General features: G+C 37.5%; 2 protein-coding genes across 2 annotated transcripts; both read right to left on the reverse strand.

Annotated features, from left to right (window-relative positions):
• Positions 1-20345: 20345 nt before the first annotated feature.
• Positions 20346-22037, reverse strand: LOC115987311 (organic cation/carnitine transporter 3-like). Its single transcript, XM_031110831.1, has one exon. The coding sequence runs from the start codon at positions 22006-22008 to the stop codon at positions 20434-20436; it is 1575 nt and encodes a 524-aa protein (XP_030966691.1). The 5' UTR covers positions 22009-22037; the 3' UTR covers positions 20346-20433.
• Positions 22038-41068: 19031 nt separating this feature from the next.
• Positions 41069-47290, reverse strand: LOC115984271 (organic cation/carnitine transporter 3-like). Its single transcript, XM_031107234.1, has 2 exons — positions 46315-47290; positions 41069-41718 (listed from the first exon to the last, which is right to left on the reverse strand). The coding sequence occupies exons 1-2, from the start codon at positions 47272-47274 to the stop codon at positions 41104-41106; spliced, it is 1575 nt and encodes a 524-aa protein (XP_030963094.1). The 5' UTR covers positions 47275-47290; the 3' UTR covers positions 41069-41103.
• Positions 47291-69129: the final 21839 nt, after the last annotated feature.

Genomic DNA, 69129 nt, shown 5'->3' on the forward strand with positions numbered 1-69129 from the left:
GCGGAACCAGCGAAACCCGCTTGGCCAGAAAACATCCAAACATGAGGGGATGGAGGAGCCTCACCATGAGATATATGAGGGAAAAATAAACTGAGAGAATACCAAGGATCCCGTAAAGGGAAGGCCGGACGTTCAGTAACCTCGTGAGAATCACTCGGAGCAGAACCAGAAGAACCTTCACCCTCAGAAGGACTGGGAGTACGCTCTCTCCTCTTTCGAGAAGAAGAAGAAGCCATCGGAACAACACGTACTATGAGAAGAAAAGAGATTGAAAGTGCGAAAGGGAGGAAGACCAGAATAACAGAGAAGAAGAGAAAAAGAAAGAGAAACACGAAGAGTGAAAGACTCAGAGAAGCAAAATGATAAGATGAAACGACTACAATAAAGGCGCAAATAGCAGTTGGGGAAAACAGTTTATGGAAAGACGCGCCAGTTGCCAAAAAATTTAATTTGAAGAAGGGATTAATCAGCAGTTATTAATGAGAAGTAACGGGAAACGAGAAAAGTGGGTAGAAGAGTTTTACCTCAAATACTCAACTGCCACATCCCGTGTAAAGAGGAAGCTGCAAAAAGTAAAAATTATAAGGGAATGCAACACACAAAAAGGAGGTGACTAAAAGCAACAGAAAAGGGCCGGGATCCCAAGTAAAAATGAAGGGAACCCAGTAGAAGTTGAGAAAAAGGGGATACCACGAAAATCTTAGGAAACCTAAATCACTCACGCGTGGGCTTCAGGCAACCCACGAGCTCGGGGGGCTAAATGTTGAGGTCTAAAAAGGGTCATAGTGAAATAAGCCCAAAAAAGAAGAACAAGTCAAGCCCAAAAGGAAAAAATTCAGGCTAAACCCAAAGTAATAGATACGGGAGACCCATAAGGGAATAAAAGAAAGGCCCAGAGGATCCTGAAGCCCAGAAAAAAAGAAGCATCCGAAAAAAAAGAAGACCACGGCAAAGTATAAAGAAGCAAGGATCCTCAGGAACCATCAATAAGCACGGATCCCTTCAGGCACAAAGAAAAAGGAAGACTGTGACAGATCGATAGAAAGAAGACAGAAGAAGAAAACAAGAAATAAAAGCAAAACGCGAGCGACCTCTCATGGCACAGACAGAAAAGGCCTCGGGGAACCAGGACAGGGAAAAAGAATGATAACAAATGACTTTCAAAATGTCAGAATAGGATTCCGCCCAAATAGGAAAGAAAAGGGAAAAGTGGAAGACGCCAGAAATGGGGATGCCGAGAAGGGCATACCTCAGCACGTCCCGAAGAAGATGGCCAACCAGAAGCTTTCAAAAGAATCAGAACTGAGAGAAGGAAAGAATGAGAAAAAACGGAAAAAGGGACTTACTGAGACGATGGGGACAGAACATGCTCTGTTTGCAAAAGAGCAAAACAGGGGAACCAACGGTTCCCCGGGAAGCCCAGAAAACTCCATTATAAAAGGAGGGGATGGGTTGTGAAGAAGGCAGCGAGAAAAAAAGAAAGAAACACAAGAAAGAAGAAATTCTCTAGGAAAAAACTATCAGAAAATCTGTGTAAGAAAGAAAAATACTAAGGTAAAAACAAAGATTGCTTCCTGGTATCCTGTAAAAGCCGCTATTGCACCTACTCGGATTCAACGAGAATCAAACTTTGCAAGTTTTGAAGGCTGAAATAGCCATTCAAGACTGCAATTTTTGAGCTTGACTGAACCTTGTATCACGTCCTAGTGAGCTTTCTGTAATCAAAACAGATAACTTATTAATGAAACATTGCTTCATATTTCCCAGGATCCCTACAGCACTATTTTTATCGCTTTGCTAATCTTGTTTCTTTCCTTCTGAATTTACCTTGTTAATTTTTGGCACTCTTCGATATCCTTGTTTGTCATTTTCTTTATATTGTCAGGAGTATTCTCTGCATCCTACTTCATTCTTAAACAGCTCGTTAGCTGCGGTGAGTCAAGGTTCGGTCCACCAAATCCTCCTTTTCATTTAGGTCCGGGATCCTTGGGCTTGAGTGTCACGAAAAAGGCACTCTCACAATGTTAATATAAGAAAGGAGGGGGTTGTCTACTAACAACGCCTGGCTGAATGTTTGCCAGGTAGAATATACCGGGTTAACGTCGAGTATCAAATGGGACACTCGGAGTTGTCCATCCGTGTGCACGAAAATTTCTAACCTAAGTACGAAATTAAGATCTCTCACGTGTACAACTCGGAGATCTGGTTGAAACCTTTTTCCTTCTGCAACAAATCAACAAAAAGGCTGGTTAGTTTATATGTAAGCAACTAAGTAAAAGATTTAAACTTAAAGCAAATAAAGGTTCTCGGTACTAACCAACATCACGTGGCAAAAACGGGCAAGGGAGCTCATTGGCAAGCCAATTGTCGCTCACCCGGAAAAATTCCCCCGTTGAATTTCTATTAGAATCGGGGAGGCATGATATCAGCCGTACCTCCATATCCCTAGTTTTTAAATAGTAATTGGACCTAATGCTTTTGCATAGATTGTACATAAAGTTAATATCATGGTGGTTTAACTATAGACCAAATATTGGGTTTAACCTACTTACACAACTCACCACTCGATAAAAAGTGGGGGGAGTTGGTTGGGGCACAAGCCGTAAAATCTAAGAGTGCCTATAATGAGAGGGTCCACGGGGAACCTAGCCCCACCCTCGAGAATAGCTATAAGAGGGAAAAAGACAGTATTTAAGCCAGAACGCTTATGGATGTTGATATCGCCCTCGTGACAATAGGCGATATCAACATTTCTAGGGACATTGTAAGTTGCCCTAAAGCTAGCCAAGGACGCTTCTAAAGACAGAAGGTAAGAGTAGCCCATTCCTAAACTAAGATTAAAGGGAAAATGAAAGAAGAATAGAGAATGAAAGGAAGGAAAAAGAGAACTTACTGTGGGCTCTAGGAAGAAATGGTATTTAGGGTTGGAGGATGAGCGCACGAAAGAAGTATGCTCGGCAGAGAAGGAATTTGAGGAATGGAGAATGTAAAAAGTGAAGAAGAGATTTATGAGGAACTATTTATAGGAGCCAATGGAGGAATAAATGACATTTAATAAGTGAGGGGCGGGAAACTTTACAAATCCCCATTGTAATTGCCACGCACGTCGCCTCTGTTCACTAATTGTCAGACAATGATGACGGCTGAACCAAATAGTCATTTACAGCGCACCTTTTAAGGGCAATTTAATGAGCCTTTAACCGTCCAGAATCTACCCATTGAACTTCTCAAATAGTTTCTGTCTCTTAGCATCCTTGATTTGTTCCCGTGGGCTGGGCACAAATCAAGGGGGGCTAATGTACGGCATAAGGGTCCTCAGGCCCACTTGGGCCACAAACTTTAATCCTACAGTGAGGCCCATGGTTCCAACCCCTTTGTCCGAAGCCGGGCCTTAAGTCTGCTGAGGCCATGGGCTTGGGATCCATGCCACTATGCTCGACCCAAGGCCCGTTGGGCATGCAATCTTGAACTGAACACTTCACGGTTCACAGTCAAAGACTTGCCCTGCCAGCACATCCTAGCCGGGAATGTGATTGCTCGGGGATGCTATGTCTTAGCTGCCCGGTATTGCCCTGGGAAATATCGCTGTCGAATGTCCCTCTTAAGGTGGGAACCAGTTCCAAAGCCACTACTGCCACTCCCAACTAAACACCCACTTAAAGGTAATGGAATTGGACCTCCATGCCCACTAATAACCAAAAATAATCATAACCCCTCCACTAATCTTGAGTTATAAATAAGAGATGAGAATGAGGAAGGGGGAGGTTGGCAATTCTGGAGAGAACATTAGGAGAAAAGAGCAGTTACTCTGAGAGAGAAAGTGACTCTGTGAGGTAGAGAGAAGGGTTCGAGTAACAGGGGTGTACTCAGGCTGTTGAGTATAGAATCACCCACAGTAGGAAACCCAATAGCCCATAAAACAAATAGGTTGTGAGCCCAAGTAGAGGTTAGGCCCAATAACCATATGCTGGGTGCCCACAGTACCCAAAAGAGAATAATAATGACCACTATATAGTCCTCACTCCTCACAATAATTTGAGAGGATAGGCAACAAAATTTTTTCCAAACGGGACCAAAGCTAGATTTTTAAGTCTGTGTTTTAACATTAGTAGCTTATCTTGACAAATATTATAACTTGATGGGAATTTTAAATAATGACTAAGCCCCTCCATTTCTAATTTCATGTTATTTAAAAATTTTAGATGATACCCCTAAAAAAAAATTTTAAATAATATGATATTTTGTGTACTATTGAATCTAAGAAATAAAATCTTGAACATAAAATGAAGAACATCCTATGTTGTAACTTGTAAGAGTCATCACCGACTCTATCAATTGATTGATGCTTTATTCTTGAAGTAATTTGCAAATGTGCAATTTTGTGTGTTTGCATATATTCACAATGAGTACAAAATAAGACAATGACAATATCTCACTTTAGTAATGTGCTTTAATTCTCATATATCCACTATTTTATATTTCTTTTTTCACATCTATTTTTATGTAAAATCAAGATGTGAACTAGTGTGATTGGTTTGGCTCCAGACATGTTTGGAGCATTGGGCTCCAAACATTAATAGAAAGAAAATATGTGCTGTGTTATGTGCAACACATAAGTTGATTAATTAGGTCAAATTACATACAAATCATGGAGACACAAACAAATTACAAAATAAACTAGAGTGCAACGAAAATTAAATTAATACAAAGATTTGTTGACTAATGAGGAAAACCTCCAACAAATCAAAAACCACACCGGTTGATTTTTCAGGTCACCACTTTCAAGAATCAAGCAGTTATAGATACAAAGAATCTTACCACTAACCTAGACTATCCCAAAATACCAACCTACAGTTGAACTTTCACTCCAATTCCCAATTGGACTTAATCTTGTGGAGACTTCTTCCCTTTTCCATGGATCCTAGTACATGACTAACTTCCCAGCAACTTATGTTTGTTGTTGGATGCAAAGTTCTTCACTTCAATACACGTTGAAGATTTGAAAGAATTTGGTTACAAAATCCTAATTAAGGCGCATAAGAACACGGTAACTTCTCCAAAAGTATAGTAGTTTTCTAATTCAGTCTTTGATGACTTTAAAATAAAGCTTTTATACCCTCTAGGAGTTTAGTAAATGAAACACTAGTAATCCTAGTTATCACGGGCCAAAATTCTTATCTGAATATTTTGGATCTGCGTAGCTTGATAGATCGAGCGGTGTTGAGCTAGTGTTGAGGTCCTTCTTTTAATCTCGATAGATGCTAGTGTCGAGCTTGTGTCGAGACTAGTGTCGAAGTTCACTATTTCAGATTTTCTTAACTTGTTTCTTAGTTCAATCTTTATGTATTCAATGATATCACTTATTTTGATTACTCAATATACTTCATGATATTCTAAGCACATCTTTAGATCTACCCAATTACAAAAAAAGTGCATTTTGTCAAAGCATATGTCAACACATGAAAAATATGACCCTAACCAAAAAAATTGCTTTAAGTAAAAGAAATAGCTTATTCTACTTAATCTTACAGAAAATAGATAATCCTTTCATAGGATCAGGTTAAATAGCTGGTCCTCCGTATCAATGAATAAGTATATTTTCATTAAAAAAAAAAAAGAATAAGTATAATGTAATCAACAAAGACATAAACTTTTGCAGCACTATATCTATATGTTGTACATTCGCACATTCACATTTTTAAAGCCTTTTGACATGTTGGAAAATAAAATAAAATTCTTCACATTCATATTAAACAGTTTTTTTCCCTAGGCATGAATCACACCAGTTTTTTTTTGATAATGAATCACACCAGTTGACAGCAAATGATTCGTGACAAAGGTGGCATGGTCTTAAGGGAAGTCCAAATTTGATCTGCCTCTGTAAAACCGTACTTAGGAATATTTGCCTGCCTATTTCCAAATTCATATATGTATTGAATGTCAGTTTAGAAACAGTTTATTTAGTTTTTTGTTGAATTTTTTTTTTTCAAAGTATTGTAAATAAAAATTAAAAACTAAATAAAATAAACTGATATACATATTTCTGAAAGTATTATGGTAAGATAAAAGTAAAGTAAAATCCATAATAGACAAAAAGCACCTTTGTAAAAAAATCATAAGGTAGGATTCCCAAACAGTTTTTTTTACCTAATATTTTGATAAAAAGTTATTCCGACATTAAAGTAATTAATTAGTGTGTAACACTACGCATATGCACAGATACATTTAAAAACAATCACAACTACATATATATAATTTAGAATCTAATTACATCTAGACTCTTCTGTTTTTGCATTCAATAATTTACTTGCCATAAAAATTAAAGAATTAGATGGAACACATGTGCAAAATTGAACTCCGATTAAAATTCAATTTAGAATCTAATTGAATTTAGACTCTTTAATTTTTGCACTTAATAATTCACTTGAAACACAAATTTAAAAATTAGATGAGACACGTGCCGCAAAATTAGACTCCAGTTTAGAATTTAATTGGATTTTCTCTTAGTTTTGACTATTAATATATATATATATATATATATATATATATAAATGACTTATAAACTTAAATTGTTTTTAGTTATAAAAAAAAAAGGCTCATAAATATAAAATCAGTCAAAAATTATATTTTTTTTATGGTTTACTTATATTGGGCTTCTCGTTTTTTTATACTAAATTAATTCATTTGACACAAAAATTTAAAAACTTAGATTAGATAGAACACATGGCACAAAATTAAACTCTAATTGAAATCTAATTTTTATATTGAATAAACTCACTTGGCACAAAAATTTAAAAACTTAGATTAGCTGGGATAAATGGCATAAAATTATACTACAATTTAATTCTAATTTGAAATCTAATTAGATTTTTGCTCAACTTTACCTATTATTATGTATATATAGATATATAAATAAGTTAAGTTTGAACGAGATCTGTGTAAGATTCACAAAAATACATAATTTAAGCAATAAGCCAGCTGATAACTACTAGCTCCTAAGAGCATTCCCATCAAAGGTTCTAAAAAATTTAGCATTTACCATCTCAAAAACCAAGTTTATAACATATAACACATCACTTTACAATATCCCTTACATAAAAAATTCTACTTTTTTAACACTTCATTTAAATATTCTTTCTTTATTATTTTTTATTCATTTTTTATTCTTTCCTCTGTCTCTCTCTTTCTCAACCCATCGCCACCACTAGCAAACCCACCAAGCAAAAACATACACACACACACACACACAGAGAGCAAACCCACCAAGCAAAAAACACACACACAGCAAACCAACATCCCAATCCACCATTGCCAATCAAACCACCAAGCAAAACACACACACACACACACACACACACACACACAGAAACACACACAAAAGAAACCCACAAAACTCCACAACCACCATGAACTTGACCCACAATGAAAATCCACGGCAAAAACACACACCCACAAAAACACACACATAGAGCAACCCTCCACCGCCACCATGAACCTGATCCACAACGAAAATCCATGGCAACAATAGCAAAGCCACCACAGTAACCCTTCGTCGCCGATCTATTGCTCAACCCACCACGACAACCCTTCAACCTAGATTCAATCCACAACATCAAACCCACCACGGCAAACCTCCATAAAAGCAACCCATCATGCCAATCTACTGCACCACGACCTACCACGCCCCAGACCCACTACGACCTAGATCGGTGAAGACCTAGACCGAAACCTACAGTTCCATTAAAAACACCGCACCGTGACCCATGACCCATGCCCATTGGACCACAATCGCTAACCACTAGACCATCGCCGCCACCACCCACGACCATCAGACCATGACCTATGACCATCGGACCAGGACCCATAACCCAAAATCAAAACCATAGTCATTGGACCCACGATCCATGACCATCGGACCACAACCCACGACGGCCCACAATCGTTGAACCACAACCATCGACGGCCCACAATCGTTGGACCACAATCGCCGAACCACGGAGAGAGAAGACAGAAGAGAGAAGTGAGAGAAGAAAGAGAAAGACAAATGAGAAAGAGTTGTTGGGGTGAATAAAATACAATTTTTGTTTTTGTTTTTTGTTATAACAATCCAGCTACAGTGAGCTGTTATTGATAAAAGCTTACTGTAACTCAATGCTAAAAATTTTAAGATATAGCATATTTGATGTAAGTGTGTTTTTATCATTTGAGGTGCTAAAAATACTAAAAAATAACATTTAACATTTTTAGCACATTTGATAAGAATGGTCTAGACTGACATTAATGATTTATGCAAGGGATAGAGACAAATTGCTTTCTTGCATAAATTCAATATTCAATTAATCTAGCCCCTAGGATTTCTTTGGCACACATGCTACTCGTACGAACATCGAAAACAAAGTCAGGAGTCACAGTTATACAAAAATAATCATTAATTAAGAACGAAATTACCTTGTACGAATCCTTCTTCCCCCACTATCTAACTATAAAACAAATATTAAAATAGAATAAAGTGGAGTAGGTAACAGCAAATAAATTAAATTGTTTTTTTCGAATCCTTCGTCGCCCACATTCATTCGGCGAAGCGGACAAAAACAGCCAAACGCTGGTTTTGTTCAGAAATTTATTTGTTTATTTATTAAAAATTTAAATAATAAAATTATTTTTTTTATAGAAATAATTATAACATACTGCTAACCCCGTAGTTTAAATCATTTTCCTCCTTAAGCCCCCAAGTATTTTGTACATGGGGAGGTATCAATTCAGTTACAAGGCATTTGACAAATAATATAATTGTTAGTTAAGAAAATTGAAACCTTAAAAAATTGTATATGAAGAAATTGAGGATTTACGCAAAATATATATTAATTTCCTTAGTGGCTAAACATCAATGATTACTGATTAGCATACTACTGCATATTTGGCAATAGATCTTTGAATTCTGTAAGTTTCCATAAGATTTGGTTCTTCCTACTAATTTATTTGGAAAAATGAATAAGAATATTTACTTACCTATAAGTTACATATTTTATGTGTTTTTCTTCCGTTAAAAAAAAAAATTCATGGATCCTACAATGGTAATATAATTGAACAACATCAAATCTGATACGGGAGGCGGAAGCGTGAAGAAGTAGAATACATCTACTTTTTAGAAGACAAGAAACAAATATTTTGCTTTTGAAAAAAACCTTGAATGCTCAATATCGTTCATCACACTCCCCAACAACTTGAGGAAGTGCTCCTTTGTAGATTAGCCAAGAAGGAACACTTGCATAAAGTCTTCGCAACTATTATAGACTACCTCTAAGTGGGAAATACACTCCCTAAGAACCCAAAAGCTATGAAAATCAACATAAGGAGACCCGGCACCCCAAAAATCCACAAGGTCAAGATCGTTGACCTTGGGTTGGTCAAACCAAGTGAAGAAAGTAGTAGCCTCACTTGCTGGATCGGGAATAGTGGTAGAGCTGCTGCCAATCTTGAACCAGGAGGATGGAGCCACCTCAATGGGAGTCGGACTTGGAGAGAAACAAGAAATATGGCATGAGGGGTGGACAAAACGAATGAATAAACTCATAATGAAGATTAAAGAAAATATAGGAGAAAGAAAAAGTACCAAGACCTGTAGGATTGGGGGCTGCAGGTATGGCAGAAGTGGGGGCTACAGGTATGGCAGGAATAGTGGCTCAAGGCACCGCAGTGCCCGCTGTAGTCTTGGGCTCCTCAAGAATATCTATAGCTAAAGAAATGAACATATAGAAGAAGTTATAAAAAAATGATGAGAGAGAAGAGAGAAGGTCCAACAAAAGGCGAGAGGAATATACCCATGGCCTTAGTCTCATGATTGCTATCATCACCCTCATCAAAATCAGAAACTCTCTTCTTCGTAATAGGCTCATCCTCAGAATCCTCAAGAATCTCCTCGAATTCCTCATCAGAAGACAAATCCGCATCAGGCCCATGAGTGGCAGAATTAGGAGTAGATAAAGGCATGACCACTGGGGAGGAGCCATTCTTCATGGCCTAAAAGAGAGCAGCAAAGGGATCACTAGAAGAGATGACAAAAGGAGTAGTAAGAGAAACACTCTCTGTTTGAGATGCACTCACTAGAGTAGCTCTTTTCTGAGGAGTAGGAATCTCGGCAGGAATAGGTATGGACTCACCAACTCTCTTGGTTTAGGCGCTCTCCTCAACAGGACTAGGCTCTTGTGAAGGAATTGGAGTCTCGGTAGAAACTCCTTGTGTAGTAATAGAAGCAGAGGCCATGGCTTGAGCCACTATGTCCACCTCATCAAAGAAGCCCTCCATGGGTGTGTGCATAGTGGTAGAAATCTCATCGGTCGTAGGATGATATACAGAAAGGGGCTTGGGATCAGCTTGAAAGCAAGAGAAAAAGGAGAAAGGAGTGCAGGATAAGTGGTGATATATATATATATATATATATATATTAAAAAAATAAAAATAAAAGAAGAAACAAGGGACATGATGACACATGGCAATGGGAATGCATGCAAAAGGAAAGGATATACCTCCAACTTGGGCTCTTCAAGCAAGATGGGGTGGGTGGCAGAAGTGTCCTCCTTATACTTAGACTATTAAGAAGCAACACAAAAGAAAAGGGGGAGACGAGTGAGCATGCATGTGCAATTATACTGCAAGAATAATCCCATAAGTAAGAAAAAATGAAGAAGATGCATGGTTAGAGATAACATACTCTCCACTCTGTGGTGGAAGACAAAGGTGGTGGAGATGTCTTCCTCTTGCTGTCTTGGGTTCTGCTAGAAGGGTGAGTATTTGTGGATGGTTGTGGAGCAGCAAGCTTAGGCTTACCTATAGTAGGGTGCCTACTAGAATGAGCATGAGCATAAGGGGGAGGAGAACCCTCAAGGAGTATCTTACGTATGGGAGGAAGGTTGCCCTCATAGGCAACAATGTCAGAACAAGTCTTAGAAGAATCATCACCTTTCTTGGCAAACTTACGCTTGGCAGAGTGAGACATTGAACCCTTCTTCGCAGGCAAGGGAAGGTTTACAACCTTCACCTTCTTTTCCCAACCTGTGGGGTACTTACTAGCATACAAGTACCATCAATTTTCCTTTACCTGCCACTCAAATATAGCAAACCGACTTTGCTTCCTAGCATTCGCCACCACGGATTTGGTGGGAAGAAGTAATCGAGGGTTGGCAGAGATGAGAGCATGGAGACCATTAGGAGGAATGAGAGAAAACTCACGACTGCCCAATAATTTCTACCCAAATGAAGTCATCACAGCCTACCAATACCCATACATCGCGACTGTGCAAATATCCTCCTTCTATGAACTTGGAATGGTGACTACTGTAAAACATTTGCTCCAAAACTCAAAAGCACTATGTCGCAGGAATGGTTGGACATAAGTAGTAGACTCTAGGATGGCAGAGAAATCATTGGAAATGTCTTGATCTGGCCTAAACTGCCTCCTTAATCTGTTGGTAGAATAGTGCACAAACTGAATCCCCTCATCAGCGAGGTAAGGCAGCCATCCAGCATTAGTGGCTGCCAAGTATGTAATCCCCCTTTCATCAAAAGCAATCAATGAGGTGGTGGTCCTAGCCGTGTCAACAAAGGGACCCATAACTGAATTGACACATTTATAATTAGTGCCCAGATTCCTATATGCTCTCTAACAAAAACCAACTCCTTTATCAAAGAATTCCATGACAAGATGCCCAAACAGCATCAACCCAACCCAGCGGTAAGTCGACAGAAACTCAAACATAGAACAATCACAAAAATTAATAATAACTTTCGGACATGAACAATACTTCTCTTTGGCAAAACGGACAGACTTGCATATAGCCAAGTGCCTAGCACAACGTTCCCATAGCAGATGTTGCAAGATAGTACTATAGGCAAAAGTAGTAACTATATGACAAGAACCTACCTAATTCTCATCACTCTGCAAAATATCTAACTGCACATACAGATGACTCAGAAACATAGGGGCTAGTGGTAGACTCACCCTGGCAGAAATCTTTACAGTTAACTGGAAATAGAGAGGTTTTATAGCCTAATGAGGGTGAGAACCAAAGACAAACTTACAAAGTTAGAATGAACAAAGGCTGCACGGCAGACTACATCGAAAGTCTTAGAGAAAGCCCCAACCCAATACGACAACTCCGCATTGCCACCCATCCCTTTCCTCAACTCGGCCACCACGGCCTCCTCCTCGGGAGAAAGTTCCATGTCGCTTGGGTCCACATCACCGAGAATGGGCAACAACAGTTGGTTTGCCACATTCTCCAAAGTCATGGTGATCTCGTTGCAGGAAAGGAAGAAAGTATGGGTAGCAGTGCACCATCGACGAACCAAATGGCGGAGATTGAACAAGTCCCTGTAGTTGGACAAGCAACGCAATGAAACAATGGCCTTCAACTCGCCTGCCATGAAACCCATATTAGACAACTCCTCGTCTACTCACTCCTTCTGACCCAAATTCAAAGAGAATAGGCATAGGGAGTAAAGTACCTTGGCGTATATTGAGATTAGGGATCGAAGAAGCCAAAAGGGCCTAAGATACCTCCATGTTGCGACAGCAAATAGAGAGCCACACGTAACTCGGTGGTACAGGCAAATAGTCACCGAGTACCTTCAAAAAATACGCCTGGGTGTCCTACCATGGACCGATGAGAAAAGTGCACTCGCTGTTTGGGTTACGACCTCTTTCTTCCTCCTCGGAGCGCTTCGATTTGGAGAGAGGAGCATCTTTGCCTACGACTTAGGTGGTAGGATCATCGGAGGCGATTTCCTACCCCTTACGATGGGAAGAACCCTTGCATTTTGTCGGTGTCATGTTTAGTTGAATTAGGTGGGTAAAGGCGTTTGAGGAAGAAGACATGGTGAAGAAGAAGAGAAATGCAAAAGAGTTTTGTGTAAGTGATGCGAATGGAATAAATTTAAGTATTGATGACATTAATGATGACGTGAAAGGATTCAATGGGTCAGCCATAAAAAAAGGCATCGTATTAATGAAGCGAAATATGTGTTTCAGAATAACTGCTAAACTAGGAAATTCGAAGAGACAACACTATTCACAGTAAGAAATAAAATGAAGTAGGGCCCACTGTTCGAAAAACCCAAGAAAAAAAAAGAGAAAACAAGAAGGAGAAAAGACTTTTTTATTTTTTATTTTTTTTATTCGCATATAAACCACAGGAGCACTTCATATGCTCAAGGGGCTGAATGTTGATGCCCACTTTGGTAAGAAGGCCAAATAACAAGGAGAAGCCCATTAAGCCCGAATGGTAGGAATAATGGTCCACGAGCCTATAAAATAGTAAAAAGGCTCCAAAGAAAGTAAATGGACCCAAGGGGGCCTAGAGAAGGAAGTAGTAAGCCCATGAGAATTATAAGACATGGAAGGCAAGCAAAAATCGGCCAGAAGAGCCTAAAGGTAGGAATTAGTAAATAGGGTTGGCACAAAGACCAATAAACCCCGAAAGAAAAGGATACGGTAATTGGGCCGAGAAGTCCAAAAGATGTAGCAAAAGCCCATGGGAACATAAGAATGGAACAGGCAAAGGATACCTAAAGGAATAAAGTGGCTCGAGGATGCCCAAATGAATGAAATAGGCCAAGGAAGCCCGAGATAGTATAAGAATTAACCCAGGAGAAATGTTGGGCAACGTGAATTGAATAAGAGAAAAGTGCACAGCAGGCCCAAAAGAGGCCAAGCAAGTACAAATCAAGTGGTGACATTGCAGAAGCAAAGAAATGGCGTGGCAGGAACACCAGTCGACCCACAAATCAGAAGTAAAGAGAGATAGGGGCCAAACTGAAGGAAGAAGGGCCCATACCCAAGCAAGACCTAGCCCAAAGAAGAAATGAGGTGCAAAGGATGAAGGCCCAGTAATTCATCCACACCATAAGAGGTTAAGAATGAGCAGCGAAACGTGCAGCAAATACCAGACAAACCCCAAGCAATGGCAAACACATTAGCAGCAGATAGGCCATGGACTCACATGAAAGTGGAGCACGCACAAGGCTTAGGCATCACCCACTTGTACCTAGCCAATATAGGGACGGTGGGCCATGGGTCAAAGGTAAGAAAGGGTGAGGTCTGGTAGTGGGAAGAAGGGGGAAGTCTACTCTGAGATTCTCGCTCAAGCTCTTTTGGGGAAAATGTCCTGCTGGGATGACATACCACCCAAAAGAGGGAAAGATGAGCTGGAATCACTAGGTGCATGCCATAGGAGTTAGTAAGAGAGAATACTCAACCCTTATCCAAATAGGAATGCCACGGAAAGCAAGAAAACAAAACAAAACTCTTTTGTCTGGGAATGGAATTTGGCACGGCCAACATAGGGTAATGGTGGTGGCTGGGCAGCCGACAAACTAATAGGCGGTCTGGGAAGGACACCTATACCAAGCCAAAAGTAGTTAAGGAGTAAAACAGTAAAATCATCACGACAGACAGTAAAAAAAAGCCTTAGCCATGCACAGTGAAGGGTGGGGGGCCAAGAAGGCAGAGAGGGAGAAAGAAAGTGTAAGTGAGAGAGCAAGCAACAAGAAGAGAGAAAGCAATGAAAAACAAGGAAGAAAAGAGGGAACATAGGAATAAGAAAGAAAATGGAGAGCATAGAAAATAGAAAGGATAAAAAGTGGAGTGAGGAAGCAAGAGTGTAACAGGGGCATGCACCAATAGGCTATTCTCTTCTCTCCCTCCCAATAGCCCATTCTCTAGCAATTTCCATGGCAGGATTCACCTATGAAGTTGCCCATATTGGAGAGTGGCTCCCTTCCTGGACTTAAATCTCCTAAGGAATCAAGCACGACAGACTAACTGCTCTTTTTTCATGATCAAGCATTTAACATTACTCATTTTTCTTTTATTATTGTCACTAACTTATTTTTGCCGTACTCATATCGTTGTGTTTTTTTCCTTACTGAGAAGGTGGATTAATCATTGTTTTTGTTAGCAGCAAATATATTCTTCTTATTGTATTATATTATACCGTCTTGCAAGTGACAGCATCTTCTACCGTGGGCACGTGATCATGATCATAGAAATAGGGGCTCTAGCTTGCGCAGAAGCTGGCTTGAAGTGAGCTTCAGTCAAGTCAGTCTTGACTCTCCTACCCCAGAACTATTGGGCCATAACGCGGCAGGAAGTAGTCCAGTCTGAAAGCACAGAAAGGCCCACCGCAACATATATCTTTATTTTTTATAATGAAAAGCACGTGTCTTACATACAATGATACATATGAAACCCAACCTAGTTGTTTCAAAAAAAAAAAAAAAAAAATGCAGATAGTCTCAACTCTCAGGCCATTGTTCTATTGCTTGACTTTAATGGTTGGACTAGTAAGTTTCCTGACAAATCAGTTTCAGTTCCATGTTTAAAATGAAATCCACCAAGCCGATGTCTTCACTTATTTTGACAATGATCCGGTGGCCTATTTTTTAGGCCGTCGGTTTTCAAATGTGTAAACCAAAGTATGATTTGTTTAAATGCCAAAGCCCATGTCTTCATTAGAAAGTTGACTCATCTTTTCTCACTTTCTTTTTATTTATTTATTTGTAAAATATGATCCCAACACTTCTCTTGAAATAAATTCGGAAAGATTAATTTTACATTTGTTATCCAATATTAACTTAAATGGGTCACTTTTAGCATGCTACACATAACAAAATTGATCTTATTAATCACTTAATACACTTCTTGTTAATTTCGTTATCATTACTAGCGATGGAAGCAGCTTGAAAATGAAAAATTATCTTGTCTAGAAAGGGCTTCTAGCGAGATCGCTAAGATGTTAAAAATAATTTAGAAGAAATTATCATTTTGGTCTTAACATCTACCATATGTGTCAAATTAGTCCCTTGTATTTTGAAATGTATCAGTTTAATCTCTCACCTTTTGTGTCAAAATTGTCTGTCCTTTAGTAGTGGATGGAAAATGTTGACCTAGTTAATCATGATACTCTATTAAATAATGCTAGAGGTATTTCATATTTTACTACAAGTCATATCCTTTACAAAACTGAGATGACATGTTACCACATCAACTATTAACCACTAAATTACCAATTTATATGTTCATAATAAAAATAAAAATAAAAATAAAAATAAAAATAAAAATTCTTAACCAGCGAAATCACCCTAATCTCACTTGTCATATCCGTCCAAAATTTCCTTCTCACTGTCAGCATCATTCTCAATTTGCTCACTAGCAATCAAATTTTGACAATTCATATCCTCCTGAGTCCTCACATATAATCACTGCATCATTGAGTAATCTCCATCTCACCTAGCGCCACCAATTGTTTTTTCCACTTGGATTACTATCTTTCAATGGAACATTAAAAAGGAAAATATTCTGATGTATTATCAGACTCTAGAACTCTACTTTTTTTTTTTTTTTTTTTTTTTTTTTTTTTTTTTTTGCTAAAGAAAAATATGATAAACATTCAAAACGCAAACAAATAGAAAGAAACAAAGATTATAGATTATACGGGGATTGAATGAGAAATCTTATATGTAACTGTACTGTAAGTATTGCTTTTCATAACAATATCAAATAGATCCATTTGAATTATTTCAACGTGTAAAATTTTTTAACATCAAATAAAGGACTCTATTCAAATCTCACCAATATATAATTATACATAATTATATTTAAAAAAAATTATTGATGTATCTAATAATAAAAAACAATTACAATGTCATAAATTTCAAATATTATCTCACATATATATATATATATATATATATAAACAAAACAACAAGGAATAAAAAAATCAATCAAACAAACAAACAAACAAAAGTACCTACGTAATCGATTTCTGCGGGTCAATTTAGAGAAATAGGCCTTTATCATCATTTCATTATTGACGGGAAGACTCGTGAATTCTCTGGAACTTCAATCTATTGGGTGTATCTTTATAATGAAAGGATAACAGCAACAAAAGTGAAAAAGAGAAACGCTCGCTGCTGGGGCCTCCTATCATTTAGGAGCGCCCAGTTACTTTCATACTTTAACAAAGTCCAAAGCACACGCAAAGCAAAGAATGAGATAATATATTAATAATTGTATACTGTGGGCGAGGATGACCCATTCTCCACCAGAGTGATAAAATAGTATATTGTTTAAGTGCTACTCGAACTAATTGTCTTTTCTAATCAAAAGATCAAAACCACTTATTTAATTGAATTGGAAAACCTCGACTGAAATTTTGTTACTCAAAATCATGTTGTTTATACAATTCCAATTAATAAATCTATGTATTATATTATTATATTATTTTTCGCAAGGGCACCTATGTCTTTATATATATATATACAAAATTTATATATAATATACCTTAGGTAATGTTTTTTAAATTATCTTCTTAATATTCTGTCATATGATCACTTAACTAAAAAATACATTTCCATTTCATGAGAAAAAAGTCATATATCAGAATCTTAAAAAGAAAATCTAAAAAATAACATCTAAATATTATACTTAAATTATGTCTTTTATATATATATATATATATATATTTATACATATATATATATATAGAGAGAGAGAGAGAAATGGTACTTTTTAAATTTTTAGTGTCAACTATTTATTATTTTTAAGTGACTGAATATTTTGTATACTGTTACATTTTAAGAATAAAATAAATTCTTAATATTAAAATGAATTCTCTCTATTTCAGGTAATATAGAGAGAATCTTGTTGTAAGATTCATCACCAACTCTATAAAAAAAATAATAATAATAAAAAACTCTAAAAGCGAGTCGGTGCTTTGTTTTGAAGAATTTTACAAGCGTGCTATTTCATAAATTTTTGTCTTCAGGCTCTCAACAAAATAAGATATTGACAATATATCATTTTAGTAGACATTTCAATTTGAGATGAACAAATAAGTAATGCGAGCATGGCATTTTGAATGTGAAAGACTTTCACACACAACTCCTCATATATTTTACGTGAATGTATTGAGACTAATTGCTGTTAGCTGTTAAATATTAGCATCGAGATGTGTTATACCATGTTATGTATGCTAGAGTAGATGCGGAAGGGGAAGCATAGCAGAGGAACACTGAGAACACGAGGGTTACGTGGTTCAGCCTTGACGGCCTACATCCACAGAGGAATCCCTTAAGGGTTACATCTTTATTATATGAGAGTGTAGTACAATAACTTCCTATGTTACAATGAACCCTAACATGAGTATATATAGGCGACTAAACCCTAGATTACTAGTACAAGCAGGAATGGGCTTGGGCCTATTACATTGGGCTAATATGTCTAATATATATCTCTAACACCCTCCCTCAAACTCAAGGCGGAAGCTTGATGAAGACTTGAGGTTGGATAAACATGAGAAGATCACTTGAAGATGCCTTGTAAAATGCCTTTGAAGAAACCACAATGAAAAATGTGCCAAATATCCAATTTCGGAGTTTCAAATGAAGAAACGGAGGCCAAAATCGGAATCTACGCGAAAAACTGAGCAAGATAGGCCCTTTTGGAAATTTTGACTTTTGGTCAAAGGTCAACGCAGAAAGTCAAAGTCAACTGGTCCAGAGTCAAAGTCAACAGTCAAAGTGCTCACGGGTCAGATCCGGGTGGTCCGGGTCGGGTCGGTCCGGGTCAACGACGTGGTGCTGACGAGACGACACTGCTGACGTGGCTGATGACGTGTCGCTGACGTGGACTAGGGCTGACGTGGCATGATGACGTGGACTAGGGCTGACGTGGCATGATGACGTGGATAGGTGACGTCATCCGATGACGTCACAAGTCATAGCAGCAGCTCTTCGGCGCGTGTTCTATTCCTCCGGCGCGTGTCTGGAACTTCCGAAGGCACGTGGAGGCGCGTGCGAGGGAGATTGATGCTCGGACTTCGGTGGTTTGGCAGATCGGCGAGCTGCGAGGCCGTCATGGCGGCGCGTGTACCAAGAAGAAACTGACCCTGTGAAATCGGCGGCGCGTGGAGAAGTCGCTAGAAACTGCGCTAGCGCGTGGTGGCGCGTGCAGCGTCGTATGACCACCAGATTCTTAGGCGAAGTAGATCGGTGGACGAGGAGGCCTTCATGGTGGCGCGTGTACCAAGAAGACGATCTGAAAGTGATGAATCTGAGGCGGCGCGTGGGAATTTTCTGGAGGCTTCTGTGGCGCGTGGAGGCGCGTGGCAGGGCTTCGGGAGACCGAATTTCTGGGTTTTCCTCACGAGAGGCCGAGGAGCACGTCTGTGGTGTTGGTTTCGACAGGCGAAGGCTTGATGTGCACAGATCTGAAAAGTTAAGTCACGGCTTTGCTTGAGTTTGTGGATCTTGGACACAGCAGTGAGCCGTGGCGGCTGCGAGATGCCGTGGAGTCTAGATCCAGCAGACAAGCATATGTGACTTCTGATGGTGATGTGCACGTGAGAATCTTCTTTGTTGTGTAGAGATGTTTGTTTGATGCCAAGAACGAAACCTGGCTCTGATACCATGTTAAATATTAGCATCGAGATGTGTTATACCATGTTATGTATGCTAGAGTAGATGCGGAAGGGGAAGCATAGCAGAGGAACACTGAGAACACGAGGGTTACGTGGTTCAGCCTTGACGGCCTACATCCACGGAGGAATCCCTTAAGGGCTACATCTTTATTATATGAGAGTGTAGTACAATAACTTCCTATGTTACAATGAACCCTAACATGAGTATATATAGGCGACTAAACCCTAGATTACTAGTACAAGCAGGAATGGGCTTGGGCCTATTACATTGGGCTAATATGTCTAATATATATCTCTAACATTAGCATTTCCTACACGCATAAAAAAATAAAAAAAATAAATTCGCAATTAGCATATTGTTATATATTGTCAGTATGTTCTATCATTATTTTGACATTATAAAGATGTAACCGGCTAGGCTTGTGGATTTAGTTCATCAAATCGAACTACGTTAGCTCATGTATTCTATTATTCTCTTGAAATTTAATGGATAATATATATAGTCATATATCATTATTGATGGCCAGCTCACATAAAAATAGTAGCACCATCTTCTTCCAAAAAATTTTATTCATAAAACATTAAAATATATTATTCTTACATTTCCTGATATTTGTTTTCTAAAAATCAAAATTAAAAATGATGTTTTAGAAATGTTTATGCACAGGATGTTTATAAACTTGAACATTATGAATGGTGGAATATAAATAAATAAATAAAATTTAAAGAGGGAATTTGTATTTCCTTTTTTCATGGTTAAATTCCAGGCCAAATTCACATACACTCAGAAAAGAAATTAAAAAATAAATAAAATACAACCAAATCAATCTTACGAAATTCTTCACCAAAAAAAAAAAAAAAAATTCAATCTTATGAAAGATAAATGTTGTTTATTTTAAAGATTCTTGACCAATCACTGCACACAGTTTTTACATAATTTGAGCAAACCAAAAGCTAATTAAGCCAAGACATCACCTTCACCGTCACAAATTGCCTTCTCTTTGTGTTCTTCCTCGTCCATTGTATCACAAAGTGCTCTACCTCTTGTCTCTGGTAAACAAACTGCAAACAGCCCACAACAGCCTATCACCAACCCAAACACCCCATAGGATGAAATTCCATCTCTTCTATCAGCAGCCACTAGGATCGGACCAAACACACCACCAAACACAACTGCTTGTCTCACCAACGAAGCAGCTGTGTTCCTCACAGAAGTAGGGAATAACTCTATTGTGAATATGAGTAATATATCGAAAGCGGTACAAGCACTGAAGAAGGATACTAGCTCAAGTCCAATCTGCAATCTTGTCCACACCTCACCTTTCAAAGCACACATAATACTGAAAATCCCACTAAGAGTAGTGAAAGCAAGCACAGAAAATTTTCTGTTCAACTTACCTATAAGCAACATAGTGATCAATGAAGATGGTATCTCAGCTAAGGCATTTAATGTCACACTCAAGTAGAGATTGAATGATAAGTTTCCTAGGCCTAACGGCATGCCATAGTACACCATTCCAACCCCAAAACCTATCACCAAAACCGGTAACAACCTTCGGAAAGCCCATCTTTTCTGCACCAACATCTTTATAGTCGAGAAAACATTCCCATTATTCCATCTTTCTTCCTGAAACGAAACCTCAGAGAAGCTCCAAGTTAAACAACTACTATGGCTAGGTGTTGCAATGCTTTTCAACGTGGCAACTGCTTCCTCTTTTCGTCCACGCACAAAGAGCCATCTAGGAGACTCGCGAACAAAGAAGTGAACCAGCATAGAATAAAAGATTCCTGGGATAGAAGTCCATAAATAAAGAGATCTCCAAGATGAACCTCTATTCAAATAAGCTATAGCAGGTAGTGATAAGAACCCAATTGTGAAACAAAAGAACCCTATCACACCCACTTGGCCTCGCCACCTTTTACCCACAAGCTCAGCTGTTAACACAAGTGCAGAAGTTCCAATTGTTGCACGGCCAAACCCACAAACCAATCTTAAAGCCGAGTAAACCCATATGTTGGTGGAGAAGACAGTAAGCAAAGAAGATAGGGACATGGTTAGGCATGAAAGAAAGATCATGTTTTTGCGACCAAGTGAGGAATCAGCAAGTGTAGCAAGAACGAATCCACCCACTAGGCAACCCATGAAGAAAGATGATGCAGGCAAGCCAGTGATAATGGAAGAAGAACATTCTAACTTCCATTCTGATATGATTGATGTATAGGAAGGCCAATCCCATGCCCATGAATTTTTTGGAAGATAGCAAATGTTGGAGACGGAGTCGCAACCATGTTGATGAGTAGTACAGTGCCATGTTGGGTATGCATCAGTGAAGACACTAATGAATGTTTGTTGTGCATCAAATAGCCATGCCAAGGATACAAGTAGAGTTTGGAAGAATTGGGCCCACCCAAATACTCCTATACACTGTTCAATGGAGGAATCAAGGGATGGACGGTGTTTCTCTAGAGGTGGGGTGGTGCTTTGTGACTCGGCGGAATTGGGTTGGGAGAGAAGTGGTGTTGAATCGGCCATTTGGAACTATGTTTATGAAAAGGCAGAATTGGAGTGAGAGATGTGTGAATGAATAAAGGCTTTTATAGTTTTTTTAGGCTAAGGTGGGGCGAGAGTCTAAAACTGTGTGCCACGTCTAGCATCTATGTATGACACATCACACATTGTAGCATCTATGTCTATGTATGACTCATTACTTAACCTTGGGGAAAATACTGTATGGGTTTTGATTGTCATGCATCCATTGTTTCCTTCTTCATGAATTTTTTTTTTTTTTTTTCCAGCTACTTCTATACTTTAAAATTTAATAAATTTTCATCAATTTTGAATATATGTTTGAAATAATGGATAATATTTTATTTGATCTTTGAAAGACCAACTACAGTTTTTTAAATTCTAATTTGATCTAATATTTATTGAATAATGTTGTCGCTAATGCATAGCAGATTATACTGAGCATTCTATAATTATTCTCTCTTTTTTTGATAGGATTCTCATCATTTTTAATTTTGATTTTTAGATATGAAATACAAATATTAGGAAATGTATGACTAATATTTATTTGTTATAAATCTTTTTGAATAAAACCTGTGGGGGCTAGCCAATCAACAGGTCCATTAAGGTCTGGATCGTTGGGCCTGTGGCCCATCCGAGGATGCACATCCGTCCGAGGAGGCCAAGTCATGTCATAAGGGTAATTACCGAGGGAGGGTAGTAGTCAATATCACGAAAGTAGAGTTCCGTGTTCGTCCGAGGACGCCATACTCCTCGGCAGTATGCGTCCGAGGACGATCAGCACGCGGTCTTGTTACAACTGGACCTCGGAATTACTTCACCACTAAAGATGGGATAACAGACCAAGGGTAAGAAAGAAAAGACAAACAAATATCTATAACTACAGCTGCCTCCGCATTAATTTTCTCTCAACCAACTCTCTGGCCGTATTAATGTGGAGGTGATACCTGAATAGTAAGGAGGCAGCCTTACAGCTGCCCATAGGAAGTTCCAGGAGGTGCTAGATGGGACAGAAAGAAATCTCTCGAACCCAACCTACACGTGTGTGGTGAGGATGGAACACAGAGGGTGGTATATAAACTAAAAGAAGAACATGCAAAAAGGGGGGATCGGAACAAAAAAGAAAGAAAGAAAGCATAGACTGAAGAAGGAGAACGTAAAAAGCAAAAGAATTGTATCGATTACCAAAACAAAACGATCGTTGTACCAGCTTTGAGCCTTCAATATACGTGAGGGTGAACCTTTTCATTCCACAAAAGTTAATCTAGTTCTTAAACACCCACGCTCTACAAATTATATTGTTTAGGCCTATTTACGTGCGAACCCAGTATCGTTTTGGGTCGTTACAAATCGAGTCCTTACAATTGGCGTCGTCTGTGGGGAGAGCTTGTGTTAACTTAAAGGACTTCTGGTGCAACGTTTCTGATGGAGGAAGTGGGTCCACATCACCCCGCGGCGGGACCGCATCAGGAGAATGCCAACCTGCACCAGGCAGAGTCAAGGGGCTCCTAGCATGGTGATCCTCGAAGGAGTCCCAAACGGAGAGAAGGCCATGAGAGGAGTGTACGTACAACTCATACCACCAGGAGCCACTCTCGGGGGAAGAGTCACGTCTCCCACGCGAACCATGATGGGAATCTGCAACGTGAGATTGCAGATTTGAAGAGAGAGTTGCGCCATGCACGGCGGGAATGCTCCCCACCTTGCTCCGAACCATCATCTGAGGAGTCGGATGAAGCTAGTTATAGGCGGAGATCGAGAACTCCGCCAAGTGAGACTTTCTCCTATGAAGAGGAACACCGCCATCGACGTAAGCGTAGAAGTCCACCTAGCAAGGGCTTGGGAAACGATGCCATGAACAAAGCCCTGAGTCAAATTTCCAAGTCGCCCTTTACGAGAAACATTGACGATGCAATTCATCCTCGGCGATTCCATCAGCCTACGTTCTCTCTGTATGATGGTCATTCAGATCCAGTGGAACATGTAAGCTATTTCAGCAAGAAGATGGTTATCTATTCCAGGGACGAGGCTTTGATGTGCAAAGATTTTCCATCTAGTTTGGGTCCGACGACGATGAGGTGGTTCAACGGCTTAAGGGCCAATTCTATTGGATCTTTCAAAACATTGACTTGGGCTTTTGGTGCTCGCTTTATTACATCCAACAGGACTCCTCGGCCTTTGGGATCTTTGCTGACTCTGTCTATGCGAGAGGGCGAGACTCTCAAGAACTACTCGGATAGGTACTGGGAAATGTTTAATGAAATAGAGGGAAAGAAAGATGCTGTGGCTATAACCACTTTCAAAGCTGGCCTCCCAGCTGATCACGATTTGAGGAAATCCCTGATGGGTAAACCTATCACCAGTGTGCGCCAACTGATGGACAGAATAGATAAGTACAGAAGGGTAGAGGAAGATCAACTTCAGGGAAAAGGAAAGGCCAAGGTGATCCCTCAGGAGAGGAGGGATTTCAGGTCGGACCGTTATAATAGCACTCGACCCCGGAGGGATTTTGTTGGGCAGTCAGGTTCGGCGGACGCCCAGGTGGTTAATGCAATATTTCGAGAGCCAGTGCAGCAGGTTTTGGAAAAGATAAAGAACGAGCCATTCTTCAAATGGCCGAACAAGATGGTAAGAGAGCCTTGGAAACGCAACCCGAACTTATACCATCACTATCATCAGGATCATGGGCACACGAAGGATAATTGTAGGAATTTATGGGATCACTTGGAACAATTGGTTCGTGAAGGGAAATTAAAACAACTCTTGCATCACTCCAGTGGAAGGGTGAGCCAAGCAGGTTCAGAGGTGCGTGGGGACGCTTCATCAAGACTCCCTCTGGGTACAATTAACGTTATCTTTGCGGCCCCGGGAAGGACTGGATCTTGCCCCTCCAGAGTATTGTCGGTGTCCCGATCCCTGGCCGAGGATCATTCCCAAGCATTGAAGAGAGCCAAGGTGCGTGTCCCCCTGATTCTAGGCTTTTCAGATGAGGATATGGTTGGGACCATACAGCCCCATGAGGATGCTTTGGTGGAACGTTGAGAATTGGCGGGTACGATATCAGAAGAGTGATGGTTGATCAGGGTAGCGCTGTGGATGTGATGTATCTAGACTTGTACAAGGGACTAGGTTTGAAGCCAGAGGACTTAACAACCTATAACTCTCCTCTGGTAAGTTTTGAGGGAAGGTTGGTCATTCCTAAAGGACTGATCAGGCTGCCCGTGCAATCAAGTACGGATGTGGTGGAGGTGGACTTTATTGTCATAAATGTTTTTTCTCCGTACACGGCTATTATGGGTAGACTTTGGCTTCACACCCTTAAAGCGGTCTCGTCTACTCTGCATCAAAAGGTGAAGTATCCATCCGGAGACCAAGTGTTGGAAATAGTAGGGAATCAGGCGGCTGCTCGGCAATGCCTAGTAGCGGCTATACAGCATCGACCAGAAGCAGAAACCTCGGCTACGGCCGACAATGAGTTATAGCAGTTAAAGTCTCCAGTATCAGGCTTGGACATACCAGCCGATGGGGTAGAGTGTGAAGATCTGGAGAAGGTAGTTGTTGCTGGCGATCTGGAAAAATTCTTCCAGGTTAGGGCTAAATTGCCTTTGCTAGAGAAGGCGAGGTTGCTGGAATTCCTCCGAGCCAATGTGGACGTTTTTGCATGGAACCCGTATGAAGCCCCAGGGGTGGACCTGAATTTCATTTGTCATCGACTCAATGTGAATCCCGCCGTTATGCCCAGGAGGCAACCTCCTCAGCGACCATCGAAGGAACATGCCGAGGCAGTCAGATGTGAAGTTGCCAAGCTCAAACAGGCTGGGCTATCAAGGAAGTTTTTTATCCTCAATGGTCGGCCAATACGGTGGTAGTAAAAGAAGACGGGAAAATGGCGGGTGTGCGTCGACTTCACGGATCTCAATAAGGCTTGCCCCAAGGATCCATTTCCCATGCTGAAGATCGACCAGTTGGTGGATGCGACCGTGGAACACCCTAGGATGAGTTTCTTGGATGCCTTCCAAGGGTATCACCAAATACCACTCGCCGCCGACAATCAGGAAAAGACTGCTTTTGTGACCCCGATTGGGAATTACCATTACAAGGTGATGCTCTTCGGCTTGAAAAACGCTGGATCTACCTACCAACGCATGATGACGAAGATGTTTGAGCCGCAACTGGGTAGAAATATTGAAGTTTACATCGATGATATGGTTGTGAAAACTAAAGTGGCGTCCAAACATGTGGAAGACCTCACGAGTATCTTTGGGATACTGAGAAAACATAAGTTACGCTTGAATGCTTCAAAGTGCTCATTTGGTGTCGGTTCTGGGAAGTTCTTGGGGTACATGGTAACCCATAGAGGAATTGAGGTGAACCCAGACCAGATTAAGGCCATTAACGATTTGTAAGCACCTCGGAATCCAAAAGAAGTGCAGAAACTGACTGGGATGACTGCCGCGTTGAATCGATTCATCTCCAAGTCGATTGAGAGGTGTCGTCCTTTTTTCCGCCTATTACATAAGTGGCAAGGATTTGAATGGATCGAGGAGTGTGCGGTAGCGTTTCGGCAGTTGAAAGAATACCTGTCCAGGCCACCTATTATGTCTAGCCCTGAGGTGGATGAGGTGTTGTTTGCTTATCTGGCGGTTGCCCCTCATGTAGTTAGTTTCGTCTTGATACGAGAAGACAATGGCGTCCAAAGGCCAGTTTATTATGTAAGTAAATCCCTCCATGAGGCCGAGGTAAGGTATTTGTCATTAGAAAAAGCCATATTAGCGGTGGTCCATGCAACACGCAAACTTCCGCACTACTTTCAGGCCCATACCGTGGTTATCTTGACCCAACTGCCTCTTAAGTCCATACTCAGAAGTGCTGACTACATCGGGAGAATTGCTAAGTGGGGCATGATTCTGGGTGCTTTCGATATCAAAAGTATTTCAATTCAAATATTTCTTTTAATTTTCGTCAACCATACATCTTGTACTCCTGCATCGTATGATGTATATTGAAATGTTAAACAAAAACTAAGTTATGCCAGGTCCTCGGATCGCAAACTTGATGGAAATTAACGTCCTATGATGTATATTGAAATGTTAAACAGAAACTAAGTTATGCCAGGTCCTCGGATCGCAAACTTGGTGGAAATTAACGTCTTATGATGTATATTGAAATGTTAAATAGAAACTAAGTTATGCCAGGTCTTTAGATCGCAAACTTAGTGGAAATTAACGTCCTATGTTGTGTATCAAAGTGTTAAACAGTAACTGAGTTGTGATAGATCTTCTAATCACAAACTTAACGGGAAATAACGCCCTGTAACACTCATTGGGGAATCAAAGAGAGATCTTAGGACGTAAGTTGGCGTACAATCAAGGTACTGAATTGCAATTGATTGGAAAGAATACGCGCATATCAAAAAGTCTCCCTAAGACCCTGTTGTATTAATGCTTATTGCCTATTGCTGATTATCGATTGACGATATGTGTGAGTAAAATTGTCCCATACAAGCAAAAGGTAGTTGAAATGAACCTATCCAAATTACAATAACAAAGTGAACGAGTACAAAAATAACATAAAGTAGTAAAAACGGTAAGAAAATGAGTAAGGAAGTTCCCTACTAAATGTCTAGTTAAGCTATAAAACAAGTTCTACTTTTTCAATTTCAATTGGATCTTTGGGTTCTGGCTGGCGGGTAAGTCTGCCTCCGAAGTGGTGATTCCCTCTTTGGCTTTGGTAACGCCCCCAGTTGGTAGAACTGTGGAGTCCAAATCCCGTTGAAAACCTTGGGAGGCCGTCTCTGCCTCTGAAGCGATGGTGGTCTTGTTTGGGGAAGCTCCTGAAGGGGCAAGTCCCTCTCTAGCTAATTCCGGCTGGCTACGGGGAGGAAAACTATGAGGCGAAACCTCCTCGTTGAGGTTAATAACTAAAGAGGGAGCATCAGCCTGATGGGGTAGAAGAACTGAGGGGCGGATCGCCTTGAGATAGAATATGTTCTCTGGCTTACGTAACTCAGATGAGGCTTCAACCCCAACACGGTTAAGAGCCTCGCTCCAAGTTCTTGCGCAGTAGATACGGCATACCTCTGGAACCTCGGCTCTCAAAGCCTTCTCAGTTTCAGATATACCAACCTCGTAGCCTCTCTGCTCAGCTTCGTTCATAGCCTGTTCGGCATCGATTTTTGCTTTCTGCGCTTGCTCCTTGGACTTTTTAGCTCGCTCCCTTAGCTTCTGAGTTTCCTCCAGGTGTTTCCTAAGAACTAGGATTTGCTCTTAAGTCTTCTTTAGCTCGGCATTCGCCTCCCGCAGAAGTTTCCCTTGGTTCTCGGCCTGCTTTTGGTAGCCTTCTAATGCCGACTCGGCGATCTTGCGGACTTGCTCTTCGGCCTGTAACTTTTTCTTTGCATCGGCCAAGTCCTGTTCGAATTTGGACAAGGTCTGTACAGCTGTTGTCCGTCTTTTTCTTTCATCGTCTAGTTGATTGGAACAAGCGTTGAGCATCTCATCTAGCTTGAAAGTATTTTGGATGATCTGTAGGAAAAAGGTTAACACTATAGTCAATAAAAAGTGCATATTGGTGAGTAACAGTCACATAATGAGAAAGATAAAAGTTAGCTCCTTACCATGCCCAAATATCGTTTATTGTCGAGGACAAGTTCATTCTTCCTCATGTTCTTTATTTCGGCCATATCTTTTGGGAGCAATAAGACTTCCTCTATGGCCAAGACTACATGACACCCTAGGATGGTATTGTTTTTGCAGGCACATTCTTTCCCGACTGACCTTCCATCAGCTCCAGCAAGCTTTTCTGGGGTTTTCTTTGTATCCCCATCTTGTTAGGATCTTCCTCGGGGCTTGTGGGTTGATCAAAAGTCCTGAAATCGTCCGAGGACTCAGATACTGCTACAACTGTTTCCTCACCTTTCTCTTTTTGCTTTCTCCCTTTTATTTCCTTTTCCCTGAGGGAAGGTAAGGATGGAGAAGTTCCCACCGAGACGCTGGCTACGAAAAGAGGCTCTGTGCGAGATGTGTACTGGGGAAGCGGAATACCCTCTAGAACAATGAACCCTTCGTAGGCAACACTGATACGGTAAAATCGAGGATCGCGGGCTCTAATCACGCACTTCGGTGCCTGAAAAGCAAAAGAAATGGGGGTATAGCCGAGAATTAAGTGTGCTGCCCGGAGCTGACCGTCAGCCTCATTCACGTATATTTCGGCCTTCAATAACTTATCCAGGCTCGCCTTATTGACTAACCTAAGATTGGGTTTTGTGTAGCGTCTATCTGCAAAATCGTTGAGTCGAGAGTGAAAATTGTAGGAGACAAAAATAATGAAAAAGAAAAAAGTAAACGAAATGTGTTCGCGAACTAAATAGTATAGATCTATGACTACGCGCCCACCTGGTGTTCTCTCTACTGTCGGGCAAGGTAGACCATCGTGCCATTCCCCAGAGAGAATAAGGAAATCCTCCTTTAGGTTCTTGTTTGAAGTGGGAAGGCACTGAATTAGTCTTACCTCAGGATATCTCAACTTGAGATAATATCCCTGGCCAGTTAAGTGATGGAGGTTGTACACCCAATTCACATCATGATGGGTTAACTTTAAGTCCATTCTCTTATTCAGAGCGTCTATACTTCCCAGGACCCTAAACATGTCTGGAGCACACTAGGTGGGGGATAGCCTAAAGAAATTGAGGTAACTCCTAGTGATACTACCCATGGGGATAGTCATCCCGCCCTCTATAAAGGCAATCATGGGAATAACTACTTCCCCAGTTTGTCTGGCATCAACCCATTCCCCTTGGGCTACGTACCTCATCCCTACCGTTGATGGGATTTTATACTTAGAGCGAAAGTTTCTAATACCTTCCTCGGATTTAACAAGATATCGAAATGGATTCTTTTGTTTCCCCATTTTTCTAAAAGACTTAGTAGGAAGGACTGTTGGGTTTGAAATAAAAGTGGTAAAAACTTCGAGAAGACTTACAGGTTCAAAGGGAGGACCTCGGACAAAGTACGATTATTTGTAGTCGCCAGGAAAATAACGAAAATAGAGAAAGGCAGGTTCAATGTATGAACTCTAGAACCACGTAATCATCGAAGGTAAGGTACAGGGTTAATTTGAGAACGCTTTTGTAGTCATATGAGGATTGTGAGCGGTAAAAGTTCTCGCTCACAAAACAAGGGAGGCCCTCTGCCGTTTGATTTAAATCTCACCGTCGAACGTGGGAGACAAGGGCGTTACCAAAATTTAATGCTGCCAAAATCGGGATGCTGAAGCGTTAGGAGCATGCCCCAAAACACGCATAGGTATGGGCTTATGACGTCAAAATCCACCTTCTCTCCCGAAGGGTCGAAAAGTAGGATTTTGAGGGGCTATTGTGGGGGCCAGCCAATCAACAGGCCCATTAAGGTCAGGATCGTTGGGCCTATGGCCTATCCGAGGATGCACATCCGTCCGAGGAGGCCAAGTCAGGTCATAAGGGTAATTACTGAGGGAGGGTGGTAGTCAATATCACGAAAGTAGAGTTCTGCGTTCGTCCGAGGACGCCATACTCCTCGGTAGTATGCGTCCGAGGACAATCAAGACGCGGTCTTGTTTCAACTGGACCTCGGAATTACGTCACCACTAAAGATGGGATAACAGACCAAGGGTAAGAAAGAAAAGGCAAACAAATATCTATAACTACAGCTGCCTCCGCATTAATTATCTCTCAACCAACTCTCTGACCATATTAATGTGGAAGTGATACCTGAACAGTAAGGAGGCAGCCTTACAGCTGTCCATAGGAAGTTCCAGGAGGTGCTAGATGGGACAGAAAGAAATCTCCCGAACCCAACCTACACGTGTGTGGTGAGGATGGAACACAGAGGGTGGTATATAAACTGAAAGAAGAACATGCAAAAAGGGGGGATCGGAACAAAAAAGAAAGAAAGAAAGCATAGACTGAAAAAGGAGAACGTAAAAAGCAAAAGAATTGTATCGATTACCAAAACAAAACGATCGTTGTACCAGCTCTGAGCCTTTAATATACGTGAGGGTGAACCTTTTCATTCCACAAAAGTTAATCTAGTTCTTAAACACCCACGCTCTACAAATTATATTGTTTGGGCCTATTTACGTGCGAACCCAGTATCGTTTTGGGTCGTTACAAATCGAGTCCTTACAAAACCTTTTGGAAAAAGTTGGTGCTTCTATTTTTGTGTGAGGTGACAATTAGTAACTATATATATATATATATATATATATATATATATATATAATATTTATTAAATTTCATAGAAAAATGGAGCACATGAGTTAATTTTGTTCGGTTTTTTGTCCTAAGTCCATAATTGTAGATAGCTACATCTTTATTGTGACGTGTTATTTTTACAAAGGAAATGCTAATGGATGTCTTTAGTATAATAGTTAACAATCCATTTAAAAAAAGGTTTTTATGGTAAAAAAAAAGTAATTAATGCTTTGATAACTTTTTTCATTTATCATAAAAATTATGTCAAAACTTTCGTAAAATAGATTGTTAATTATTGCTCTAAAGGCACTCTTTAGCATAACTCTTTTTACAATGATACCTGACTACCATATTAAGCCAACATGGGACTACTTGGTGATTTTTTTTTTTTTTTTTTGACTGAAGAAGGTAGAGACTACTTGGTGATCTTAAAATGACAATATAATGTCAACATAATGACAACATATGACAATATGCTAAAAGCATTTTTTTTTTTTTTTTGAGGAAATTCTAACAATAATTAGTCTCATTACATTCACGCAAAATATACAAGTAGTTCTGTGTGGAAGTTTTTCACATTTAGAATGATATGCTCCCATTACTTATGTCTTCATCTCAAATAATTGAAATGTATACTGACATGAGATATTGTCAATATCTTAAAGATGGGTATCCCAATAATTCTTTACCCATTTGACCCATTAATTGGGTGGGTGGATAAAGATTTTCCTTTTTTTTTGGGGTGGGGGGGGGGGGGGAGGAGAGAGAGAGAGAGAGAGAAACAACTGTCAATATTTATTTAAGGATTTTACTAATGTGTGTCCTTAATTTCCATTTTTGAAAAAAAAATTTCTCGAGAATTGAAAAAGTAATGATAATTTTTTCAATTTTCGAGAAAATATTTCCACAAATAGAAAGCTTAATGTGTGCCCTAAAGGCACACATTAACCGTACCCTTGATTTAAATAGGCTTGTAATGAGAGAGATAATTGGGATTGGGTATTTTTTGCCACCATATTACTAGCACAGATCTAGAGGCAGTTGAATGTTTGAAGAATACCAACTTATGGATATGCAATTTCAAGTTTAGTACAATGGAAGATATCTATTTTTGTGAATTACTTTGTCTTTCTATATTGGCAAATGAACTGGAAAAACATGTCTTTTGTTAAATCATTTTGTACCTACTATTAAATCAACTTTTTTGAGGTCTTTACTGACATAATATCTATTTAACATTATGATCTAATTCTTTTCTAAGTGTGTGTATATATATATATATATATATATATTTTAAATATGTTATAATTTATGTTTGTATGTTTCCTGACAAATCAGTTTCAGTTCCATATATAAAATGAAACCCACCAAGCCCATGTCTTCACTTATTTTGACAATGATCCGGTGGCCTTTTTTTTAGGCCATCGGTTTTCAAATGTGTAAATCAAAGTATGATATTTTTAAATGCCGGAGCCCATGTCTTCATTAGAAAGTTGACTCATCTTTTCTCTCTTTCTTTTTATTTATTTATTTGTAAAATATGATCCCAACACTTCACTTAAAATAAATTCTGAAAAATAGATTAATTTTACTTTTGTTATCCAAATATTAACTTAAATGGATCACTTTATTAGCATGCTACACAAAAAAAAATTGATCGTATTTAATCACTTGTGCTTCTTGTTAATTTCATTATTATTACTAGTTTGAAAATGAAATATTGTCCTGTCTAGAATGGGCTTCTAGCGAGATTGCTAAGATGTTAAAAATAATTTAGAAGGAATTATCATTTTCGTCCTAATGTCTGCCATATGTGTCAAACTAGTTCCTAATATTTTAAAATGTGTTAGTTTAGTTTCTAACATTTTGACATGTCAAAATTGCCTATGTCGTTCAATAGTAGATGGAAAATATTGACTTAGCTAATCGTGATACTCTATCAAATAATGCTAGAAGTACTTCATATTTTACTACAAGTCATATTCTTTACATTTTGAGGTGACATGCTACCACATCAACTGTTAACAACTAAATTACCAATTTATATTTAGTTTAAAACACTAAACAACAAAAATAAAATAAAAATAAAACCAGCCAAAATCACCACAATCTCACCTGTCATGTGCATCCAAAATTTCCTTCTCACTGTTGGCATCATTTTTAATTTGCTCACTAGCAATCAAATTTTGACCATTCATATCCTCCTTAGTCCTCACATATAATCACTGCATCATTGAGTAATCTCCATCTCACCCAACACCACCGATAGTTTCTTCCACTTGGATTACTATCTGTCGTTGGGACATTAAAAAAGAAAATATTCTCATTTATTAACAAACTCCAAAACTCCCAAAACTCAAACAAATAGAGAGAAACAAAGACCACATATTACACAAGGATCAAATAATGGACCCTATGCAAATCTCGCCAATATATAATTAATTATTCATAATTATATAAAAAAATAATAAAAACAAAAGCAAAAATTATTGGTGTTTCAAATGATAAAAATTGATTTTGATGTCATAAATTTCAAATATTATTGTATCTAAACAAAACAATAACTAAATAAAAAATCAATCAATCAAACAACAAAAGAACCTATGTAAATCGATTTCTGGGGTTCAATTATCTAAACAAAACAATAAATAAATCAATCAATCAAACAAATAACAGAACCTATGTAAATCGATTTCTGGGGGTCAATTATCTAAACAAAACAATAAATAAATCAATCAATCAAACAAACAACAGAACCTATGTAAATCGATTTCTGCGGGTCAATTTAGAGCAATAAACATCTATCATCAATTCATTATTTGTCTTCAATTTAAAAATAGTACGAAATGAAATCAGTGAAATCTTTAGATTCTTTTTTCTTTAATTTTTTTTCCCAGTGACGAGAAGACTCATGATTTCTCTGGAACTTCAATCTATTGATCAGTCGATCTTTATAATGAAAGGATAACAACTAAAGTGAAAAAGAGGCCCAGTTAATTGGTTTCATAATTTAAACATGTCCAAAGCACATGCAAAGCAAAGTATGAGATAATATATTACATTATGATAAATGATATAAATTGTGGGCAATGATGACCCATTCTCCATCAGAATGGTAATAATAGTATGTTGTTTAAGTGCTAACTGTCTTGTCTAAACAAAATCTCAAAACCATTTATTTAATTGAGTTGGAAAACCTCAACAGAAAATTTGTTACTCAAGACCATGCTTAATTAAGTTGTTTACACAATTTCAATTAATAAATCTATGGTACTTCCTCATGCCTATAGTGCATGGAGGAATGCGATGGCCTTGATTTGGGCTTGGGAGAAAGGGTGGGATATTTATAAATTAATATTTACAAATAAGTATTATTATTTTTGTGTGTGTTTTAATAAGTATTACTATTTATTCAAAAAAAATTACAAACATTTCAAAAAAAAAAAAAAAAATGCGACTACAATAAATGGTGACTATGAACACGAGTAAGTGCCATCTTTGAGAATTACATGTCAAAGGTATGTGTCATTTTAATTTCAATTACTATTATTTTTTTATTAAATGCTTTAAGAGCTTTTTTGATTTATCATTCGAGAGTAAGAATAGGGTCCGTTTGGATTGAACTTATTGTTGCTGAAACTGAAAACTGAAAACTGAAAACACTGTAGCAAAATAATTTTTAAATGTGTAAATAGTACCGTGGGACCCATTTTTAATATTTTTTAATACGTAAACAGTGTATGCACAGTGCATCAACAGTGCATACACTGTTCATAACAGTAAATGTTGTCTTTCAGAGTCAACAAATGCGGGCAAAAAAAAAAAAAAAGAAAAAAAAAAGGAAAATGTAAAACTGGAAAACGTGGATGCAGGATTCAGTTGAATCCAAATGCACACATAATATTAGAAATGCAAATTATTTTACAAAATATTTTACAAACTGTTGATGTGGTGAGTGATTATTGGTAAATGAAAAAATGGTATTAATGGTTGGCTTAAATGAAAACCAATAAAAAGTTGACCATATTAACATTTTGTAAAAATATTGTAAAATAATTTGTGCATATAGTATTACTCTTAGAGTAATTATGTTGCCCTCTATAGAAACATACCGCCAATTTTTCCAATCAATAGGTATGTCATGTAATTAACGAATCCCTTATAAGCACTCCACTTTTTTTTTTTTTTTTTTTTTTTGGAGATAAATAACCAGTCCACTTAAATGTATGATTTTTTTTTTTTGAGAAACAAATGTATGATTTGTTAGTTAATTAGGATTTTGATTACTCATTTTAATGAAGAGGAAGAAAATAACTATATGTAACAATGTAAATAAATTGACTTATTTTTTAAAAGTAATTTTCTATGTTATCGTTAAACCTATAAGCCACCAAACATAAGACTTCTCAAACACATGCTTTTTCATAGATTTTAATCCCTCAATAGGATCATGTTACATGGCCTTCCAACACAATAAATAAATGTCATGTAATCAAACAAAAACCTTACCAGAATTATATTGTATGAGTAATATTAATTCACAGTCAAATCCGTTTGATATAAGGGTTGAAAAAGAAACTTTGTTATAATTCCTTAAATTTTTTTTTTTTTCACCTTTTTACATGGGCATGAATCAAACCAGGGCCGACAGCAAAAAGGTGACATGGTTTAAGGGAAACCAAAGCTGATGTATAATAAATTATTTGCTTCATTCATGGAAGTGATTGAGAGTTTGAGACAAATTGCTTTATTGGATTCTATATTCAGAAACCAGAACCCCATTTGCACACAAATCCTTTTTACACATTAAGCACAAAAGAAAGAAAAAACAAGTGAAGTCACTATGAATCACAATTTTCGATCAATTATTTTGCTAGGATAACATCAACACGACTCCAATCACCATTCTCCTTTTTTTTTTTTTTTTTTTTTATTATTATTATTATTATAATAATTATAGTGGGGAATGGAGAGAGAAAATTAGATATTCAAATATCTCAAAAGATGCGAAAATTACTAGGCTATGACTTAAAGCACAATTAACTTGAATTTATATGCTGCAAGTTAGGAAATTCTCTGATGAGAAAACACCCAAGTTGTAATAACTGAAACTTATGGAACAATTAATTTGATGAAAGGTGAGATCTTTGGGCATAAAATTCAACAACATCAAATTAGACAACCATGAACAATATACAGTACTAAGTAGGGATGGAACGGGGCGAGGCAGAATCAAATTAACCATTGGTGCATCCTCCTCTATTCAGGTGCGGTAGAAGGAGAAATAAGGTTTGAAACATATTTGAGATGTTTTACTAATCTTAAAGAGCTAGTTTTAACGCTGATAAAACAAAGATGAAGCATAAAGAAAAATGGTGACCCTGAGAGTACTAAGAGAGACAAAGAGAGAAGTGTTATGGATATGGTAATAAAATATATGTAAATATAAATAAATTATATTCAGGATATAAAAATAAATTATCGTAAAGTTGTGATTTACAACTAATTTGTGTTGACTTTAATTCCGTACCAAATTTGATTGTAATTTTGTTCAATCTTTTGTACCTTGTATTTTATATGGGATTTCATTGTAAGGGTTGTGTGTGAGAGAGTGTGTGGAGACTCAAGACAAATTGAAGACCGAAGAAGTTTTCATGGGTAGCTCACGAGAAGTCTTCCCGCGAAGTGAAGCATGTGCTCAACATATGACTGGAATGTGAAGAGTCATGACAGATGGTGACAGTTGATTTTTGCGAGTGTCTCGTGAGTAAGGCCTTCCCGCGAGATACACGCGAAACATTTTGTTTTGCTAATTTGTCATATCTGATACACCAGGTCTTTACCCACACTATATATACTCACATTATCCACATATTGAGAGAAGTGATTTTCAAAGAGAAAACCCTAGCCATTACCCTTGAAAGTGAGAGATTGTCATACCCACAATTCTCTACACAATCCATTGTGGTTTTCCTCAATTCCTACCTATCCATTTCCAAATCCTTGAGAGGTTGATAGCCCAAACATTTACCACACCCATCCTATGTGTAAAGTAAGGTTTTGGTGCTGCTGGGAAGTATTGGAAGAAGCCATTTCTTTGGTGGATGCAATCGGGCTGAATTGCGTAATCCGGAGAGCTAGAGAAGACAACTCTTCGTTAAGTTAATTGGTAGCAGGAGCTTGGAGGGCTCGAGTACATGGGGTAGACTAGGCTTGAAGGGTCTTTTCTTATTTGTATACTCCAACTTATTCTTTAGTTGATTGATTTACCGCTTGGAGGGCAGCAGAAATGTTTTTCGCCGAGTTCTTCGGTTTCCTCTTCGATAACACATCGGCGTGTTATCTTGTGTTTACATTCTTCTTTCTTACTCTTTTAGTTTTCATTTTACTGTTGTGATTTGATGAATATGGTTTAGAGTAGTTATTTTGTTTATCTGCTCGCATTCACTTTATTCCGCACTTAGTTAAAGTTAGAGTAAAATCAACCGAGCCGTAATTTTAATTTTGGGGGGGGGGGGGTCTAAACAGCTCTTGTGTTTTCATACAAATTCGAGTTTTCAATTGGTATCAGAGTGGGTACACTTGCTGAGGTTTCGTTACCTAAGTGTGATCCTAGACCCTATTTGAGATGGATCGATCTCAATTGCTTAATGAGGGCTCGAGTACATGGGGTAGACTAGGCTTGAAGAGTCTTTTCTTATTTGTGTACTCCAACTTATTCTTTAGTTGATTGATTTACCGTTTGGAGGGCGGCAGAAAGGTTTTTCACCGAGTTCTTCGGTTTCCTCTTCGATAACACATCGGCATGTTATCTTGTGTTTACATTCTTCTTCCTTACTCTTTTAGTTTTCATTTTATTGTTGTGATTTGATGAATATGGCTTAGAGTAGTTATTTTGTTTATCTGCTCGCATTCACTTTATTTTGCACTTAGTTAAAGTTAGAGTAAAATCAACCGAGCTGTAATTTTAATTTTGGGGGGGGGGGGTCTAAACAGCTCTTGTGTTTTCATACAAATTCGAGTTTTCAATTGGTATCAGAGCGGGTACACTTGCTGAGGTTTCGTTACCTAAATGTTATCCTAGACCTTATTTGAGATGGATTGATCTCAATCGCTTAATGCTCCTACATACTTTGATGGGAGTAATTATACTTTTTGGAAAGTCCATATGAGGGCATTCCTATTTTATATTGATGATAGTGTTTGGGACGCTGTTGAGATAGGATGGATTAGGCTGAAGGCCACCAAATCCATATGGGATAAGGCAGCTCTTGAGGTAGCTAATGCTAATAGCAAGGCTTTAAATTCCATTTTCTGTGGTGTTTCCCCTAATGAATTTCACAGGATCTCTCATGTCACAATTGCCAAGGAGGTGTGGCAAATCTTGGAGACGACCTATGAAGGCACCAAAAAGGTGAAGGACACCAAGTTGCAAATGCTTACCACACACTTCGAGGAGTTGAAGATGAGTGAAGATAAGTCATTCAACTCATTTTATGGGAAGCTAGATGAAGTGGTGATTGAGAAATTCAACTTGGGAGAAAAGACGAAGGACTCCAATATTGTGAGGAAGATTCTATGTTCTTTGCCAGAGAGTTTCCGTGCAAAGATCACTACCATTAAAGAGAGCAAATACCTTGATGAGATTAAAATTCAAGAACTCATCAGTTCTCTTCAAACCTATGAGCTATCTCTACCATCTCAAAGGAAGAGCAATTCTCTTGCTCTCAAGATGGTCAATGAAAGGTTGGAAGCTCAAGGCTCCTCGGATGAGGATGAGGTTGAAAAGGATGTGGTGTACCTTGCCTAGAACTTCCGTAAGTTCCTAAAGTTCAAGAGAGATGGAAAGTCCTTTGAGAAGGTCAAATTTTCAAAATTCTATTTTGCCAATTTGTCATATCTAATACACCAGGTCTCTACCCACACTATATATACCCACATTACCCACATATTGAGAGGAGTGCTTTTCAAAGAGAAAACTCTAGCCATTGCCCTTGAGAGTGAGAGATTGTTATACCCATAATTCTCTACACAATCCAATGTGGTTTTCCTCAACTCCTACTTCTCCATTTCCAAATCCTTAAGAGGTTGATAGCCCAAACACTTACCACACCCATCTTGAGTGTAAAGTGAGGTTTTGGTGCTACTGGGAAGCATTGGAAGAAGCCATTTGTTTGGTGAATGCAATCGGGCTGAATTGTATGATCCGAAGATTTAGAGAAAACAAGGCTTCGTTAAGTCAATTAGTAGCAGGAGCTTAGAGGGTTCGAGTACATAGGGTAGAATTATTCGTGTACTCTAACTTATTCTCTAGTGGATCGATTTACTGCTTGGAGGGTGGCAGAGAGATTTTTCACTGAGTTCTTCGGTTTCCTCTTTCATAACACATCGGCGTGTTATCTTGTATTTGTATTCTTTTTCCCTACTTTTTTAGTATTCATTTTACTACTGTGATTTGATGAATATGGCTTAGAGTAATTATTTTGTTTATCCGCTCACATTTACTCTATTCTGCACTTAGTTAAAGTTAGAGTAAAATCAACCAAGCCGTAATTTTAATTTGGGAGGGCCCAAACAGCTCTTGTGTTTTCACTCAAATTCGAGCTTTTAATTATATATATATATATGAAAAAATTAAATATTTATATACACATTAGGGATAGGAGGGGGGCGGGGGGAAGCAAAACCCGTCCCTATCAACTCTTCAAAACAAGAAAAATTAGGTGGGCAGTGTAGATTAAGTGGGGTAAGGTATTTTTACACCCAAAAGTAAATAATAAGCCTAAAATATTGTTTTGATCCTTAAATTTTACGTTTTTTTTTTTTCTTCCTAAAACTTAATTTAAAAAGTTCATTTTTCATCTTTAAACTATTGGAAAGTTCTTTTTGTTCCTAAATTGTTGGCAATGTTTCACTTTCTGTCCTTAAACTTAAAAAAATAAAAAGTAAATAAATCATCCCTATTTTTGTCTAAAAACTATTTTTTAAAAATCTTTACAAATTTTAAGGATGAAAAAAAATAACCTATGTAAAAACTAATATAAAGTTCACACCCCTCACATTGCTTTAATGGATTGCCAAATGTTTTTTCCCCAGTTTACCATAGCCATATACTCATGTCTGAAATTTTAGCGTTGGTAACCTGTCATGAAAGAGGTTATAAATAAGTTGATTTAATGCTATAATGTAGTGTCACACCATTATGAAAAAGGTTATAAATAAGTTGATTTAATGCTATAACGTAGTGTCACACCATTTATAATTTCTAAGTGACTTAATATTTTGTATATATACTGTTACATTTTAAAAATAAAATAAATTTTTAATAATGAAATGAATTCTCTTTATTTCAAGTAAAATAGAGACGATCTCGTTGTAAGATTCTTCATCAATTCTAAAAAGTATGTGGGTGCTTTGTTTGAAAATTTTTACTTGTATGCTATTTCATATATTTATGTCTTCAGGCTGTCTACAAAATATGATATTGACAATATATCATTTTAGTAGACATTTCAATTTGAGATGAACAAATGATGTTTTTGAAAGGTTTTTGCATATGATGCTTATAAATTTACACGTTATTCACACAGTGAAACATAAATAAATAAATAAAATTTTAAAAAGAGAGAATTTGTATTTACTTTTTATATGGTTAAAATCCAGGCCAAATTCACATACACTCAGAAAAGAAATTAAAAAAAAAAAAAAAAAAAGATGCAACCAAATCAATATTATGAAATTCTTCAACAACAAAAAAAAAAAAAAAAAAAAAAAAAAAAAAAAATTCTGATGAAAGATAAATGTTTATCTTAAAGATTTTTGACCAATCAATGCACACAATTTTTACATAATTTGAGATAACCAACAGCTAATTAAGCCAATAGATCACCTTCACCATTACGACTTGCCTTCACTTTTCGTTCCTCCTCATCCATTGTATCACAAAGTGCTCTACCTCTTGTCTCCGGTAAAAATACTGCCAACAGCCCACAACAGCCTATCACCCACCCGAACACCCCATAGGATAAACCTCCATCTCTTCTCTCTTCAGCTACTAGCATCGGACCAAACACACCACCAAACACAACTGCTTGTCTCACCAATGAAGTTGCTGAGTTCCTCACACAAGTAGGGAACAACTCTATTGTGAATATGAATAATATACTTAACGCAGTGCAACAACTGAAGAAGGATAATAGCTCAAGTCCAATCCTCATTCTTGTCCACACCTCACCTTTTAAAGCACAAATAATACTGAAAATCCCACTAAGTGTAGTGAAAGCAAGCACAGAAAATTTTCTGTTCAACTTACCAATAAGCAAGATAGTGATCAATGAAGATGGTATCTCAGATAAGGCATTTAATGTGACACTCAAGTAGAGATTGAATGACAAGTTTCCTAGGCCTAATGGCATGCCATAGTACACCATTCCAATCCCAAAACCAATCGCCAAAACCGGTAACAATCTTCGGAGAGCCCATCTTATCTGCACTGTTAATGTATATTATGTTATGGGCTTTAGGCCCAATTAGGTTACTTGTATAGCACACTGGTACTTGTACTACACTCTACTTGTACTGCACACATATGCCTCCTATATAAAGGCAGTGATGTATATTCTTTAATTCATGAAATACAATACAATCATTCAGTATTTCTAACATGGTATCAGAGCCATTGCTCTAACCTTCTTGTGTCTTGCAGTCCTGTCTTTGTTGGTGTTTTCCGCTGCCTCGACTTCTTCGGTCAGTAAACCTTTTTTTTTTGTGCCCTCAGAGGTGCCAAGGTTGAATCTTCACCGTCAGAAGCTCGATCACCGCCACCAAGATCACTGCCTCCGTCAAGTCTTCCACATCAGACCTCCGATTAAGACATAAGAAATATCAACGTCTAGATTTTCAACCGATCTACACACAGCCGCCGGAATCATCATCATCTGACCTCTCACGCACCGCCACGCGCCGGTCAAAGATTCGGCCGCTTTTCCACGCGCCGTCTGTGTTGCTCCGATCATCTCACCGCCGCAGTCATCGGATTCGTCTTGCTCCGATCTACATCACCGGCGAAGAATCAGCATCATCAGGCGTTCCACGCGCCCTCACGCGCCGACAGAAGTTTCGGCGAAGATTGGACCACGCGCCTCACGCGCCGCTGGGTCATCTGCTGACGTCATCGCTGACGTCATCTCTGCCACGTCATCATCTACGTCAGCCCTAGCTGACGTCATCCGATAACGTCATCTTGTTGACGTCATCACTGGAGTTGACCTTTGACCGTTGACCGTTGACTCTGACCGTTGACCGTTGACTTTTCTGCAGAGTTGACTTTTTGCAGTCCAGGTGCTCCTTACCCAGTTTTTCGCGTAGATTTCGTTTTTGCAGTCTATTTTTGCATATTTTGCTTCAAAATGAAGAATAAGGACAAGTCTTCTTCCTTTTGCAACAATCGTCGCCGACAATCCAACAAACGTTTTTGTAATTTTTGCAAACGTTTTGGCCATAATATTGAGACGTGCTTTCAACGCAACAAATCAGTTGTTTCCATTTCTGCTGCTACTGTTGCTAACACTAAGAGTGTCCAACCTATGGCTCCCGTCTCTGCAAAGTCTCAGTCTTCTGGATCCACTTTCACCATTTCCAGAGATGACCTTATAAATATCATCGCCAATGTCATTCGTATGGTTGGTAATGCATCTTATTCCTCTTCTCTCTCAGCTTTATCTGGTATGTCTCCTACCTCTTGGCTTATGGATTCTGCTTGTTGCAATCACATGACACCTCACTCGTCCTTATTCTCTGAACTTAAACCTGCACCACACCCTCTTAATATTCGCACAGCAAATGGTTCCACAATGTCTGGTCATAATATAGGCTCTGTTTCGACCTCTAACCTCTCGGTTCCTGGAGTCTTTAATGTTCCTGACCTTTCTTACAATTTGTTTTCTGTGGGACAATTAGCTGAGTTGGGTTATCGCATTATCTTTGATTATTCTGGGTGTATTGTGCAGGATCCAAGGACGGGACAGGAGCTTGGGACCGGTCCCAGAGTTGGGCGTATGTTTCCCGTGGACAACCTTCGTCTTCCACTTGTTGCTCCTGTTTCTGTTGCTGCAGCTACCGTAGTTTCTTCTGTTCCTTCCCTTGCACTTTGGCATGCTCGACTTGATCACGCATCTTCCTCTCGGGTACAACAATTGGCTTCTAGAGGTTTGTTAGGTTCAGTGTCTACCGAAAATTTTGATTGTGTCTCATGTCAGTTAGGAAAACAACCAGCCTTGCCTTTCAATACTAGTGAATCAATAACAACTGATATCTTTGACCTTATTCATTCTGATGTTTGGGGGCCTTCCTCTGTCTCTAGTATTGGTGGGTCTCGATATTTTGTTGTCTTTGTTGATGATTACTCTCGCTATAGCTGGATTTTTAATATGAAACATCGTTCTGAATTATTGCAAGTATATTCTAATTTTGCAAAAATGGTTGAAACTCAGTTTTCCAAACGCATCAAAATTTTTCGATCTGATAATGCTCTTGAATATACTCAATATGCTTTCCAAGCTGTTTTGCATTCCTATGGCACTGTTCATCAACTAACTTGTCCAGGTACCTCTCAGCAAAATGGTAGAGCCGAACGGAAACTTCGTCATATTCTTGACACTGTTCGTGCTCTCCTTCTCTCTGCCAAAGTTCCTGCTCCTTTTTGGGGCGAAGCTGCTCTTCATGCTGTTCATGCTATTAATCGCATTCCGAGTCCGGTTATCCAAAATCAAACTCCATATGAGCGCCTTTTTGGGTCATCTCCAGACTATCACCACCTTCGCTCCTTTGGTTCTGTTTGTTTCGTTCTTCTTCAGCCACATGAGCATAACAAACTTGAGCCTCGGTCAAGGCTTTGTTGTTTTCTTGGCTATGGCGAAACTCAAAAGGGGTATCGGTGTTATGACCCTGTCTCTCATCGTCTTCGTGTTTCCCGCAATGTTGTCTTTTGGGAACATCGCCTCTTTGTTGAGCTCTCTCACTTTCGTGCCTCCTTATCTTCCTCCTCTGTTTTAGATATTTTTCCAGATGAGGCACATATTCCTTCTATAGCTGCTCCTGATCCTCCTGTAGTTGCTCCTGATTCTCTTGTAGACTTCTCTGTCCAACCACCAGATATCACTGATCCCTTTCCTAGTTCACCCTTTAATGAACAGGTGGAAGATGAACAGGTTGAAGACGAGCTACCCAACCCCAACCCTGAGCTTGGGTCCCCTGCTCCTGCTCCGCCTGAAGATCTTGCACAAGACATTCCACCTCGTCACTCAACTCGAGTAAGATCTATTCCTGCACATTTACTTGACTATCATTGTTACACTGCTCTTGCTACACTACATGAGCCTCACACCTATCGTGAGGCTTCCACTGACCCTTTATGGCAGATTGCAATGAAAGAGGAACTTGATGCATTATCTAAAAATCATACTTGGGATTTGGTGACACTCCCTCCCGGGAAATCTGTGGTTGGTTGTAAGTGGATCTACAAGATTAAGACTCGCTCTGATGGGTCCATTGAGCGCTACAAAGCTCGTCTTGTTGCAAAAGGTTTTACACAGGAGTATGGGATTGATTATGAAGAGACCTTTGCTCCGGTTGCTCGTATCTCATCTGTCCGTGCCCTCTTAGCTGTTGCTGCTGCCCGTAAATGGGATCTTTTTCAGATGGATGTCAAAAATGCATTCCTTAATGGGGATTTACATGAAGAAGTTTATATGCAACCTCCTCCTGGTCTCTCTGTTGACTCAAACAAGGTTTGTTACCTTCGACGTGCACTTTATGGCCTTAAACAAGCTCCACGAGCTTGGTTTGCTAAATTCAGCTCTACCATCTCTCATTTGGGTTACATGGCCAGTCATTATGATTCTGCCTTATTTCTTCGTCGCACTGACAAAGGCACTATTTTACTTCTCCTATATGTGGATGATATGATCATAACTGGTGATGACCTCAGTGGCATTCAAGAACTCAAGGATTTTCTCAGTCAGCAATTTGAGATGAAAGATCTTGGACATCTCAGCTACTTCTTGGGTCTTGAAATCACTCATTCTACTGATGGACTTTATCTTACTCAAGCTAAGTATGCTTCTGAACTCTTGTCTCGAGCTGGACTCACTGATAGCAAGACTGTTGACACTCCAGTTGAGCTTAATGCGCATCTGACTCCCTCAGGGGGGAAACCATTGTCTAATCCCTCTCTTTACAGACGATTGGTTGGCAGCCTAGTTTATCTCACAGTTACTCGTCCAGACATCTCCTATGCTGTTCATCAGGTGAGCCAGTATCTGTCTGCTCCACGATCAACTCACTATGCTGCTGTTTTGCGCATTCTTCGATACTTGAAGGGCACCCTCTTTCATGGCCTTTTCTACTCAGCTCAGTCTCCTCTTGTACTTCGTGCATTCTCTGATGCTGATTGGGCAGGAGATCCTACTGATCGCAGGTCTACTACAGGTTATTGTTTTCTCCTTGGTTCTTCTTTGATTTCTTGGCGAAGCAAGAAACAAACTTTTGTGGCCCGCTCCAGTACTGAAGCAGAATATCGTGCTCTTGCTGATACCACATCTGAGCTCCTTTGGCTACGATGGCTCCTTAAGGATTTGGGTGTGTCCACCTCCTCTGCTACTCCCCTTTATTGTGACAACCAGAGTGCCATTCATATTGCTCATAATGATGTCTTTCATGAACGGACTAAACACATCGAGATTGATTGTCATTTTATCCGTTATCATCTTGTCCATGGTGCTCTTAAGCTTTTCTCCGTCTCCTCCAAAGATCAACTTGCAGATATCTTCACCAAGTCACTTCCTAAGGGACGCACTCGTGATTTGGTTGACAACCTCAAGTTGGTCTCACATCCACCTTGAGTTTGAGGGGGGCTGTTAATGTATATTATGTTATGGGCTTTAGGCCCAATTAGGTTACTTGTATAGCACACTGGTACTTGTACTACACTCTACTTGTACTGCACACATATGCCTCCTATATAAAGGCAGTGATGTATATTCTTTAATTCATGAAATACAATACAATCATTCAGTATTTCTAACATGCACCAACATCTTTATAGTCGAGAAAACATTCCCATTATTCCATCTTTCTTCCTGAAACGAAACCTCAGAGAAGCTCCAAGTTAAACAACTACTATGGCTAGGTGTTGCAATGCTTTTCAACGTGGCAACTGCTTCCTCTTTTCGTCCACGCACAAAGAGCCATCTGGGAGACTCACGAACAAAGAAGTGAACCAGCATAGAATAAAATATTCCTGGGATAGAAGTCCATAAATAAAGATATCTCCAAGATGAACCTCTATTCAAATAAGCTATAGCTGGTAGTGATAAGAAGCCAATTGAGAAACAAAAGAATCCCATCACACCCACTTGGCCTCGCCACCTCTTACCCACAAGCTCAGCCGTTAACACAAGTGCAGAAGTTCCAATTGTTGCACGGCTAAACCCACAAATCAATCTTAAAGTTGAGTAAACCCATATGTTGGTGGAGAAGACAGTAAGCAAAGAAGATAGGGACATGGTTAGGCATGAAAGAAAGATCATGTTTTTGCGACCAAGTGAGGAATCAGCAAGTGTGGCAAGAACGAATCCACCCACTAGGCAACCCATGAAGAAAGATGATGCAGGCAAGCCAGTGATAATAGAAGAAGAACATTCTAATTTCCATTCTGATATGATTGATGTATAGGAAGGCCAATCCCATGCCCATGAATTTTTTGGAAGATAGCAAATGTTGGAGACCGAGTTGCAACCATGTTGATGAGTAGTACAGTGCCATTTTGGGTATGCATCAGTGAAGACACTGATGAATGTTTGTTGTGCATCAAATAGCCATGCCAAGTTTACAAGCAGAGTTTGGAAGAATTGGGCCCACCCAAATACTCCTATACACCGTTCAATGGTGGAATCCAGGGATGGATGGTATTTCTCTAGAGGTGGGGTGGTGCTTTGTGACTCGGCCGAGTTGGGTTGGGAGAGAAGTGGTGTTGAATCGGCCATTTCGAACTATGTTTATGAAAAGGTTGAATTGGAGTGAGAGAAATGTGAGTGAATAAAGGCTTAGGCTAAGGAGAGGCGAGAGTCTAAAACTGTATGCCACGTCTAGCATCTATGTATGACATACATCGCACATTACTTAACCTTGGAAAAATATTGTAGCATCTATGTCTATGTATGACTCATTACTTAACCTTGGAACAATACTGTATGGGTTTTGATTGTCATGCATCCATTGTTTCCTTCTTTCTTTCTTTTTTTTTTTTTTTTTTTTTTTTTTTTTTTTTTTTTTTTTTTTTTTTTTCCAGCTACTTTTATATGTTAAAATTTAAACATTTTTCATCGAATATATGTTTGAAATAATGAATATAAATATTTTCCTAATATTTTATTTGATCTTTGATCAACTACAGTTTTTTAAATTCTGGTTCGATTTAATATTTCTAGAATAATGTTGTAGCTCGCTAGCAATGCATGGCCGACTCTACTGACCATTCTACAATTATCCTCTTGTCTCTGTGCGATTCAATTAAATGTATTCGGAAAGGGGCATTGTTCATAATAGATGCTAGAACAAAAATAAAGCATTTACAACAAATATTGTATTATTAATGTATTATGCCAAGGTCTTTATGAGTCAATATGCACTGCTTTCAAAGAACATTGAACACCAAGTTGAACCTTTTTATTTATTTATTTTTAAACAAAACAGAAACTTTGAAGTTGATACTATAGAATATCGTCTTTGTCCTAAGTGTAAAGCCTATATTTTTAAATTCGCAACCATGAACTATTGTAACCATTTAGAACTTAATTTGTCTAATTGAACAGTGTTGAATTAATCCTTGAAACAAGACAAATTAAGTTCAGAACAAGTGAAAACTCAAGAATGAAGAAAATAGAGTGCTGGAATATTGCGTTTCGATTGCAGGCTTGATAAGTCAAAAGTCGACGGTTGAAATGCACATCTTGACCAATTGAAATTTGTATTGATTGGAATTTCAACTTCTTTTCTCAGCTGTTTAATATAGGGTTTTGATGGATCTTAAGTACATATATATATACAAATCCTAGAACACGTTTTTGAAGGCATGGGAGGATAGTGTTTTTGTACTCATGAGATAGCAGTAGATTTAAGATTTTCTACTGTACAAATTTCAATTCTATTAATGGATATTTTGCCTTGAGGATTATTTAAGTTAAATCTTTCTCAAGGTTTTAATTGTTAAGCAGACAATTTCATTGATTTTCCTTAGCAAATATATATATATATATATATAAAATAATAATAATAATAATAAAAACTGGCGTATTCTTGAACCTTCCCTTTGTTTATTCCTAATAAATATATATAGTTTATCCCTCAACCAATAACATTTATTCCGTTTGCCTACTACTAATTTATCAAAACATCCCTTCAAACACAAGAACCACCTACCCATGACAAAGACAGCCAACAATTTCTATCTTCTAGCATCAATTCAAGAACTCACCAAGATAATTATCTCCCAGCTCAAGTGTATGTATGGTGTAGTTTTTTCTCACCCTTTCTAAATACATTTACACACACTTCTTACCCAACTTTTCTTTTTCTTTTTTTTTTCTTTTTTTGATAACTTCAATTAACAAAGAGACTACAACAAGTCTAAGACAAGTCTGGATGTACCCAGCTCTGATGAACTGGGACTTTAGTTGCAAAAATTGCTGACTCGTAAACAGTGTTCAAGACATGCCTATGAACAAAAAAGGCTTTACAAGTAAGACCATGCTGCTGCAAATTTAGTACATCAGTCACCATATTTTTTTCCTGCCATTTAGGATTTCTTGTTGTGTTGAAAACTTAAACTGTTCTTCTGTTTCTGCACAGAAACAAAATCTTATGAAACCTCAGGCTTTCAGCTTTTATAGCAGCCTGCGCTAGAGCTTCTTGGACTGCTTGGTCAGCTGCTGCTGCTTGGTAAGCAGCTGCTTACCCAACTTGTTTTAGATCAAAATAATCCAATAAAAATGAATTATACAATACTAGCACTCCTATCATCTGGGAGTGCTCGTCAGCATTTTCTAATTACATACAAAGCAAGTATGAGATAATATACTATGTCAGTGATGTGATAAGCATGGACTTTAGAAATTGTGGGCTGGGAAAGGATGTACGACATTCTCCATCAGAATGATAATATTATCATAATATTGTTTAAGTGCTGATCCAACTAATTGTCTTGTCTAAACAACACTCATAATATTGTGTAAGTGCTGATCCAGCAAATTTGTTACTTGCAAGTTTCAAATATTTTTTTGTTAAATTATTTTTAAGAACTGTTTGATTTCTCACTTATTCGAGAAATTATTGGTTCTTAATTACATAGAAACATACATGCCACCGATTCTTCCAACCAATAAATGTGTGTTATGTAATTAACAAAACCCTTATAAGCAGTTAAGTACTGCATTTAAATTTATGATTTGTGAGTTAATAGTATTTAGAGATAACTTATTTTCTTAAGGAGAGGAAGAAAATAACTACTAAGTATATAAATTGACTTATCATACATGCTAAGATTCAAATTACTTATTTAAAGTCTTCTTCTATCTTATTTTTAAATCAATAAGCCACCAAACATGACAAGACTTCTCAAAAACACACGATTATTCATTGTTTTAATCTCTCAATGGGATCGTGTCACATGGTCTTCCAACCTTAATAAATAAATTTCGTGTAATCAAACAAAAACTTTATCACAACTGTACTGTACGAGAAATGTTAAATTCAGTCTACAGGCCGTTTGACATGACGGGTTGAAAAGAAATTTTGTTCTTATTCATTATTGAAATTGGAAATTATCATAAATCATATTTTTTGTACAATTATTTTGCTAGAAAGTAACATCAACAAAACTCCCATAATCATTCATCCTTGGATATTTTTAGGGGGAGGGGAGTTTTTTCAATTCTTACATTAATATTTTTCTGTGGCCATTTAAGCTCGTGGCTGGACAGCAATTATTTTTTTGGTTGAAAGAGTGGAATTTATTCAACTATTCAAGGATTAGTACATCAGAATCCATAGGAAGCTCTCTAGGGGTGCCATATTGCCGAAGATAATATTATTATTATTATTATTATTATTATTAGAGCATCAACATCATATGTTCTAAAAAAAAATGTCATTTTAACACATTAAAAATATTATTTTATTATTTTAACACACTATTTTACAATTCACCTTACATTACATTTTCTATTCTTCAAATCTATACATTAAAATAATATATACAAATATTAAAATAACATTAAAAAAACCAAAAATATAAATATATATATATATATATATATATATATATATATATATATAAAATAAAAAGACCATGTCACCAACCACCATAGCTCACAGCCACCCCACCACAACCTACAACCCACCCTCACCATTGTTACAAACCCACCATAACCCACAGTCCACCCCAATCATAGCCCATCATTGTTACAAGCCCACTACCACTTCCACTACCACAACCAACAACACACTACCACAGCCACCCCCTAATGCATGCCATAGAGATAGTGGAAGAAAGAGAATGCATTGGGTTTACCCAATAGTGGTAGTGGTCGAGCAACCAATGGGTTGGTGGGCAATCTTGAATGGATGTCTACAACAAACCAAAAACAATTGGTAAAACCCTAGGAGTAAAAGGGAGAAATCACATGAAATCAGCCCATTATAAAGAGGCGTAGTAGCCATAGATAAAAATAAGAGGGGGGAGGGGGGGGGGGGGGGGAGCATCCAAAAGAGAGGGACCCAAGGGACGAAAGTAGTGAAAACTGAGAGAGGAGTAACAGAGAAGAAAAAGGGATAGAAATAAAGTGGTAAAAAGAAGAGAGAAAACACAATAGAATAAGGGCATGCATCAATAGACCTTCTCCCCCCCCCCCCCCCCCTCTTTAGCAAACCCATTCTTTGGAATCCCAAAAGCAGTAACAAGTAGCCATTTAGGCCCATTCTCTAAAAATGCACAACTTTAATGGCAGAAGCCTATAACAAGGTTGTTCAAGTTGGGGTTCAAGTTCTTTTTTGGTTCACTTATTGCGAGAAGATTCAATATTTTATCTTTGTCACGAATATTTACATCTGTTCTACTGTAGCACTTTTTTTTTAGTCATATTTGCTGCATCAGTTGTCTTGCCAATGTATCTTTATTTTGCTGTATTAATTATTCTGTTGTAGCACCTTTTCATCATATTTGTTGATGGTTCGATGCACCAAATTATCTTTGGTAGGTAGTGCATTACAGCAAACCTTCCATATCAGATTTTTAATTTTGTTTGGTACCTGTAAGGGCCAAATACCATGCCACAAAGCTCTTTCCTGCCTCAGCTATTCTTTATTCTCCACATCTTTTTCCTTGAATTTTAAGAAGCGGTATCCTGACTTACTTGTGTATGACCCATTCCCAATGAAAAGGCCAAAACCAGCTATCCTCTACCTCATGTTATGGCAATGGCAATTTCTTGATCAATTCGGCCTCCTCAGAAACAAACATGCCATCAATGAGACCATGGTTCCACTGCTTTCCTTGTTCATCTATTAGAATTTCAACTTTAGCACTCAATATAGTGTTGATGATAGGAGATAGTACCTGTGGTGAGTTCTTCCTTCACAGCCACAAATCTTGCCAAATACTCACTGACTTCCCACTACCGATCCTCCATCTACATCCCCTAAGCAAGACATCCCTCCCATGGAAAAAGCTAGCCCAAGCATAGGATCCTAACCTTGAATTTTTTGCTTCCATTATAAAGCAATTTGGGAAGAAACCAGCATTGAAGACTTTATAAAACAATGAATCTGGATTTTGTAGGAGCCGCCAAGTATATTTTTCCAATAAAGAGTCATTGAACATGACCAGGTCCCTAAACCCCGAACCACAATCCACTTTGGATTTTGTCAGTTCATCTCATTTTAACCAGTGGATCTTCCTTCTATCACCCCTTTGACCCCACCAAAATTTTTTGATCATTGTTTTAATATTGTGGCATAAGCCTATGGACACAACAAGTTTTGGAGTCGCTACCTAGTTTTTGCAATTGCCTAGGAACCATATATATAGCGTCCTCTTAAGAAATGACCTTTTGATCTTACTACTTGAGATATGGGATCAAAGTTAAGGTACGACCTTGGGAAGGTGTTAGGCACCCAAAACCGCCCAACTCTAAGGTTGACTTCCCATCATTGCGACTTATGTCTTAACCCTATTAAAGGAATACTTAATACTTGTATCTAACTCACACACACACTAACATACATCTAACAATCAACATGGCATCAATCATCCCTAACCATACATCTATCATGGCAATCAAACAAGACCTATCATACATCTCTAATCATGGCATATCCTATCATTCATCTAGCATACAGGTCATGGTATCAAAGCATTCATTACACCGCAAGCCCTAATCATACATCTAATGATGCTTCATCACATCACAAACCCTAGCATACATCTAATCATGGCATCATATCATATTACATCATCTAGGGCAGCAACATGGGAATCAAGAGATCCAAGCAAACATGTGATAAAGCACAACTCAACAAACAAGCATATTCAAAAAGCATTTGTTGAACAAAAATCATATCAAATATGCATGCCAATGTGAATGCATGAACATGTGAGTGCGTGATCATGGTATTGAAATAAAGACAACACAAAACAAACCCTAATTTTAACATGTGAATACAAATATCTAATTAAATCATGAGAAAAAGAAGCTTTAAAAGTACAAAAATATGGAAAAGAACCTACGTAGAAGTATACATGTGAAAGCGGAAGCAAAACAGAAGAAAACAAAAATTAGGATTTTTGGGCTGGTTCATATGTACGCATGAACAACCCTGCGTGCGCATAATCAAGCCTACATACGTAGCCTTGGTCATGTGCACGTGGGTTTCTGCCTAGAAACCCTAAAAATATAGCAAATACAACAAGACTTCAAAACGAGAACTTTAGCAAGCTAACATGCTTTTAAAACATACAATTCTATAAACCTAAGCTATATAAACATATTAAGGTCTATTATAACAAAGAAATTAAAGCAAATAGCAAGATTAAAGCAAAAAAAGAAAAGAAAAGGAAATGAAAAGATTATATTAGATACCTTAAAAAAAAGCTCTTCAAGCTTGATTTTTTACTATTCCTCTCAGTCAAATCTATCACAAATCAATAAAAATGTGATTAGTAATATTAAAATTCAAAGATCAAGACCAAAATGTCCCTAATTAAATAAAATTGACTTGATGATGTTTTGTGAGAAACTCCCTTTTTGAATGTACCATGTGTTAGGATATATGTGAATCATTGTTATGAATATATGTTAATATAAAATTAGCTAATCCTTTGACAAAATGCACTTTACTTGTAATTGGGTAGATTTAGGATGTGTTTAATACTTCAAGGAACAAGGTTTCAGGTTCAAGTGTTGGATTTTAAAGCTCAACAGCTAGTATCTATCGAGGTTTAAAAAGCTGTTTCAGCTCGATGCTCAACAGCTTATCGATAGATAGGGTATCTATCGAGATTTATGAAATTCAGTTTTTCAGAGCTTATTTCACTTCAATCCATGAACAAATGCTTGAGCTTTCTTTTCTCACAACCCTAAGCATATATAAGGATTGTTTTAAGGGCCGTCATAACAAATGCAACTTAATGCATATGTTTTTCGGAAGCATATTGTGAACCGAAAACATATGCCATAGTTCATTTTTCTCTTCAAGAAGCTGCTATGTTTGTATATCGTAGGGTTTTGTAACCAAGGAGTTTCGTGATCTTCATCATGTTGATAAATTGAAGAACATTACAGCTAACATTTTTCTCAAGTTGGTGAGTAAGCTGCGTACTGGGATTAGCGCATCGAATTGGTTAGTCACGTACTAGGAGCCGTGCATTGAAAGGAGAGATTGTCGCTACAGAACAAGTCCAATTGGGTATTAGGGTAAGGGTTCAACTGTATGTTGGTATAAGGTACTGGAATTCCTTTACTTGTAACCGCTTGTTGTGATAATAGTGAATTCTCGAGAGTGATGACCTTAAAATCACCCGGTGAGGATTTTGTCGTGTAGGTTTTCCCCATTTGTAAACAAATCACCGTGTCAATTTATTTTCCGTTGCATTTTAACTTAGTTGGTGATTTGTTTGTGCTACCATACTTATTGCATGCAAATCAAATTAATTAATTAACTTGGCTAATGAATTGATTAATTCATCACAAGGGGTCAATACATTCATGGCCTACCACCATGTAAGGCTATTTATATTGTAAAAATGGTGGTTTGGAATGGCTCCCAAATGATATGGGATTTGTTCCAAACCTCAGTCATTAATGCATAAAACTTGCCCTTCTAGTGCTTTTGAAACCCTACTTGCGCGCGCAGGCTCTGCATCCGCTTCTAGGCCGCGTACGCAGGTTCATACTTACGTACGTAGGCTTAGGGTTTCTTTTGGCCTTTATTTTTCAAAAATATATTTTTAGCTCATTAAAAAGTTATATTTTGCATTTAACATCTCTAAGTCAATTTGTAATCTGATTGGGTCCTAAACGAACCTTAGGCCATAGAATTTCAGCATTATTAGGAGACGAGGGGCCCGAGTCATAAGGGGTATAAAATGCAGTGTCTACAAAACCCAATAAAAGTTTAAAGCACCCAATTGCATATGTTGGAATTACTTGTATTACTACCTTGATCAAAACTTTACAGCCAGCTTGGGATAATAGCTTCCTTTCCCATCCCTGTAGCTTTCTCCACACATTTTCCTTAATGAAATTGAAGCTTCCTTTTTCCTTTTGCCCACCAATGATGGCAGGCCGAGATATTGGTCATACTGTATGATCTCTTGTAAACCAAAAGTATCCTTTATCTCCTGTTTTATGGACTTTGGGGTGGACTTGCTAAAGAAGATGGCAGTTTTATTTTTGTTCACCTTTGACCCGAGCCCATCTCATAGCTCTCTAGAATCCTAATAATTTTCTTGCACTCTTCTGTAGTTGCCTTGCAAAATAGGAGACTATCATCTGCAAACAATAAATGGGTTAGTTCAGGACCTCTTTGACAGAGATAAACCCTTAATATCCCCCACTCTTGTAGCTTGTTGAATTAGTCCATGTAATCCTTCTGTGGATAGCAAAAAGTGAAAGGGAATCAGTCTCCTTGACAAATGACTCTGGTAGGGTGGATGAGTCCATAAGGCTCACTGTTGACAAGAATGGAATATGTCATTGTTTTGATGCACACCACGATTGGTCCAATCCATTTCTCACTAAATCCCATTTTTCTCATAATATTTTCTAGGCGTAAATGCACTTTTAGTCCCTACATTATGATTTTTTTCCATTTTGGTCCTTAAATTTTAATTTTACCACTTTTAGTCCCTAAACCAATTAACGCGTGTTATTTTCATCCTTTCCGTCAGTCAACTGACGGAAACAGCTGAGATGGCTACCGGAAAAATTAAAATATTATAAAAAAGGCCACATCACCCATGACACATCAGCATATAAATTTAAAAAATTAATTTATTAATTTTAATTAAATAATAAAAATAAAAACAGAATTAAAAACTAAAATTCACATGAATTAAGATCTAAAATTTTCTTGAACAAGAACACCAACCCAAAAATCTTAAAACCCAAAAAATTAACATAACATCCCAACCTGAACACTATTCTCAAACCGGCCACACACTTTTTCTTTTTTTCATCTCAAACTCAAACTCTATTCTCTCATCTCAAACTCAAACTACACAGCCACACACTATTCTCTCGTCTCAAACCAGAAAAACACAATCTCAAGTAAGTTGAAACCTAGCAAACCCACCTCAAGCAAACCCAGATCCGGTGGCCTGGAGCACCCGATTGGCCCAAAGCTTCGCGGTGTCGCTAGGCTCGAATGATTTGACTTCGGTGACGAGGCCGAAAGCTTCGCTGCCTAGAGCTTCGAGGAGGTAGCCGCAGCCGGTGAAGAAGGTGAGGTTGTCGAAGAGATTACGGCGGCTCCGGCGAGCTTCTTGGTCGAAGAGGTATTGAAGGGCGGTGGGGAGTTGGTAGACATTGCGAACTGGGATCGAGACTTGGATCCCTTGGTACTAGTCATAGAATCGGGTTTGGGTATTATTCAGGTCGGGTTTCCGCCAGAGAAGAGCTCGTCGGTAGGGAGCATGGCCACCGAATCTGGTTTTGCTTAATTGAGATGGGTTTTTCGGAGTTTGAGATTTTTTTTGTTTGGATTGATTTGGTACTTCGGGGTTTTAGGATTTGATGATTTTGCTGGGTTTGAGAAAATGGTGATTTTGAGATTTTTAATTTTTGGGTTTGCTAGTTTGTTATTGTGTTGTTTGTTTGTTGGATTTGAGAGCAAGGTAAAAATTTTCTTGAGATGTGTTTTTTTTTTTTTTTTTTGGGGTTGGTTGTGTTTTATTTTTGGATTGATTTGGTACTTTGGGGTTTTGGGATTTGATGATTTTGCTGGGTTTGAGAAAATGGTGTCTTTGAGATTTATGATTTTGTTTTTGAGCTGAAATTTTTTGGGTTTTTTGTGTGTTTGTTTCCTAAGAAAAATTTTGGGTTTGCTAGTTTGTTGATTGGGGAATAACATGATATTCATGTGCTAGGAAAGAAGAAATGCTCTTACGGAAAAAAAAAACAAAATTAGATTAATGTTCTTTGTGTTTTGAAATTTGAGTTTGTGATTGGTTATGGGGTTGTGCTCTTATCTTCTTGCTCTTTTGTTGAATGTTCTTGTGTGTTCTTATTCAAAATGAATTAGATCTAAATTTATGTATTTTATTGTTTTTAATTCTGTTTTTTCTTTTTTTTTTTTTTTTAGTTAAAATTGATAAATTATTTATAAAAAAATTAGATGCTGATGTGGCATTTTTTATAATATTTTAATTTTTCTAGCAGGCACCTCAATTATTTCCGTCGGTTGACTAACGGAGAGGACAAAAATAACACGCGTTAATTGGTTTAGGGACTAAAAGTGGTAAAATTAAAATGTAGGGACCAAAATGGAAAAAAGTCAAAATGTAGAGACTAAAAATGTATTTACGCCTATTTTCTAAGTATACCCATTTCATACAATTGTAAGCCTTGCTCATGTCAAGCTTAATAGCCATGTAGCTTGTATTCCCTGTACTCAAATTTTTCATGCAATGAAGTGACTCAAATGCAACAAGTATATTGTCCATTATTAGTCTGTTTTTGGTAAAGGCTAAATGGTGTTCAATTATGATAGAGGGTAAAATTTTCTTAACTCTATTGGCTAAAACTTTGGAGAAAATTTTAAATAGCACATTGCACAAACTAATAGGTCGATACTCACTAATAAATTCAAGGTTTTCAGTTTTGGGGATAAGGGTGATAAAAGTGTGGTTTAATGGATGAGGGATTGTACCTAAGTTGAGCCAAGATAATACTGAGCTTGTTACATTGTTGTCTACCACACCCCAAAAATGTTGATAGAACAACGGGGGCATCCCATCGAGACCTGGACCTTTGAGATGTACATTTTCTTTAGTGCTTCTTTTGATTCTACTTCTCAAAAAGTACTAGTAAGTGTTAAATTCATTTCTTTAGTGATCACCATAGGGATGTGGTTTAGAGGTGCCCATTGTGGGCTTGGGTTTGAGGTAGTGAAGGGGTCTTTGTAGAAATTAACCAAGACTAATGCTATCTCCTTTGATTGTACCCTCAAAGTATTGGATTCATCCATAATTCCCCTGATATAATTTTTCCTATGTCTTTGAGCGGCTCGGCAATGGAAGAAATTTGTGTTGTTATCGCCATTTTTTAACCAAAGAATACGGGACCTTTGACTCCATAATTGGGCCTCCCTATCCAAAAGAATATTGATTTCATCCTTTAGGACTCTTACCCTATTATTCTGCCCACTTGCTAGAGTTTCAATTTCTACCTTGACTAGTAGTGCTCTCTCTTTTTCTAATTCTTTCCTTACATTGCCAAAGTTGTTGTGATTCCACCAATCTAAAACCCTTCCACAATTTGCCACCCATTTTAGGATATCACCATCATTACTGCCGTTGGAGTGTGAGGACCATGTAGCTTCCACCATTTCAGCACAACGCTCATCCAATAACCACATCTCCTCAAACTTGAAAATTCCTTTTCGAGGTGATGGTTCAAATCCTGACAAATGGATTAGTAAATGGGCAATGGTTTGATGAGGTGCTTTGGACGTGATGAACAATTGTACCTAGGAATTTTAGGAACTAGGTATCATTTGCCAAACCTTGATTCTTTCCTAAATAAAGTGTCCATCTGCAGAGTGTTTGCTCAAGTGAAACGATTGCCTACAAACCCAAGGTCCATGAAACCACACTCGTCTAGCATGTCCTTGAAAAGGTGCATTTGTCTATGGTTTCGATTGCTCCCCCTAACTTCTCATCTTGTCAAGTCAGCTCATTAAAATCTCCTACACATAGCCATGGTACATTTGGGTGGTGATTTAAATTTTTGAGACTATCCCACGCCCGAATTCTTCTTGAGGTATCTAGTTCTCCTTAAAAACTTGTGAACCTCCACTCATTGTTAGAACCTTTGTCAATCCAAGCTGATAGGCTAAGAATGTATTAATCCCCTTCGGTAAATTAACCAATTAATTAGCTAAGTGAATTAATTAGGTTCAATTACATACAATAAGCATGGTAGCATAAACAAATCACCAAATAACTAAAATGCAGTGAAAATTAAATTTGACACGGGTGATTTGTTTACGAATGGGGAAAACCGCCGAAGCAAAACCTTACCGGGTGAATTTAAGGTCACCACTCTCGAGAATCCACTATTATCAAAATAAGTTGTTACAAGTAAAAGGAATCTCTGTACCTAATACCAATCTACAGTTGAACCCTTACCCTTGATACACACTTGTAATGTAGCGACAATCTCTCCTTTCAATGCACGACTCCAAGTACGTGACTAACCAATCGATGCATGGATCCCAGTACGTGACTAACACACCAACTTGAGAAAGATGTTGGTTGCAAAGTTCTTCTGTTCATCCACACGATGAAGATCAAGAAGCTCCTTGGTTACAAAACCCTCAGCACAAAGACGCAGCAGCTTCTTCAAGAGAAATATGAACTAGGGAAAATTGTCTTCGGTCATAATTTGAGTGAGTAATCACTTTGCGACAAGTTGCTTCACCATAGACGACCCTTAAAATAATCTTTATATATGTCTAGGGTTGTGAGAAAAGAAACCCTACACAAATAGCTTGAATATGCATGAAAAACAGATCTGAAAATTTGAATTACGTAATTCTCGATAGATACAACTTTTATTGAGAGCTGTCGAGAATTATATATTAATTCTCGATAGATACATTTGTCGATCTATCTGTCGAGTTTTAATAAACAATACTTCTTCACTTGATTCTTGGACAGATTTGCATGACTTCAATACTAGACTTGAACTCTTGTCCCTTGAAGTATTAAACACATCCAAGATCTACCCAATTACAAGTAAAGTATGTTTTGTCAAATGATTAGTCAATTCTATATGACATATGTTCTTAACAAATTTCACATATGTCCTAACACAAGCATATAGCAGTGTGATGAACCAACCACCACCAAATTCACTTATGACTTCAAAAAGAGAACTAAACCACCACCTCGACCTACTTTTGGAACCACCTATATATATATATATATATATATATATATCAAAATAAATATTTCTTTGCACTGTATCTAGCCCTGCTTCATCTGCCAATGTCTCAGCTATAAACACGACAGATGGATCTTTTACCCAGATTATATCTCCAAACTTTTTCCCTGTACAAAGGTTTCTAATTAAGCCCGAGAAAATTCCAAACTAGGCAATTCATTGTGACTAGTAGGGATGGATATCAACCTCCACCAATTCAGTACTGTCATCCTTCTCACTCCTTGAAACCTGAAGATGTTTGTTGGGTAGCTCGGAGTGGTCATCCCTTAGCATTAGAGTTCTTTTCCCATGGCTCAAAGTAGCATGAACCGAGGGACCACAATCAGTTTGGTTCGGTCTATCAATTCTGGTCCATCTCTGCTTAGGTGGATAAGAAGAAAACCTAATTGTCTCTTGCTTGCCACATGTTACATTGCTGGCAACGGATGGAGTAATTGTGGGACTTGAAGCTGAAAATAATGGTGATGGAAGGTTTCCTATTCAGATAGGGAGTGTTGAATGGTTGGCAACAGATATAGTTGTGAATGGACTTAAATCTAGAATTAAAGGTGTTGGTGGGTTTCTTTTTTGGATAGGAAATTTAATAGGATCAATAACATGTAAAGCTGCATCAATCTCATTAAGTTGCAATTCAAAGCTCCGTGTGGCTGAGGGGGAGGTGCGGCTATTGATATTTAGGGTTGCACTTTAGAGTGTTTCTGATGATGGTGAGTTAATGTGTGTAATGGTTTCCTTGACTTCCGTTGTAACTACCTCTTTTGAACAGTTTCTTCCTAGTTTCTGAGCACCTGAACTAGATTGGGTTGGTGGTGGGTGTAGTCCCGATTCAGGTATGTCAAGCGGAACCTGTCTCACTTCCCTGTGTCAGTTTTAGCCATGGGAACAGTTGCCGAAGTCGAAAATGAATTCTGCCAAGACTTGTAGAAACTGAAATTGAAATAACATTCCTTCGTGAGCATGAAAATGGTGGTGCTTTGAGGTTTGGACCAAACTGCCTCTACTCCTGTAAGAAAGTGCCTTCGCTGTTCAACCATATATCGCAATCCATGTCATCATGGTCGAAGCAGCCACACCAGTAACATATGTTAGGCAAGCATTCATATCTAAAGCTAATCCAAACTTCCTTCTCTCTTCCCAATGATACAAGACGTTCACAGCACAGAGGAACGATTATGTCCATTGAAACTCTGACACAAATGAAATTTCCTCCCTCCGTTTCATTTGGATTGGCAGAAGGAATAACTCTGCCAAGGACATCACATATTTTCTCTGCCGCCTTCACATTCATAAACTTGATAGGAAGATATGAACTTGCATCCAAAAAGTCATCCTATCAAATTTCAGCTCTTTAGTGGAAAGATTTTTGCCGTACCTTTCTATGACCATTAAGTGTTTGTCAAAGCTCTAGGGTTCGCTTTAGATCACTTTGTCACCCTCTTCCTTATTGTCAAACATAAACAACCCTCTGTGGTTTCCCATATTATGCAACTCAAATTTGTTTCTAGTGCGCCAAAGTGGGGTAAGGGTCTTGGCTATTGCATCAATGTTTCACGCCCTTTTTGTTGGAAACTTTGCGGAGGAAGAATTCTTGAGAACTCACTTCTTCATCTAGACAGCAACCCGACCCTTCCTTGTCTGGTAGCATAAGGTGATTCAAATTGGTGGTCAAATCTTCCATTGTATTAAGAAACAACAAGAATAACATTGAAAAGAAAAAGAAAAAAGCACACACACAACTGTTTCCCAAAATCCCACGATAAAAAAACCCAACAAATCCTAGAAATAACATTATTATCTCAAGGAATACTAAATAAACACCTCTGTTAAGAAGTGACGCCTATTCTACTATCTAATAGAAGCTAGAGAGAAAGCTTTCTTAGAAACAGAGAAACTCTCATTGAACACCAAGTTGAACCATTTTATCATTATTTAAAAAAAAAAAAAAAATAGAAACTTTGAAGTTGATACTTTAGAATATCGTATTTGTCTTAATTGTAGAGCCTATATTTTTAAATTCGCAACCATGAACAATTAATATTTATAGGCGAAAAGCACATTTTGGTCCCTACATTTTCACACGATTCTCACTTTGGTCTCTATATTTTATTTTTACCGATTTTAGTTCCTATTTAGAAAAACGTCTTCTGTTTTAGTCCTTTTCGTCAGTGCCGTTAGGGCACTAACCTACGTGGCAAACAGAATTATTAAAATAATAATAAAAAATTTTATTTTGTCATTAAAAATGCCAAGTCAGCATTTAAATTTTAAAAAATAATTTATTAAATTTAACTAAATAAAAAAATAAAAAACAGAAATAAAAATAAAAAATCACATTAATTAAGATTGAAGTGTGTCTTGAGCAAGAACAACAAGAACACAAACTCAGATCTAAGAACACAAAATTAAAATCCAAAAATCACAAACCCAAAAAATAAGAACATCAAATTAAACCTGAACAAGGAATTAAACATGAAAACAAACACAAAACACAAACCCAAAAAATTAAAATAAAACCAGCACAACACTCCCACTCTCATTTTATACTTCTTTTTCTTCATTCTTTCCAGATCCATTACTCTTTCTATTTGAATAAAAAAAGTTTTTTATTCTCACAACTGTCTCTTTGAACTCAGTTCTCTCCTCTTTCCTCTCTCTCTTCTCTCTCCCGATGGATGTGATCCGGCGATGGTTTTGGTCCGACGATGGTTCTGGTCCGACGATGGTTCTGGTCCGATGATGTTTCTGGTCCAACGATGGTTCTGGTTCAGCAATGGTGGTCCGATAGTCATGCGTCCGATGTGGTCTGATGGTCTTCCTCTGTTCTCTGTTCTTTGTTCTCTCTTCGTGGGTCTGCGTGGATCGAAGGAGTCGTGGGTCGGAGTGTGGGCTTTTGGTTTGGGGCATGGATCGAAGCAGTCGTGAGCGTGGATCGAAGGGTGGGTCTGATTGTTCGTGGGTCATCCTCCGCCGGGTTCCACTCCTTTAATCGAAGATTTCTCTCTCTCTTCACTCCGGTGATCGCTACCTCCTTGTTGGATCCACTGGCGCTGGTTCGTTCTATTGTTTCTTCTTTCATACTCTGTTTTTTCGTTAATACTACTCTTTGTTTGGTTTCCCAGAAAATGGAGGGAAAGAAAAATCAAAATTAGAAATTGAGATATTAATGTATTGATTTTTGGGTTCAATTATAATGGGGTTCCAATTTGGGTCAGGGTGGTGGTGGTTGGTGGTTCCGATCTGGGTTTGGTTTGTGGCTTGCTTCATGGTTTGGTTCTTCATTTGTGGTTTGGTTTGTAATTTATTGGTGGGTTTGGTCACTGTGATTGTCCCTAGGTTCGTGGCTTGCTTCAAACGTGGTGGTTGATGGGTTTTTCTGAGTTTGAGATTTTTTTGTTTGGATTGGTTGTGATGTATTTTTGGATTGATTTGGTAGTTTGGAGTTTTAGGATTTGATGATTTTGCTGGGTTGAGAAAATGGTGATTTTGAAATTTTTATTTTTTGAATTTTAATTTATGGGTTTGTGTACTTAAATCTGGGTTTGTGTTCTTGTTCAAGACATACTTAGATCTCAATTCATATGATTTTTAGTTTTTAATTCTGTTTTTTATTTTTTTTTATTTAGTTAAAATTAATAATTTTTTTTTAAATTTAAATGCTGACTTGGCATTTTTAATGACAAACTAAAATTTTTTATTATTATTTTAATAATTCTGTTTGCCACGTAGGTCAGTGCCTTAACGGCACTGACGGAAAGGACTAAAACAGAAGACATTTTTCTAAACAGGGACTAAAAGCGGTAAAAATAAAATATAAGGACCAAAGTGGGAATCGTGTGAAAATGTAGGGACCAAAATGTGCTTTTCGCCTTAATTATAACCATTTAGAATTTAACTTGTCTATGAACAATTGTAACCATTTATAATTTAATTTGTCTAATTGAACAGTGTTGAATTAATCCATGAAACAAGACAAAATAAGTTCAGAACAAGTGAAGACTCAAGAATGAAGAAAAATAGAGTATTGGAATATTGCATTTTGATTGCAGGCTTGACAAGTCAAAAGTCACTAATCTCAACAGGTTGAAATGCACATCTCAACCAATCGAAATTTGTGTTGATTAGAATTTCAGCTTCTTTTATCAACCATTTAATTTAGGGTTTTGATGAATCTTAAGTACATATAAATACAAACTCTAGAACACGTTTTTGAAGACACAAGAGGACAGTGTTTTGTACTATAGGAGGTTGCAGTAGATTTAGAGTTAAGTCTACTGTACAAACTTCAATTATATTAATGGATATGTTGCCTAAAGGATTATTTAAGTTAAATCTTTCTCAAGTTTTTAATTGTTAAATATACAATTTCATTGGTTTCCCTTAGTCATCATTTTATTTTGTCTATGTGATTTGTGCTTGTGTGATATGTTCATCAATTTAATCAAAAGCATAAATAATTAATTAGTTAGTTAAAGTTGATTAAGTTTGTGATAACCGGGACCTAAAACCCTAACACTAAGATTATAGTATAATTTTTGCTTTGTTTAGGCACACAAAAGTGCACACTTCATTGAACATAATGACTAGCTATGAGAATAGTTATCTTTAAACCTTCTAATTATCTAGTTAACTCAATTGGTAAAGTCAATAGTTATCATATAAGAGATTTAGAGTATAATTTTTGTTTACACAAAAATTAATTAAGTCAATTGATATATTGATCATATGATTAAAAGAAAACATCATAGAGTAGATGCTATAAATTTAAATATTATCATATCAAGAAATAAAATTTGAAAATATATATATCAAAAAATAAAATTTGAAAAAAAAAAAAAAAAAAAAACTAGCTTATCCTTGAACCTTCCCTTTGTTTATTTCTAATAGATATATGTAGTTTATCCCTCTACCAATAACATTTATTCCGTTTGTCTACTACTAATTTATCAAAACATCCCTTCAAACACAAGGACCGCCCACCCATGACAAGACAGCCATCAGTTTCTATCTTCTAGCGTCAATTCATGAACTCACCAAGATAATTATCTCCCAGCTCAAGAGTACGTGTGGTGTAGTTTTTTTTCACCCTTCTTACCCAACTTGGTTTAGATTAAAATAATCCTATAAAAATAAATTATACAGTAATAATCTATATAATACTAAAAGCTGAAGCGTAGCATTTAATATTGCTACGCTCACGTTAAGCCACATCAGCAGCCATGTCATTTCCATCATCTTTTCTGAATTTGTCTTACAATTTTAAAAGAGTTTTTATTAATTTTAAAATGCTGATAAATATAAAATAAATTTTAGCCCTATCTCCACCATAAAGCTCATTTCTTCTAAATTTAATTTCACCATAAAGCCCAAACCTAAAGCCTTTTCAATTGAAATCCTTTGTAAAACTCTTTTGTTTTTCAACAGTTACACATTCTCCCACGTTTTAGCTCTTTCCTCTTCCCCACCTTTTGTTCTACTGTTTCACATTAAATTCACGCCAGCCTCACTCTCTTCTAATGGCAGCCTCTCTGTCTTCCTTCCTTCCTATCTTCCTCTCTTCACAATATATAAATACTAACAGAAGCTGCTAAGGTATCTCTAAATCTCAATTCCTTTTGTGTTCTATTCTTTTGCTCGATGTTTTTTTTCCCTTCTTAGTTCTTACTGCCTCTTTCGTGTTTTAGGGTATTGAATTTTTTATTGCTGGGTTTTTTAATTGAAGCTTTACCTCTTGGGTCTGTTTGTTTTGAGTTTTCAGATTGCTGGATTTTAAATTTTGTGTGATTCCAACGACTTAGTGTGACTCTGAGTTCTTAGTGTAGTGCTGTGGTGTTTGCTTCCGCTGTTTGTTTAGTGGGACTCTGAATTCCTGGTGTTTGAATTTTCTGTAGTAATTTTCCTGCATAATTGTGTTTATTATGGTCTTTCGCTTAGACATGGTTTATTTTGGCAATAGTGATGAAACTGTTCCGCTTTAGGACTACCATACGTTCAATCATCAATGTGCTAATGTGATTAACATTGGTGACACTAAAATGAGTAATGTTTTGCTCTCAATGATTTGTTCTTATTTTGCTATTGTCACTTTTTTTTTTTTCTTTTGTTTATTTTTCATTTGCTCGATTCAAGATGTGATCTAGATTTGGCATGTTGGTACTATTGTAGGTGTGGATATCAAAACAGGTGGTGAATACAATCTTAATGGACCTACTGCCTAGGAAGTTGTTAACGAATTGCTTTTCAACATTGGTGACATTATAATGAGTAATGTTTTGCTCTCAACATGTTGTGAAGGTGAACATTAACAAAGTAATGATTTGTTCTTATTTTGCTATTGTCACCTTTTTTTTTCTTCTTTTTTCCTTTTGTTAATTTTTCGTTTGCTCAGTTCAAGATGTGATCTAGATTTGGCATATTGGTACTGTTGTGGGTGTGGATACCGAAACAGGTGCTGAATACAATCTTACTAGACCTGCTGCCTAGGAAGTTGTTAACGGATTGCTTTTAGTTGAGGTAGAGGGTAGACCTAAACTTCTTTGCTAACCGTTTATCATTGGAATTGGACTTTTATTAATTGGACTTTTGGATTCATAATATGTGAATCAGTTAATGTATTTGGTTTGAGAAATTATATAATATTTTGAGATGCAATTCACCATCACCAGCACTGTTAGCATATATGCACATCCTAGCTACTCTTACAGCACAAGATTCCTGGTGTTTGAATTTTCTGTAGTAATTTTTATGCATAATTGTGTTTATCATGGTCTTTGGTTTAGACATGGTTTGATATTCATGGTTTCAATTTTAAGAATTTGTGAATTTATGAAACTCAAGTCACTGCACAAGCGTTTTTATGTTATTAGCGTTAGAACATCCCTCACATGCTACTTCAACATTTGTCTTCTCAACCTATACATTGGTGCTCTAGAAATTAGCCAAGGTATGTATGTGGTTAGTGATGGATTTATTATATTGAACTTTATGCCAATGTGAACTAAGAATTCTTTAGTGCCAGAAAAGTACTTTTCTGTTTCTTTGTTTGTTTTTTTTTTTTTTAATTTCTTTTATCATTCTTCTTTATGACTAAATCCTATTATAAAAATTCTTTTTCTCATGGGGCCTTTAACTTTTATCCTCTAAAAGCCGTTTCATATGGAGTTCTTTTATCTCCAAAGAATATGGTGAAAAGGAAAGCACTAAAAGAACAATTACTCCTCCAATTGATTCTTTTTCATTTTCCTTTTAATTTAATTGTTCTGAGAGGTTTCAAATCTAATGTCTAAGCTGTGGATTGCAGAGAAATCATTCCTTCCAAAACGAGATATGGAGTGGTTCTTCTTTTGTCTTCAGTAATTGATCTAGATATTAATTAATTTTCAGCTATTTCAAAATTATTAATAATTTATTTATATATACAACTTATGCAGGGTTTATGTTTGGACGGCTCTCTTTTTGTTTCTTCTTGCAATATTCAATGTTTGCATTGTCATCAATAGATATCTAATTTAAGTTAGTGATATATAGTTATATACAATTATTAGTGATATAATTTGACTTTTTTATCAAATAAAATTAATACTAATTAATTGTTAAGGATAAGAATTGTTATTCAACTGAAAAACAAACTCATGCTGGTTGTGATATGGTGATATCTTAGAAATAGAATCATTGGAGGTCATATTAACTTCTCACCTTCTCTACACTACTGTAAAGAACAAAAAAACAAGGTTGTGGGTGTATGGCACAGGTTTGTTAAGATAAAGTTACAGCTATTTATTAAATAGGTTACATGTTCAATCTAAAATTTACTACTCTATTATGCAAAAGATATAGAACTATTCGGATCTAATTTAAGTTAGTGATATATAGTTATATACAATTATTAGTGATATAATTTTAGACTTTTTTATCAAATGAAATTAATACTAATTAATTGTTAAGGATAAGAATTGTTATTCAACTGAAAAACAAACTCATGCTGGTTGTGATATGGTGATATCTTAGAAATAGAATCATTGGAGGTCATATTAACTTCTCACCTTCTCTACACTACTGTAAAGAACAAAAAAACAAGGTTGTGGGTGTATGGCACAGGTTTGTTAAGATAAAGTTACAGCTATTTATTAAATAGGTTACATGTTCAATCTAAAATTTACTACTCTATTATGCAAAAGATATAGAACTATTGGATCTAATTTAAGTTAGTGATATATAGTTATATACAATTATTAGTGATATAATTTTAGACTTTTTTATCAAATGAAATTAATACTAATTAATTGTTAAGGATAAGAATTGTTATTCAACTGAAAAACAAACTCATGCTGGTTGTGATATGGTGATATCTTAGAAATAGAATCATTGGAGGTCATATTAACTTCTCACCTTCTCTACACTACTGTAAAGAACAAAAAAACAAGGTTGTGGGTGTATGGCATATGTTTGTTAAGATAAAGTCACAGCTATTTATTAAATAGGTTACATGTTCAATCTAAAATTTACTACTCTATTATGCAAAAGATATAGAACTATTCAGTTGGTCCACAACTGTTATTTTACCATTAATGAAAGTAACTGACACATGTTAATTTATTTGCTACCCTTATCATTTGCTGATCATTTAGATACATGGTATATGTGATTGCTAATGAAAACTCTATAAAATTGTTTAAGACATCGCTAGGTTGGTGGATGCAAATTATGCATCACAAATCAATTCAAATCAAGACATCTCAATAATGATACACTTTATGGAGGAGAACATTAAACGTAAGTTGCAATTGAAATATATATTCAATACTATAAGATTTAAGCTTTATAGTGGAGGGTATATGAAAGGCTTCTATTCACACACAAAAAAAAACTAAAAATAATTGCTAATAACTTAAACAGCCACTCATCAATAAAACAAGCAAAACACTATAAATTACAATCCTAAACAACTTCAAAAATACAAGCAAAAATATCACTAAAATACTCTCTATGCAATCACAAAAATGAGAGTACAACATGAATTACCTATAGAATTATTGCTTGAAATATTTACCAATGTTGGAAGACAATTGCCAAAATTTTTAGGTAACATCAAAATGAGGTACACAATTTTGAATTCACAATTGA

Source organism: Quercus lobata, chromosome 4 (genome assembly GCF_001633185.2).
Source record: "Quercus lobata isolate SW786 chromosome 4, ValleyOak3.0 Primary Assembly, whole genome shotgun sequence".
NCBI lineage: Eukaryota > Viridiplantae > Streptophyta > Magnoliopsida > Fagales > Fagaceae > Quercus > Quercus lobata.

Coding starts and splice junctions, on each gene's coding strand:
- LOC115987311 (XM_031110831.1), bottom strand. CDS start 22,008: ATGGCCGATTCAACACCACTTCTCTCCCAACCCAATTCCGCCGAGTCA.
- LOC115984271 (XM_031107234.1), bottom strand. CDS start 47,274: ATGGCCGATTCAACACCACTTCTCTCCCAACCCAACTCGGCCGAGTCA. Junction 41,719..46,314: donor CTATAAAGATGTTGGTGCAT/GTTAGAAATACT, acceptor TTAACAGTGCAG/ATAAGATGGGCTCTCCGAAG.